At 35.9% G+C, this 72,089-nt stretch overlaps 2 protein-coding genes and 1 long non-coding RNA gene across 3 annotated transcripts; 2 read left to right on the forward strand and 1 right to left on the reverse strand.

Moving 5' to 3' along the window:
* The first annotated feature begins 11,399 nt into the window (after positions 1-11,399).
* On the forward strand, positions 11,400-15,038 carry LOC142615876 (phosphatidylinositol 4-kinase gamma 4-like). Its single transcript, XM_075788793.1, has 2 exons — positions 11,400-13,304; positions 14,368-15,038. Exons 1-2 carry the CDS (start codon positions 11,901-11,903, stop codon positions 14,755-14,757), a joined length of 1,794 nt encoding a protein of 597 aa, XP_075644908.1. The 5' UTR covers positions 11,400-11,900; the 3' UTR covers positions 14,758-15,038.
* A 722-nt stretch (positions 15,039-15,760) lies between these two features.
* On the reverse strand, positions 15,761-20,998 carry LOC142614456 (uncharacterized). The gene is made up of 5 exons (XM_075786974.1): positions 18,575-20,998; positions 17,613-18,256; positions 17,218-17,427; positions 16,576-16,793; positions 15,761-16,435 (listed from the first exon to the last, which is right to left on the reverse strand). The coding sequence occupies exons 1-5, from the start codon at positions 20,865-20,867 to the stop codon at positions 16,393-16,395; spliced, it is 3,408 nt and encodes a 1,135-aa protein (XP_075643089.1). The 5' UTR covers positions 20,868-20,998; the 3' UTR covers positions 15,761-16,392.
* Positions 20,999-30,445: 9,447 nt separating this feature from the next.
* Positions 30,446-33,118, forward strand: LOC142617598 (uncharacterized). The gene is made up of 2 exons (XR_012840998.1): positions 30,446-31,002; positions 32,747-33,118. It is a non-coding gene; the product is annotated as an uncharacterized LOC142617598 (long non-coding RNA).
* Positions 33,119-72,089: the final 38,971 nt, after the last annotated feature.

The following is a 72,089-nucleotide window of genomic DNA, read 5'->3' on the forward strand; positions in this document are numbered from 1 at the left end:
ACGTCCTCTATCGCAGCGATCAGATCCCTTTTCAGCTTCGAGTTCTCCATCTCCAGGACCTTGATCCGAGAAAGCGAGGACTCGACCTTGGCTTCCTGAGCCAGATACTCAGTTGAAAGGTGAACAGTCTCCCCCAACACCTAAAAAGAGAAAAAAGAGAAAGGACACGCGAAGGAATTTAATCCTAGCACACCTATATAAAAAAAAAAAAAAAATATATATATATATATATATATATATATATATATATATATATATATATATATAGACATATACGTCACCTAAAACGAGCAGGGTACCTGGACGAGCTTATGGAGATGACGACTCATCAACTCAGTTGGGGTCAGACCCGAGAACACCTTTAGGTCTTCTGTGGTCACGACCCCATGAGCCCGGTCCGTTGCCAACTTCTCGTTGTCCCAAATGGTGGACGAGCAAGCAGCCTCCTTCCCTTTGTCTGATGTACGAGGCCTTTTCGAAGCGGGTGTTGGGATCTCTTCAACCGAGGTGGCCGGAGAAGCCGTCCTCGTCATCTCGGCGCCGGAGATCACAGGAGTAGCCGAAGCAGTCGGGGTGACGGAAGAGACTTTCCCTTTGACACGGACCACCTTCTTCCCGAGGTTGGACAGAGGTTCGTCATTCTTAGATCGCATCTTCTCGTACATACCCCTGTTGAATTTAGTCGTCATCTCTGCAAAAGAGGAAAAATTTATAAAGGAGCCAGTCAAATAAATACGGCTACAGAATCGAGCCTGACGAATTCAGATGCTTACTCTTCTTTCCCTCAATATCAAGGCTTCGCAGGACGTAGGGGGACAAATCGGGGCCGAGATTGTAAAAGGCAAGTGTCCGCGGATCTACTAAGTCGTCCCAGTTTTTGATGGTCTAGGAATGCGCAATGGCTGTCTCAACACACTCCTTGTACCTGCTTTTCAGCTTTGGCCTCCTTTTAACTGCACAGGAACGGAAAAAGTTAGTGACGGTAACATCAGGTCCAACAAAAAAAAAAAAAAAACGAGAAAGGAGACTGACGTACCTAAGGTCGAGGTTCCCCACCGACGAAGCAACCTGGGAATCTCACCCCAGTCCTAGCTAGAGGGGGTCTCAAAATCGTCCCCAGACACAAACACAAATCTGGACTTCCAGTACCTAAAGGACGAGGGTAAGCCCTTGACGATCCTGGTTCTTCTCTCCCAAGGTACTAGCTCATAATACCCGTACTCTTTGGACTCTTTTAAACGATATAAGTAGACAAGCTCGTTTACCTTGATCATATCCCCGTTAGCAGCCAACCATATTTCCATACAGTTGACCACTATTCTCCATGAATTGGGCATAAGCTGCCCAAGAGCGATCCCCAAATAGGCTAAGAGCTCCATCACAAACGGATGGACGGGAAGCCTAAGTCCACAAGTAAAAGCGGCCTCATAGAAGCACACTTCACCTGGGAAAACCTGACAAGCCTTATCCTCGTCAGTAGGCCGACGAACTTGAACTCGTTCTGGAAACTGGAACCTATCCCTAAACCTACCCACGGTGTCAGAATCTAACCCACACGCCTCCACGTGGGCATGAAAAGCCCTAACCTCTCTAAAGGTCGATACGGCTATGTCCCCCTTCATAGGGTCGCCACTAGACGACAACCCAGTCTCGAGGTCACTGGACCTAACCTCAGACATCACCAAACCTTCGAACCAATCGACTGACTTTCGGAGCAATGGGAACAAGTCGCCTAAAACAACACCTAAACTACTACCCTCAAAAACAAAACCCCCCAAATTGGGAAAAACACCTAAGGACCCCCCTAAGCGAGCAAAGAGAAAGGAAATCGAAGGACAAGCTTCTCTAACCTCTAAATTACTGACCATGGACTCCCAGGCAAAGTGCAGGCAAACAGGAAAGCGCTAAAAATCCCACAAAAAAGAAACAAACAAAAACACAGAGAAAACCAAGAAGCAGAAACCGAAAAGAAATTAGATATTTGCAAAGAGAAAAGGAAAAAAGAAAGAAGAAGAGAAAGCATACCTCAAGGAAGAGAAGCAAGAAGCCCAGCAACCAAACACGTACCAACTCAGAGAAAAATGAAGAAATAGATGAAGAAGATGCTCAAAGGGATAAACTGAAATTTTGAAGGAAATGAAAGGTAAAGTAGGAGTAGAGGAGTTTAAGAACCAAAAGGAAGAAAAACCGAAAATCGGCGGGAAACCCAAGGGTCATGAGGACATAGGCCTTCTCCAACCACATCATGCCACGTGGCCATGACCCACGTAACGCCACCACTACGCATTCAATGCGGCACGAAATCCCAAAGGTCGAAAAAAAAAAAAAAACAGGTAGAGGAAAAACCTTTCGTCTCCCACGGCCGTCAGGAAATTCACTGACGACCATGGAACCCGGGGGGGCAGCTGATGGGACTAACGAAGTTGAACACAGACGAGCCCGCCTCCACAGACGAACCTGACCGATCATCCGTGTCATTGACGAGAACATTAAGGCCATTCAATGCTGCCAATAATGTCCCGGACCGTTACAAGACCAGCTGGACGAACCGATGGAAACGCATTAAAACCCATTACTCCGCCAGAGACGTTATCAGGGGAGACATTAACACCCCAACGGCTATAGCCCACATGGATATATAAAGCCCTCACAACACCAATACAAGGTACACACAACATCACAACATATACTGAGTTATTTTTGATATTTTGACTGCTACCTTCTTTCACACTGACTTGGGCATCGGAGGCGTTGTGGCAGGCACCACACCGGTGACCATTCAAGTAAGTTCTTGTTTCCATAGGTTTGTCAGAGTACAACCGGCACCATCTGGACGAACCCCAAAGCAACCGACGAGATTTTGCTTCATCATTATGAACAAAATAAGATAGAGAGAAGTGAAATGTATGAATATCAAGAATAAAATGATATATTGGATGGAAAGAAAGAAAGAAGATAGAATTTTGAATGAATGGGCAATGTATGTGATTTTCTTCTTTTAATATGGAGATATTCTCGTTTTTTTACAAGGCCCAAAAGCTAGAAATTCTTGTACTTACCTTCTCTTTTTTTTTTTTTTTGTGGAGTTATTCTTGTACCCCTCTCTGGTTAGTTTCTTCTCCTTAAAATTATATTTCAATGTTTGTGTGTTTTTTCTTAAAGAATTCATTATGTTCTAATACAATTATTTGAAATTTGGCTGTGTTAAGATTGGACTAATTGTTTGAGATTTGGTTGTGTTAAGATTGGCTGTGTTATTTGAGATTTTTAAACACATTGTGGGTTTAAAGTTTTATGTATGGGATGATAGTGTGTAGCTTTTATGTTTATAAGGGAAAGAAATGAGTGTTGTGTTTCTACTTGAACACAAGATGCTAGATCATGCAACTTATATATATGTATGTAAGCATTTGTGTACCAAAAAAATTAAATTAAAAATAAAAGAAATTATAGTTAATAAATTATTTTGTTAATCTTATTTCAAGTCTGGTAATGTCTTTGATTGGATCTTTGCTCACAATGCTTGTAGTAAGTTTTTTTTTTTTCTTCTACAAACTCATGTCTGCTCCTTCTAGTGGTAGTTATGTTGCATTTGGTTATATATATATATATATATATATATATATATATATATATATATATATATATATAATTTTGAATCTTGTCTATTTTATTATATTAACACTTATTTCTATGGCAGACATTGATACTTCCTTGTGCTTGTTTCCTAAGCATTGTGAGAGGGAAAATAATCCGGTTGCAAGTATGGCATCTACATATTATTATTATTGATTTACAACTATAGTTATGTATGTCCTTTGTAAATCATGGTTTTCCAGCTCTACCCATTTTGGAATTTGTTTGAAGCCAATAGCTAACAACCCCCTTTATACCATTGTGATGTTGAATCACTCTGTTTGAATTTGAACACCTCCTTGCATTGGGGGTTGCAGGGTAATAGGATTTATAAATGCATGCAAATGGTTTATGGAGCTTAAACTAGAAGTTCAATCATTACATTGCTATTGTGTCCTGTGGGCAATACTAACAGCTTGATTATCATATTTGCTTATCACTTCCATTATTTATATGGTTCTTCTTTTTTCAGGGAGCACTTTGTGTTATAATTATTTCAGTAGGTGTTGTATCATGTTCCTTTGGGACATATTCAGCCCTCTCCAAAATTGTTAAGAGTTTGAAGCATTGAAATTTTTGGGACATTCCAACAGCAAGAGAAACATGAATCATGTACTCTGGATTTGTATGATATTTATTCATTCTCCCTTTCCAATTTTGGATTTTGCATCACTCTGTTTCGTGTTTATGTATTTTCCAATGAGAGCACCTTTTGTTACTACTAAAAAATCTACTACAAATACAATTATATTTCTATGTCAATATAATGTTTGGAGACATTTGTGGTGTTGTTAATTAATTATATTTGTAGTATTGCTTTAGTAGAACTAAAATTATTATAGGTTGTTTGTAATGGGTGGGACTGGTTTTTTTTTTTTTTTTTTTTTTTTTTTTTTTTTTTAAATTTAACCTATAGCGGTGGGGAAAGGCGCCGCTAAAGGTCTAAAATTATTTTATAATTGAAGCCCTATAGCGGCAGGTGTAACCGCCTCTAAAAGGTGCATATGGTAGTTTGTACATGAATCCCTATAGTGGTGATTGTCGCCCGCCGCTAAAATGTCACTTGACCCGAAATGTAACAACATATGCTGGCAATTTTGTGCCAGCCGCAATAGGCCAAAAGCGCCGCTAAATGACCAATCTATTGTGGCGTTTTTTGTTACCGCCGCAATAGAGCTATTACAGTAGTGCAAGGTTGGAGGGTGGAACTGCCACAATAGGCCAAATGGACCTTTAGTGGCGGTTTTTTGGACTTTTGCGGCGGTTTTGGCCTACTGCAATAGTCCAGTTTTTTTGGAGTGACATTTAACAAAAAAAATGCAAATTTAATGACTTACTTGAGCTAGGTTTGTGCTTAAGCACTACAAAAAATGAATAACAGGCAAAATTCCTATCTGATGAATTCTAATCCTTACTTTAGAAAGATTTAGGCGAGTAAGAGGTGAATTTTCAAAGTGAAATGTATCTGAGCAACTCTAAGATAGGTTTTTTGGATCAAGAATTACAATTCTATTATAAAATACACTGTCATGAATATTTGCCAATTTAAATTCCAACAAAAATGAATAGTTCTACTCTATATGTATATATCTAAAATCTGATGTGTAGTATTAATTGTTGCTACGCTTCTATTAAACCACATCAACGATCACATCATCCATTTATTTCCAACAATTTCTCTCTTATTTTTAACTTTTCTTCTTCTTATTAATTTTTTACCTTATTTCCTCAAACATTTTCCCCATTCTCTTTTACCTTTTTATCTCTCACTACTCTTAATATTAATGTCACTTGTACTCTATCCCTTCATATTCGTTTTATTTTGGCTCTTCTATCCTCGTCCTCTTACTATAAATTTGCTATTCTCTCTCATATTCTAGACATATTTTCTCATACAAAAAAGGTTATTAGTCACTCTCTCTTTCATGATTTTTTTATTTTTACTTTTTGTATCTCTACTTTAGGTTAATGAATTTTTTTAATTTTTAGAAATTTACTTTGGGTTGATGCAATTCGGTTTTGTGTTTTTAAGTTGTTATCGTTTTTCTTTTATTTGATTGTTAAATGTTATCTTGTTGCATTATAAAAAATTATATATGAATACAATGTTATTTTATTATATAGCATGGCTTGAATAATTTGATGTTTATTATTCGTGAATATATATTTTTATTTTGACTCTTGTAAAATTCTAATACTCTGAGCTCCAAACTCTACGAAGACAGAGACGCAACATAAAAGGGCACTTAGAAGCACTTGGAGAGACAGAGCTGTGTGGTGAGCACAAAGCGAACTATTCTTTCGCCTTTTACTAAAGAAGCACTTGGAGAGAGCTAAGCAAAGTAGAGATGCAACTATTAGTGTGCAATCCTATTTTTTGAATAGTCTCTCAAAACCCACGAAAGTTAGCTCTGTAAACCCTTTCCCTCTCACTCAAAATAATTCCAACTACTTATGAATCCTCAAATATAAAACTCTAGTTTAGAGGATAATCAAATAGACATTAATCCTTCAATCTATCAACAAGGAGTCACATATGCACAATTCCTTCTTAATAAAAAAAGGAGAAAAGGTCATTCCAAGGAGAGCAATTGTTGTACCTTGCAAAGTAACATAAGCTCGAAATTGAAGAACATGTGTTGGCTTTGTCATTGTGAGAAACACGCATTCAGGTATAACATTATAAAACTTTCTTTTTATGCATAAAATCTTTGCATTTGTACGACTCAATTTGGCAACATGGGAAAAGTAGAGGAACATTATCCACATAACTTTAAAAGACATATTTTATGGCTATTATCATACACATAAAGAGACATGCATACCAGGAGTTGTTGCTACATTTTGTGCGCCTAGGGTTTTGTACCAAGTTGATGCTGGTTCATCAAAACATGATTTGAAGAACATTACAAAGCTACAAAAAAAAATAATAATAATAAAGTTGATGTGGTGTTGGTCACAATTAGGAGATTCGTGCAAAGTAAAAGTTTTCTACAAGAAGTAGTCTAATTGGGATTGGAGTTGAGCTTTCTAATAGATAAGTAGGTTTTACTGTAAGTAAGTAGGTACTTGGGGATAGGGTAAGATTCATTGTACTTGTAACCTCTATTCTTGTCCGTGGATTCTTCTGGAGTAGTGGCCTGAAATTCACCTGGTGGGGTTTTTCTTGCAAGAGTTTTCCCCATCTTGATCAAATAGTTGTGTCAAGTATACATTCCACTGTACTTAATTTACTTTGATGATTTGATTATGCCTCAATAGAATTTGCATGTAATTTGAACTAATTAATCAAATTGGTAAATTAGTTAATTAACAAGGATCAGTTTATAACCCAACATCCATGATGCACCAATGAAGGCTTCCAAGGTAGTCATTTATCAATCAATATTCAAAGCTATTGTTGAACTTGTTCAAGAACCAAGGGTCCAAGAGCCATTTGAACCCAATTCTTGAGTGTCTCAATGCCATAATCGAGGAACCTCCAACGATTCAAGAACCCCACAAGACCTCGGAGACCCAAGAAAAATCAAAGCTTCAAGAAACCAATGAGATTTCAAAGATGAAAGAATGATTGAATGATAAAGAACTCAATTAGGGTTCCAAGATTGAAGAATGACAAAGGACTCATACTCCAATACAATGATAGAAGTTGTGGCATACAAAGGAGGGGAGAAAATTGGGCTAGCCCATTTCAGCAAAAACAAGTAGCAGAATGCCCCTGTTTTGAAACTATTTAGCTATATGCCTCTTTTTTGAAAATTGAGTTACTCGCAAAATGTTACATAGAACTCGAGTTCCATGTAATTTTTTTTTTAAAGTTTTTTGCCTATAACTCGATTTTCTAAAAATTGAGTTTTTCATTGAAACTCGTTTTTTAGAAAATCAAGTTTAAAATAGGGGCATATTGCTAAATAGTTTTAGAACAGGGGCATTTTACTGCTTGTTTTTGCTGAAAGTGGAAAAACCCCATTTTGGCCCAAAGGAGGTCATGCTAGATCTCAAGGGTTTGTACTCTTAAAAAGAAATGGAGTCAACTTTGGAGTACATAAAAGATTGGTTGACATGGTAAATATAATCCTAAATCTAAGACTGCTTGCCAAGAAGAAGTGTATGAACATGGTACTTAAGATGTAACTAGATTATTTGCTAATTGCAAGGTCACCTTTGATGAAGAGACATCGTGGAAATGTCCATCCATACCTGGCAAAAAACAACATAACCTTGAGAAAAATGTTCTGTAAATGATAGCGTGTTGTTAGGATATCATGTTAAGAAATCAAACTAGCTTAAGAGAGAGCATAATTAAGGGAAACAAAGAAAGTCCCAATCGGCAATTCAAAGCCTCTAATTGATAATGTGTTGTGTGCCAACCTTACCTAAAGTGCATCTGAACTCAACCCAAGGCAATTCCTCTTGCACGTGAGAGACATCTAATAATCAGTTCAAGGCTTGAATAAGAGTATCCATGTGGAAGGATGATGGGGCAATATTCAAGAACTGTTTTAGGCTAAAGCTAGTTAAGATTTTGTTAAGCAAGTGTACATGTAATGTACTAAAACCATGTTGATATTCTTTAGAATGTATAATTGAAGATCCAACAGTAATGAATCATGTGCGACAAATGAGAATGATGCAAGGAGGGTATAAATATAGTTTATGTAACCTTCATTGCTAAAGAATGAAGAATAAACTTTGGCATAAATGTACTTTTAGTCCCTACATTTTGGCTTTTTTCCATTTTAGCCCTACATTTTCATTTCACCACTTTTAGTCCTTAAACCAATTAACACGTGTTATTTTAGTTCTTTCCGTCAATCAACAGACGGAAATAACTGAGGTGACTAATAGAGGAACTAAAATATTATTAAAAATTTACTATAGCACTCATCAAATAAAATAAAAATAAAAAAATCTAACCTTCTTAAGTTTTTAACAGATTTAAAATTGAAAAAACAAAATTAAAATCCAAAAATACATCAAGATCTAGGTTCATCTTCAACAAGAACACCAAAGAACATAAACCCAGATTTTAAACATAAGAACACATGCCCAGATTTTCTTCCATTTTCTTGTCAACCAAACACAAACACAAATCGATCTCCAGCAAGAACACAAACACAAACCTAGCAGCAAATCTTATTAGATTTTCTCAAACCACAAGACCCAGATATACAAAATCGCAACTCAAACCCAGATTTCCTCATCTTTCAATCAACAACGAAACCTCTTGCAAATAAGATTCATAAACCCAGAAACCAAATTCATAAACCCAGAACATTCAGCATAAAAATACCATTAAAAAAAAAATCATAAATGCCAAAGCCCCCATCCTTAAACCCAAGCAAAATAATTTCTCAGTTCTTTTTCAATCTTTGTTTGGTTTCCAAGAAAATGAAAGAATAAAAATTTGGACAGCACCATCAAAGTCCATTCCATCTAAACCCAACTCCAATCAAATCCAAATCAAAAAATTTATCTAAACCCACTCGGTTACATACACATTTACATATACAAAACACTTACATGATTTACATATACAAAACACAATTTGCAAATAAGGGGTGATGCCCATTATCCTTCTTGTGTTCGCTCTGCAAATCCAATTAGGTTTGATCTGCCAATCATTGTTCTCGTGCTCATCTTGCTATGGGTGAAAAGTGTTGTAGATCTCATAATGATTGGAAATTAGAGGAAGTTAAGGTGCTGGGTGATAATTTTGATATGGTGGTAAAGGTGGGTATTGAGATTATCGGAGGTGTATGGTACTATTGATGTTTTGATTCTTGAATAAGCATCAGTGTTGAATAGTGGAAATTAGGCTCAAAGGGGATTAGGTTCTATACGATGGGAAAAAAGGAAAATAGAAAAAAGATTTGTGTGTTCGTTTGCTTACAAAACAAAGGACGTGGATTTAAGTTCGGTTGATGTTTGTTTGCTTCGAAAACAATGGAAAGATTGTGTGCATTTATTTTCGTGTTTGTTTTCCAAGAAAAACAAATAAAAAATGTTGTATAAAACAAATTCTCTTACTGAATCTGGGTTTCTGTTCTTGTTCTTATGTTTTGGTGTGTTCTTATTTTATTTTTTTTTAATTTTTAACTCATATTTTTCTTTTGTTAAAATTGAGAAATAAATATTTTAAATTATAATCTAATGTGGCATGAGTGATAAGTGCTACAGTGAATTTTTAATAATATTTTAATCCCTCCGTCAGTCACCTCAGTTATTTTCGCCTGTTGACTGACGGAAATGACTAAAATAACACGTGTTAATTGGTTTAGGGACTAAAAGTGGTGAAATGAAAATGTAGGGACTAAAATAGAAAAGAGTCAAAATGTAGGGACTAAAATAGAAAAGAGTCAAAATGTAGGGACTAAAATAGAAAAGAGTCAAAATGTAGGGACTAAAAGTGCATTTACGCCATAAACTTTTTGTTACTTACTAGGACTTGTTTCTAGTCTTACTTTGAGGTAGAGACTAGAGACTCTCACAAAGTAGTCTTACCATTGAAGAATGTGAATCTCTCGGAGAAGTTACAATCCATTCAATCACCTACCATATGTGTTAGGGTTATTTTAAGATATTGACATTTCATAGTCAAAACACTTTTTTTTTTTAATATACTTGAGTCTTATGTTGAGTATCTCTATTTATATTCAAGTGGTATCAATTGAAGGCATAAGAAAACTAATCAAGAATTGTTGAATTTGCTGCCCTAATACTAGGCTTGATTGCTGGCTGACTGATTAAGAGGCCGTTTAGTAACGTTGTTTTAATAATGTTGTTTGTATTTTTTAGAAATACATGTAGGTTAAAAAATATGTGAAAATACGTGTAATGTTGTTTAAAAACAGAAAATACGATGTTAAACTACTGTACCAAACAGGGCCTAAGCTTTTTAAAATCTTGATACCACCTCAATACCTCTTGATCTATCGATCTACAAGATTTTAGAATTTCCTTTCCTTGTATATGTGTGTTTATTTCTTTAAAAATTAAAAATCTTATTTGCAATTTATTGGTTAATAGTGATTCTTTTTCAAAGCTGTATATGTGTGTGTATATATATAAAATTTAAAATAAATTAAGATTTTGGTTGAAAATTTATAATTTTGCCTAAAACCTATTGTATGAGTATGCAACTTCTATTTCATTGAACTTAAAAACTTATATTTCAAAAAATTCAAGTATTCATTTAGAATTGGTTGAAATTAGATAATCATATTTATTGTTACATTAATTTATAAATTTTATGATATAAAACTTAAAAAGGTACAAAAAAAACCACAAAGTGCATGTATCATACATGGCACTCACTTATTGGAGAACATACATGGCAGAAGCGTGCTAATTGGACCGTACCCAAAATTGTGACATTGACCTTTTTTTTTTTTTTTTTTGAGAAAGAATTGTGACATTGACTTGGAAAGCACTCCAAGTGAAGTGAAAAATGAAAATTCTTATGTAACTGTTTTTTATTTGTAAATTCTCAATTTTTAAAAATCTCATTCGGACAGCACAGCAAAGCACTCCTGACTTTACCAAAAAAAAAAAAAGCACTCCTGACAAAAAGTCAGACAGGAACCATAAATAAATGAAAAAAAAATAAAAGTCCGAAGTTGTAGTAACGTACATATTTGCATACGCGTTGGGTGACGTCTTTATCTCTGGCTGCGACACGCGTTCCACTTTCCTTCCTCCTCCTCCTTTCTCTTTCTTTCTTTCTTTCATAGAATTAGAAATATACTATAAATTTTCAAAGTAACGAAAAATAGCCATTTTTATTATTATTATTGGTCTCCTCCTCCAATTTAAGCTCTGGTTCCTCTTACCCTTTCTCTTCGGTTCTTCCTGTTCGGTAAGGATCCTCTGTCTCTGTCTTCTTTGTTTGCTGGGTCTTCTCCTCGCTCCTTTTTGCTTTGAAATCTCGATGGATGAATTATTTCATTTTTAGTTCTGTCGGTGCCCCTGGGGGCGTTGACTCTAGGCCTTTCAATTTGTTTGTTTGTTGTAACTGTATATAACAAGAAGAAGAAGAAGTAGTAGTCAAATCTAATCTAGGTGTCTAATTGATGGATAATCTCATCTGGGGTTGGTATGTATGCATCAATTAGACGGTCTTTGTAGTTTAGAAGAAATATGTCTCAATTCTGACTGAATTCTTTTTGCTTTCAATAATTGTACATTTCATTCATTTCTAGTAGGCTTTTTAAAATAAAAAAAAAAAAAAAAAATTTAGTATATAAAATAAGAAAAGAAAAGCAATGTCGTCCGCCGGTGTCGCTGTCCTCAGTCCCGTTCGCGATGAACCTGTTGTTTTTCCTAATAATTTGCATTCCGAATTCAATCTTTGCTCGGAAGAGTCCATTATGATATACCTCGCCATGTCGGGATCAATGACTCCTTTCCGTGTTTTGGAATCGGATTCCATTGATTCTGTTAAACTCAGGATCCAAACCTATAAAGGGTTTGTTGTCAAGAATCAGAAGCTCGTTTGTAGAGGCCGAGAATTGGCCCGGTGCAATTCTCTGGTACGGGACTATGGGGTTGCTGACGGTAATGTTTTGCATTTGGTTCTTAGGCTTCCAGATCTTCAGGTGATTAATGTTAGGACTGCGAGTGGGAAAGAATTTACATTCCATGTGGAGCAGGGTAAAGACGTTGGTTATGTGAAACATAAGATTGCAAAGAAGGGGAAGGAGTTTGTTGATCTTGAAGAACAAGAAGTTGTGTATAACGGAGAGAGAGTAGAGGATCAGAGGCTTATTCATGATCTCTGTCAACATAATGATGCTGTGATACATTTGTTGGTTCGGAAATCTGCAAAAGTTCGGACTAGACCAGTTGAGAAGAATCATGAGTTGTCCATTGTTGTGCCACAGTTAATTGATGGGGGAGTTCGTGACGTTGATGGAGAAAATTTTAGGAGAAAATATGATGTTGGAGGAAAGAATTCTGATAGAGGGTATGAAGCTGATGGAGAAATTCTACCTAGAAAGCCTCCTGATAGGGATTTTTTGTTGGAGCCAGTTATTGTTAACCACAATATCAAATTGCCCTCGGCGGTTTGGAATATGGTTAACTCCACATATGGTGGATTAGAAAGTGGTCATTATCCGATCAGGTCTATGGATGGTACAGGAGGAGCTTATTTTATGCTGGACTCGTTGGGGCAGAAGTATGTGTCTGTTTTCAAGCCCATTGATGAGGAGCCAATGGCTGTGAACAATCCCCGAGGGCTACCATTGTCACTGGATGGTGAGGGATTAAAAAAGGGTACGAGAGTCGGAGAAGGAGCATTCAGGGAAGTAGCAGCTTATATTTTGGATCATCCAAAAGGTGGGCACCGCTCATTGTTTGGTGAAGAAAAGGGCTTTGCTGGGGTTCCCCCTACTTTTATGGTCAAATGCCTGCACGAAGGATTTAACCATCCTGGGGATTTGACCGTCAAGATTGGATCTCTGCAGATGTTCATGGAGAATAACGGAAGTTGTGAGGATATGGGCCCTGGGGCATTCCCGGTTGAGGAAGTGCATAAAATCTCTGTGTTGGATATCAGACTGGCAAATGCAGATAGGCATGCTGGGAATATTTTGCTGAGCAAAGAGCAAGTAGATGGCAAGACTCTGCTGATTCCAATTGATCATGGATATTGCTTGCCTGAAACTGTAAGTACTACTTAACTTTGGCTATGCTTAACTCTTTGCAACTTAATGTATCTTACAGATATTTTATTTATTTGATTTGCCTGTGGTATAGTTGTTTGAAAGGTTTGTTGTCTCCTTTTATGTTTTTTTCTCTTTTATATTACTGTATAGTCATATTTTAGAATCCCTTTATTCTTGATTTCATCCCATATATTTGGTTCATATTTCAATCAGGACTATAGTGTTCCATAAGACTTATTCAATTTGATTAAATAAATGAATTCAGCCTGTTATGATTTTCCACGTCTGGTCATTTTTATTAAAAGTTTTTAATCCAAGTTAAGATTGCTGTGAATCCGTTTGCATATAGTACACTGTGGTCATTCCTGATTTGATGGCCTTGCATGTCAGATTGCCTAATCTAAGGATTTTGTTATAATACTTCTGATTTTGATTAGTTTATATCTCGAAAGCTTTTTTTTTTTTTTTACAAAATTGTATTCTCTTGAAAGTTGATTCCTATCAACTTTTCTTGGAGATGATCTCAAATATGTAATGAGGGGAAAAGACTGCTGCTCTATTCTCTTTGTTATTTAAGATTTTCAATGTATAATGGCTGCTTGAGTGATTTTAAAGTTTCTTCCTATATTACAAAAATATGTCATCCTGTTTTTTTATATGAATTTTCTTTTTCTTTTTTTCAATTGATATGAACAAATTTTCTTAAAGATAGGAGTGGCCAATTGATGAAAAGATGAGGAAGAGCCACTTGATATGTTTTGATTCTGTACAAAGGAGAGCGATTAATGTACTGAGGAGAAGGAATGAATTGATTCAAATGTAGAGGATGACCTAAAATAACATTAGTAAAAATAATGAAAAAGGACATATCAATTAAAGTAGTGACAAAGAGTGTGATTTTGGATAAAATAGAATTGCGGAAAAGAGTACATGTGGCTGACCCTTAGTTTGATGAGGATTCATTGTCAACCCCAAAGTTTTGGGACTAAGACTTGGTTTTTGTTTCAATCTTTTGCTCAATCTGTTCAATCCTATTTACTTTACGCTTGTGCTGATCCTGCAGTTCGAAGATTGCACATTTGAATGGCTCTATTGGCCACAGGCTCGTCAACCTTACTCCACTGAGACCATTGACTACATAAGATCTCTGGATGCTGAAGAAGACATTTCCCTTCTGAAATTCCATGGATGGGACGTACCACTTGAATGTGCTCGCACACTCCGCATCTCAACCATGCTTCTAAAAAAGGGAGTAGAAAGAGGGCTTAATCCCTTTGCCATTGGAAGTATGATTTGTAGAGAAAACTTGAAGAAGGAATCCGTGATTGAGGAGATTGTCCAAGAAGCCCGGGATTCTGTGCTTCCTGGCACAAGTGAAGCCACATTCCTTGAGACTGTGTACCAAATCATGGATCACCACCTTGATAAGATTGCTCGGTTGCCGTTTTCATAAGGGTGCTATTTTTTTTTTTTAATTTCTATTATAGGAACATTGGTATATATATGGACATATTATCGTACATATGTATGTATGATAGGTGATTAGGATGTTCTCCTTTTGTCCATACACAATGTGAAAGGAGTTGTTATTTCTTTGTTATTACTATCTCTTTCATATCACATGTCTTGTGATTGAGTTGAAGTTCTTGATTCATTTCATAATTTATTTGTTGAACCTTTCATAGGTACTTCTCAAGCTTTCATTTGAAATCGAATAAATTATGTTTTATTTTATTATTATTTTTATTTGTGGCACTGGTTCGTGATTATATTGCTGAAAATGCACGTATATGAGTAAGACTGGGTGTGTTTGTGATTCAATACCAAAGAATGCAGGAGAGACATGGGTTGTGTAATCTGCGTCATGACTTGGTCTTCTGATGCTTCTGTTAGAGCATCTAGGTGTTTTTCATACTGAAGGTAATCTTCGTGTGGGTATGATCATCACAATAATAACATAAAGTTGGCAAGCTCACTAAGAATATTGAAACTTCTAATGTCTTTTTCATATTGACTTGATAGATTTGTGGAATCGAGATGTTCAACTTTGTTTCATAACATCGTCCTATCAATAAAATCAACCTTTTCTCACTTGTTTTTCTCTCTTAGATGCACCATTTCGGGACGATAGTTTACATCCATTGACCCAAAATGTGCTGCTTTCATTTGAGGTGTTAGACACTAATTGTTCAAGTAGTAACAAGTGAAAAATTAGGTGATTTTAATGATAGAAAAATGGTAAAATTACTAAAAAATTTATTACAGAAGTTTAAAAAATTGTCATACCAAATGGACAACATAATAATAATGAATTCTCCTTTTTTTTCGGTGTTTAAAAATTGACAGAAAATTTCACATATATATACTATGCCTAGCACTGCTCTTATTGATAATTGGTCAGTTGATACACAATTGGACGGTGCATTTTAAATGGAAAATATTAAAGCTATTACCAGTTTTAGTACAAAAAGATTTAAAATTTATGTAACAATGAATATGATCAGTGTCCCATAAAAAATTTCTTAATTATCTTTATGTTGTGATGTAATTTCAATTTTGTATGACTTCTATAACAAACACCCTGTCGTCATTAAACATTAAGCAGCAGTAACAAGGATACACCTTCACAAAACATCATACACTATCAAATTATTGCTCAACGCTTTCATCCATGTTGGATTTCCATTCACTACATGATTGGAGCAGAATGGTGACTCAAGAATGGGGCGGGACAACAGGATGATGCTGAGCAGTTGTGAAACTATTCGGGACAAACTCACTGTCTTGAACAATTATGTGATCAGAAGATTGAGTGCTGGCTTCCCATAGTCCATCTTTGGTCTGGAATAAGAACAAAAATGCAAGTGAATTAGGCAGTCGTAATTTAATTTTATGCATAACTTACTATGTCTTCCATAAATTTATCGAGCTTGACACATCCAAATTTGTCAGACAATCCAAGATAGTGGTCAAGACATGCTGGATCTTGCTATAGCTATGATTTTTGTGTGGCACTTGTCAGACCAAAAAATCAAGACAGGTATCTTGAAAACACATCCTGCCCAAGTGCAGGAGGCAGACATCATCCTTATTTCTTATTAGACTTCCTCAGCATCTGCTTCAACCCCTTTCTGAAAAGCAATCACCAAGAAATACATGAGTTTCATATAAAAATGTAAACGTGACTGAAATAACTAATGCAACTGAGCAGAATTGTCCCATCCCTTTCTGCCAACTTTCAAAACTAACTATGCCAGAGTTCAAAAGTTACCTCTTCGTGGGTTTGCCAGTAACACCAAATACACCCTTCATCAATGAGCTTATATCCACAGAGCGTTCCTTCATGATCTTATCTTGGTAAATTTTGCTCCCAATCTCAGTAATTTGTTCCTCCACTTCTTCTAGTGTTTGGTCAACATTGAGCTGAAGTTCCCCTTTCCTGATGACAGTTACACTGAAACCATTTGCTTTGGCTTCCCAAAAAGCATCCTAGAGAGAGTTAATGACTGTTAGCAATAGCAAGAACAAGAGTTCCCATCTCAAAGAAATAAATAACACCTAAGAACCCCAGTGTCAGGCAAAAAAAAAAAAAAATCCATTATACTTAAAATGGCAAGAAGGGAACTCAGACCTAGCAGACAGCAAAAACACCCAAAAGCAGAAAAGCATAAGGGCTTGCGGAAACGGATACTTAAGATACACAGCTTTGATAGTGAAGAGAAGTGGAAACTAAGCATCAAATTGCCTCCATCAAAGAGACCATCAGACAAATGATAATATACCAAAAGCATTAATGAAAATTGTGAGTGTGATCATCTCCGCTTCTCTAATAAAATGCATGGCCATCACCAACAATGGCAATCACATGATGCTCTATAGAAAGAAGTAGTATGGAAACAAATAAACTCCTCACCTTAGGTGGCCGAGGAACCACAAAGGCATGGCCATTTCCAAGCATGTCCATGTGAGCCTGAATTATATAACAAAGATTTTTGCAGTCACCAGCATCCTCAAAGGCAATCACATGATATGGCTTTGGTTCCAATTCAAGATCAGTAGCCATCTCCAATGAATATAGTCCAACCATCTGTTCCCCATTATCGACTGTGTACAATTCGATGCACTGCAAAGAAGGGAGAAAAAAAATCTATTTACTCCGTAAATTTTATGGAAAAGATATCTATACTAAAGCAGAATATAAGACACTAGTCTATGGAATTTTTGACAAGTGCATAGTTTTGAGACTTTGTTTAGAAATGAGCAGATTCAGGTCCAAGAAGCTGAAAAAGTTGAATATCACAAACTTACCAGCAAATGTGGAAGATCCAACCACCACAGATAATCTTCTTCCTTCTCATCTGCATATTCACGGTATTTGGTCACTACGGCTTGTGGTCCAAACAATTCCATTTCTCTTTTGAGCTTGTTGAGTTTCTTTTCCATGAATTTCTTATTCCTCTCAGGTACTTTGCTCATCAGATCAGCTGCTTCCTGTATTTCTTTTTCAGTGATCCACCGATCTAAATCCTTCCCCATATTCCTCATAACAGATTTAACTTCTGGGTCTGTCTCTGCATTATAAGAATCCAAAAACCCATGGGACCATTTCTTTGTGTGTTGCCAATATTCTTTCCCTGATCTTTTGCCAGCTATAACAGAACCATCACTGCCTTCAATTACTGTCCTAGAATTTTTTGGATCCTCATCATGAAAGTTTTTCTCTGAATCAAGGGTGGGCAAAGAAGAAGCAACATTCCCAGGGGTGGGGGATCCTGTTGATTTTTTAATGGAGTTTTCCTGGTCCTTCACTGGGTATGAATTACCAGTGTTCCCTGCTAAAAATGCCTTCTGTTCTTCGAGGAAGTTCTTGAGGAACTCAGGGTTCTTTTCTATCAGAGGCCCTTTCCAGCGTGGAATGATTTTGCTAGGTGGATCATACAAGCTGATACCATCTGGAGGAAGAGAAAAAGATTAAATCAGCATCAGTGCTTGAAAAACTTAAAATGCTAGGTTAAGTATTTATTTGACCTTAAACTTAGCCCCTACTTGATGACTATCTAAATCATCTACCAGCCTGCTTATATGTTTTCAAGAAATTTGTTCTTAATGTAGTAACCTTTCAGGGGGTTCATGATTAGGTGAATTCCATTCTACTCTTGCTGCCAGACAACTGATATTCATTCTATTAAAAAACCTAAAATGAATTGCTTCTTCCCCAAGGGGAAAAAAAGTGAATCAATTATAAATGATTTAAAAGAACATATAACTACCTGCTCCATAATCAAGATTTTCAATATTTGAATGTAGCAACTCGTGCAGCTTCAACAATTTTTCATTCTCTTTCTCAACTTTCTTTTCGAGACCCATAAAGAACACACGTTTATCTTCCGCATCCATCAAATAAAATGGATCTCTCCCTGCCAACTCATTTTCTCGGACTTGAAAGACAATTTCTCTAAGATCATCATCTTTCATCCACTCAAGTTCACTATCATCACCATTAAAAGCAAGCTGTGTAATTTCAGTATCCATATCTAACTGTTCATTAACTTTTTCTCTAGCAACCATGTAGTTATCTTTAAAACCAGTTCCAATCTTCTTAACTAAGGGCTCAACTTCATGAAAATTTGTATCTATCCAGTTTTGTATCTTTGCAGGTGGCCCTGTCCCCACATTGATTCTATTACCTTCATGATTTAAGGAAGTTTGTGGCTTCCCAAGATCTCCCACTCCACATCTTGCCTCAGAATCTTCAGAATTTTCATTCTTAGTTGGGACAGATTCCTTCCAAGCAGAAACTTTGCAGGCTTTTGTGGAATGCGTAGTATATGATGTTCGACCTGAAATTGCTGCCACTTTGTCATTCGCATCCAATTTATGGCCCGTATTTCTTCTACTAAATCCTTCATCACCTGGATGCCTCAAAACGGCATCACTTTCTGGCAAGGTTTTCACTTGGGACACTGTGTCAGGCACTTGGTTGTGAAATTTTTCAGATAGATAGTCTCTAGCTTCTTTCAATGACAGTATCACTCTTGTCTTTGCTCTAATAGAACCTTTCCTTGACATGTGTGATTCAGCATAAGGAGTATCAGAGAATTGGATGACCTCGGTTGTGTCTGTTAACTTCAAAGCACTTTCACTATCTTTAAAACCCTGCACGGTGCTTTCACTATCAGAAGAAACATTCTCACCTGAAATAGTACAACCTTGTATATTGTCCTCTGTGGAAGAGACCTTACTGAGAAATCCAGAATCATCAATTTTTCGTACATCCAAATTGCCTGTCTTTACAGTTTCATGAATACCATTAGTCTTCCCTAAAAAACTTTTATTGTCATCACTATGCACATTGACCAATTCCATCTCATTGGAAAGTTCATTATTCACACCCTGCTTTTCGTTTGCACCTTGATTGGTCAGGGAAAGCTCTTGCCCCTCAATGTCCCGCACATGCCTGGCCATTTGTCTGATTTCCTGAATTCTATTATCCAAGTCGATAGATTTGGCCGTTGGATTAGCAGACGAATCTTGTAATGATGATTTATCAGAACCTGCCTTGGCTTTCAAAATACTATTCATTAGTTGTTCCTTATCTATCATTGGTTTCCGATTCTCAATTGGTTCCGGAGTTTGTTGAACAACCTCCACACTAAACTTCTCCAACATCTCTTTCTCCTTTCTTGACTTTATCTTTCTCCTCATCATTTCCTTCTCCACTTCCGTGTGACGAACCTCCTTATCCCCAAAACTAAATAACTTTTTCAATGCCCACAATGCGACAAATCCAAACAACACCAACCTCCCAACACTTGACATCATGGGGAACAATTCAGGGCGAAGAGTAAAACCCTGAATGGCCTTAAAAAAAGCAGACTCCCCACCTTGAACAACAAACTTTGCAACTGAACTGTTCCTCGGAATCACATTGTTCTTCCCGCTCCCCATCTCTCTAGCTAAACTCTGAGCACACAGAATTTTCAAGTTCACTTCTGTTGACTCCTCACCCCGGCTCCTTCTAACAATTTCGTCCTCATTAACAGAAACCCACTTGACATTCCCTTCCAAATCTTCAAAAACTGTAAAAATGGGAGCAGACCCAATTCCCCAATCCTTGATATCTTTCCTATACTGCTCAACCCAATTCTCCAATTTATCCCACAACACAGACTCACCCAAAACCGAACGTTTTGATTTCAATTCTTCTGTTTCAACATTTATGAGTCTACTACCATCAATAACACAATCACTATCACAGTTTAAATTATCATTGAAACTACGATTTGGGTTTTGAAAATCAGACAGACTCACCTGTTCTTTTTGCTGTTGGTCACCAAAAGTGAGCTTCTTCTTTAGCGAGTTCCGGCGATGGCGAGACGTGGGTCGACCAAAATGTGCAAAAATCTGGAAGTTCCTGCTGTTATGTAATGGTAAATAATAGGTTGGAAACGAGGAGTTTCTTTTGAAGCTGGGTTTGGGTGGTATGTTGTACTTGTACCTATGTTTCTTTGGAGAGAAACAAGGTGAAGTTCCAGATAGAATTTGAGGATTCAAAATTTCCATTGATAAATTTTTTTTTAAAGATCCAATTAGCAGTGAATCATAATACCAAACACTTTATTCTTTCTTTCTTTGATACTACAAAAATAAAGTTTCTTCCTGGCCTCTGGGTTTTGCACTTGTTGAGCACAGGTTTTGGGTTTTGGTGTTTTCTACTTGATCTTTGGTATGTGACGACGTCATATTGTGACCTTTTTATCATGAGCTTTATGATCTCAGTATCTACAGGGATTTTAGCAATGTTGTTAAGAGCAGATATTTGGGTATAAAATGCATTTACTTAGTTAGACAGTTACAATTTCAAGCATGTTAGTTACTTATTTAGTTATAATTCTAACTATGTTAATCACATTTAACATATGTTAAAATTATTAAATACACATGGAGAATAATATGACCATTAATATAAGGTTATTTGGGCGGGTTTCATAAATACCTATTTGTAATCACATTTCTATTATTGAAGAATAAATCAATTAATTGCTTAGTGCATTTCCTCTCTCTCTTAATATTTCTTTACGGATTGTGACTACCTCAGATCAAGTCAATTTCCCTACAATTTACATACATTTCCCTATAATTCTCATCCAATCCCTCTAGGTTCCTAACATTTGGTATTAAGTCGATCACCGTCTCGATTAATCGGGCATAGTTTATTGAGTATGAGATCAAATGAGTTACGATTTTGTGGTCGAATTCCAAAAGAGGCGACTTAGAGGTTAGATTAAAATTACTAATAGTTAAGTAGAGCCACCAAAAAGAGACAGAACTACCAACGGGTCAGTGTCGCTTGAGTGAGTCGTTGTAGACGTCAGTTGCAGAGTGTGGTGGTATGTTATGATCCTAATGTCCCACATTGATTAAATGTAAGCTTAACCATGTGTTTATAAACCCTTGGGCACTCGCCCCTTGCAAGCCGGTTTTCAAGGGTGAGTTCTATCCATGGGTTCCTAACAAATGTACACTGAACAAGTAGAAAACACCAATAGAAGAATTCATAGATGTAGGTTTTGCCCTTGTTGATGATCATTTACTCCAACAACATCTAGGTTCCAACAATGTAATATCTCACACCGAGTAAATCCCTTACTCTTCCCCCTCCTACTAAGGGAAAATTTTCCATATAACACAATTTTTTAAGACATATTCGTTAGTTAGCAATGTTTCCAATTTATTTAGGAAATTAGCAACTCGAGTCTCTTAGACTCCAGTTCACCGAAGCAACTCAAGCCTAAGAGACTCGAGTTCTCTGTGCTGGCAAAACTGAGGTGGATTTCAAATTCATGTGGAATTCGAGTTCCTGCTCTACTTTCTTCTTCCTTCATTCTTTTTTTTTTCTTTCTCCATCTGTCGTCCCACTCCCCTCTTCCCTCAAAATCCCAAGAACAAGACCCATTTCTCCATCTTCTTCTCTAGACAGTTCTTCTCTTCTTCTTCTCCAACTTTCTTCCTTCTTCTTCTACATTCTCATACATCCAAACCCATTTCTCAAAAACCCAAACACAAAAATCACGATCTCTTAGCTTGGGTTTGTTGATGAAAATCACAGAGAGACAAAGAAGAAGCATAAAAAAATGACATGGCTACACTTCAGAGCTCCATGTGCCAAGGTCTCTCTCCTTCTACTCTCTACCTAGTCAAGGTACCTTCCTACTCTCTACCCAGTCACGATTTCCTATCGTACAAATCCTCTAACATTTTTGTTTTTTTATTGTGCTTTGTAGCTTTTAAATTATAATTAGGGAACTCAAGTGTTCCACCTGGATAATTGTTTACGTCAGCTCTGCCAACACATGAAACTCGAGTCTTTAAGACTTGAGTTGCTACAATGAACTAGAGTTTAAGAGACTCGAGATGTTACTTTCCTAAATAGTTTGGAAACATTGCTAAATAATAAAATTGTTAGCAAAATGGTGTTATTTTGCACAAAAAAAAAAACCTCTTACGAAGACCTTGCATGATTTTGATATTCCTTTCTTTTCTTTTCTTTTCTTTGCTATGAATTTCTAATTTCATGCTTTTTAAGAGTATGCTTCCTGAAATAAAGGAATATTATAGCATAGACTTCACTTTTGTTTCATTTGACATGTAAATGCATGTCATTCTTTTTAAAAACAAAATATCAAATATCTTAGTTGTTCTTTAAATGGTGATATTTAAGATTAAATTCAAAATAAGGTACTATCTTTTTGGATATGCATTGTGAAATGTCTAACACATTTCCCATACCTAACTGAATTTTCGAATCTATGATTTCTAGATTGAGGTGTTCTTTTGCTTTCTAGTTTAGTTTATGAGCCTGAGGGTTTTCTTAGTTGAATTTAGGAAATAAAATTGATTATACTTGGGTGACCAATCACACTTTAGAATCCCAATTATTGGTGGCGACTCCTTAAAATGAATATACATGTAAATATTCATCCACACACACCATTATAGTATTGCACACGTACCATATACACATGTTTACCTTATACAAACCACACACGCACACGCCGAGTAAAAAGTCCCGTGCCAATGGGAACATCATCATTGAACACAGTAAGAATATGAGCAACCTTCACCAATCCAATGGACTCTAGAAAGCTAGTGCCACATAGTTTCTTCACTTTCTAGAAGTTCCATAATCTCCTTTCAAAGCATATTAATGTCTACACCATAGGAGCCATCTTTTTTCCTAGATAGTAAGAAAATTGAGTCTTTCTTTTTTCCTGGATTTTTTTAGGGATATGAGCAAACACAACATTATTCCATTTTGTAAGCTCATTTGCACAATTTTGTAGACCTAGTGCTATTTTCTTGGGGCATTTATGATCTCCTATCTCTCCAAGCTGCTTCAATGACCTCTATGCAGCCTTCTCTTCTAGTCCACATGGCCTTAAAATGGAATCGGTGTTTACAGGGTTGAAAAGGGGAAATTAGTTCGTGATTAGCAAAACACAATGGTCTAATGTTTAGTTAACCAAATGATGAGCTCTTGTATCACCAAAATGATCAAGCCACTCAAAGGTGGCAAAGGCTCTACCCAACTGCAAAAGAATCCTATCATATTTCACCTGCATATTACACTAAGGGAAGTCTAGACCATAGTACCCCACATCCTGGAAACCACGTATTTTGATTGCCTAACATAAACCATCCATTTGTTGAGATCTCTGAGCTCTGCCTAATTTTTCATTTAGGAATAAGATTTCATTGAAGTCACCTCAAAAATTCTAGGGCAATTAAATTGATTATTTAAAGAAGATAATAGGTTTTAGGATTCTCTTCTTCGATGGGTCTCAAAATAGTCGTAGAAACCAACATTCTCCATGTAAAAGCTCCAGAAGATCTAGTGACCACATCATCTATCTAATGGCTTGAGTACCTTTTGATTTCCAAATTAACATCTCTAGACCAATGTCGTGATGACCCCACCCTAAGTACACATATTTTCGTTTTTTGTTTCATTAAGCCGAAAAGATATGTTATTCCCTAAAGCACACAATAGTGGGCAAAATGTGTCTTCACATTGAAGGGACATCATGTTAGGGACATATTTTTATGTAATTGACATATCCTTTGACAAAACGCACTTTACTTGTATTTGGATAAATCTAAGTAGGTTCAAGATGATCATTACAAGTGGTTAAATTGAAGACATGAATATTACTCAAGAACTACTTAAGAAAAGTGCAATCTGTAGGTCTCGATACCTCCTCGACAAAAGCTCAATCTGTCGAGATTGATTCAAGCTCGATACATGTCTCGATCTATCGAGTTTACGGGATTCAAGCTATAGCCAGCAACATTTTTACTCTAAAAGGCTATTTGTTTATGGGTTTGTATAATCCTCATAGGACTAGGAAAACCTAAGGTTTGTGGGTGTGTATAATCCTTATTGGACTAGGAAAGCCCAAGATTTGTGTAAACCTATTTGGAATAGGAGAGCCCATTAAGCTCTTATTTAAAGGAGGTGGAAAAGGAAAAACCTAACCCTAGAGAGCTTCATAAGGTTTTCTTTTTGAAACCCTAGACTCCTCCTACAGAAGAAAGAGTTCCTGCTGCGTTTCGTGTACGCCTTTGGGTTTTGTAACCAAGCAAAGTCTCTTGTACCAATATTGAAGATCTTATTGGTGTTTCTATGTGAAGCTGTTGCAAATAAACTACACCAATCCAAGGGTTGCTATGGAGTTAGTCACGTACTGGGATTCGTGAAAAGGAATAAGCCGCGTACTAGGATCCGCGCATTGATTGGTTAGTCATGTACTGGGAGCCATGCAATACAAGGAGATATTGTCACTATAGAACAAGTCCAATTGAGTATTGGGGTAAGGGTTCAGCTTGTTTTGATAATAGTGGATTCTCTAGAGTGGTGATCTTAAAATCACCCGGTGGGATTTTTGCCTCAGGGGTTTTCCCTATTCGTAAACAAATCACCCGTGTCAAATTTAATTTTCGTTGCATTTAGTTTTTTGGTGATTTGTTTGTGCTACCACGCTCATTGCAACCACGCTCATTGCATGTAATTGAACTTAATTAATTCACTTGGCTAATTAATTGGTTAATTCATCACAAAGAGTCAATGCATTCTTAGCCAATCACATCATCTGTTATAAGCATATTATCATGTGCTTCCCTACATCTCCAAACTTGGTAGGTTAGGCCTAATGAAGTTGAGTCCCAATCTCCCAAGTCACACATCACCTAAGGAAGCACATGGTGATGTGCTTATATGGGGTGAGCTCCATTTAATGTGAAGACATGTTTTCCCCTCTACTATGTGCTTTAGGGAGAAACAAATTCTTATGACCTAAGCTAGAAATGTGGGTTCCATAACGAGGATGTTGTGCTCTTTAAGGGGGTGAGAGGTGGGTTAGGCCTAATGAAGTTGGGTCTCAATCTCAAGAGTCCCACATCGCCTAGGGAAGCACATAATGATATGCTTATGAGTGACCTACCTTCAATGTGAAGGTGTGTTTTCCTCATTATTGTGTGCTTTAGGGAGAAACAAATCCTTGCGGCCTAATGAAACTAAAGAGGGCAATATTTGCACAGTTTTGGTGGGGTCATGATATTTGGTATCAAAATCATGCCTTATCTGGAAGTGTGGGTTCCAAAATGAGGATGTTGTGCCCTTTAAGGGGGTGTAAGGTGGGTTAGGCTCAATGAATCTAAGTCCTAATCTCACAAGTCACACATTGCATGAGGAAGCATACAATGATGTGCTTAAAAGGGGCGACCTTCCTTTAATGTGAAGACATGTTTTTCCACTATTGTGTGCTTTTGGGAGAAACAAATCCTTGCAGCCTAATGAAATTAAAGAGGATAGTATAGTTAGGGTGGGTTAGGCCTAATGAAACTGGGTCCCAATCTCACAAGTCCCATATAGCCTGAGGAAACACATGGTGATGAGCTTATAAGGGGTGATCTCCTTCAATGTGAAGACACATTTTCCCACTGTTGTGTGCTTTTGGGAGAAGTAATCATTACAGCCTAATAAAGCCAAAAAGGATAATATATGCATAGTTAGGGTGGGGTCATAACAAAAGTTGGGTTAGGTCTAATGAAACTGAGTCCCACATTGCTTGGTAAAGTACATGGTGATGTGCTTATAAGGGGTGACCTCCCTTCAATGTGAGGACACATATTCCCAATATCTACACATTTAGGTTGAGGTCATAACAAATGGTATCAAAGTCGTGACCTAACTAAAAGTGTGGGTTCCACAATGAGGACGTTGTGCCCTTTAAGGGGATGAGAGGTGTGTTATGCCTAATGAAGCTGAGTTCCAATCTCACAAGTCCCACATTGCCTAGAGCAGCACATGGTGTGTGCTTATAAGAGGTGACCTTCCTTTAATGTGAAGAAACATTTTTTCCCATTATTGTGTTTGTAGACACTTAATTTTGCACCCATAATTTAACCTTGAAAGATGACAAAATGACCATTCTATGTACTCCAAAAATCATATTTGCATTTTAGTCATTAGTTCATTCATCATATATCAGGAAAATGATCATGAAGTTCTAACAATCACAATGATGCTTTCAGTTTCCAAATTCAACAATCGGATTGAAAGATATCATAAGATCAAGTTTTAACGGCCTACATGCATTTATTTGGCTGGAACTTATCACACAAGATTAATTGAAATTAATTTTGATTGGTCATAAATTAAAACTAACTAGATGAATTTTTGTGATTGGATTGGTGGAATATTTTTATTGAGGTGTGTTTCTTCCATGGGAATAAAAGAAGTATGCTGAAAATATTAAATTTGGACTAATAATTAGGTTTTTTATCTTGAAAATAATTATTTTAAAAGCTTAATTATCAACTTGGGTTGAGTTTTTTCAGGAATATAATTCTAAAATATGTCCAAGTGCATTTTCCAATTTAGAAAAACATTGAAAAAAGTCCAAAATGTGTAAAAAATGAAATTTGGATGAATCTGCTGAAAGTGCCAATCGGGACTTCAACAATGCCAATCGACAGTTGTGGAGTGCTTATCAGCACTTCAATATTGTCGATTGGCACATGTCACAGAATATGCCCAGATTCGTAGTTTAAAACTCATCAAATCTCTCCATTAACAAGGATTAAATAATTAACTATTTTCAAACAAAACATGATGAGATTAATCCAATGGTCACTGAAACCCATTCTCCTTATAAGATTCTTAAGAAATGCCCACTCGACTCTATCATAGGCATTACTCATATCTAGCTTAAGTGTCATACAACCAAATTTGCTTGAATTGTGAGTCCTCATGCAATGCAAAGTCTCAAAAATAGCAAGAGTGTTATAAAAAATAAGATAGGCTTTCGCAAAAGCCAAATGGTGCTCTATGATGACCCTTGGTAAGACCTTCTTTAATTCGTAAGCTAACACTTTTGAAAAAAATCTTATACAGTGTGGGCACAAGCGCCCCAACCATGTTGGGCAGTAGTGGTTTCCTCATAGGAAGGTACGCCTCAGCCTAGGGTAGACCGAGCGGAGGGTGTAAATGTAGTCATCACCTACATTAGATCTAGAAACCATCTATATAGAGCTCTTGTGGAAGGACTAATATTTACTAGAGCACTTGTCCGGAGTTTAGATATGGGGATGGAAAGGTGTTAAGCACCTAACCCCACCCGACCTGTGGGTCGGCCTTCGCTCATTGTGTTCCAAATTCTAGTCTTATAAAAGGGTCTCCTAACATATTATTCTAAACTCTCACACACACACGCTCTAATATCCATCTAGAGAATTTAACATGGCATATCATCCCCAAACCCTAAACATTCATTTATCACGGCATTCGAAAGTATATTCCAAGGGCGGCAAGCATGTCTTAAGGCAGTATCATCAACAAGGCAATAATCAAGAATTATCACATGCATATTCAGCATGACAAACACGTCCAATCACTCAAGCATGGCATCCTCATATCCAATCATGCCATCATGCATGTTCATATTCATATACGTAATTTTCCTCATCACTAGATCACAGCACATATGCATCAATGCATATTCATGTTCTATGCATGTTCACGTCATTATCAAAGTATAGACCCTAATCATTCATCTAATAATCCAAGAATGTGAAAGATGCTTGAAGTTGATTGGAAGAAGGGTGCTTTCATTGCTAAGCCGAATAGAAGATTGGCTAGATGAGAGGCAATTGATTGCCGAGCAAGACAAATGATGGCGCCCATTGTATTGTAATAAGATTTTTTTCTTTTTTCTTTTTGCATGAAAACACTATTAAAAAAGGATACCAATTATATATTGAACAACAATAGCTGCGTCTCTCTCTTCTCCCAATCACACGTCACATTACCACACGCCACATTGGGTAATAAAAACTGTGATTTGAGCTATTCGATTATTGAGGAAAGACGTTGAACAGAGAATATGGACAAAACTAATACTTTTAAGATAATTGTCACTGCACACTTCCGAAATTTTGTGTTCGTGGCATATATTAGAGTATCATATATTCATCCAATTTCCAAAGCAAAAGTTAATTTTTCATTTTGTTTGCTTACTTTTTCAAAAAACCTTCTAACCGACTCTCTATTTTCTCAATCCTATTTAACTATTATTTCTTTATTATTTCTTTAATCTTCTTTGGTTCTTTTTTATAATCTTTCTCCATTCCCAAAAGAATAGAGGAAATAAAAACAATTTTTTTTTTTTGATTTCAACAATTTTTTGTCTTGAAAATTTCTTTTGTTAATGAACAATAACTCTACAAACTAAGAGAGTGACTATTCCTGAACAAAAAACATTTTGCATTTTTGAAAGATGGTTAGAGTTGTATTTTAAGAGCATTTATATTAGCCTCTCCAATTTAACATTTTAGCAAATTTTTGTCTAAACCCAACCAAAGTAAGTGTGCATTAGTCTCGCTAAGTTAACAATAGTTTTAACGATGCACAATATCCTTGCTACTTGTAGTGAGGCACTAACCATCGCTACATTGAAAATAAATATTTTTTAAGTTTTATTCTTATCAGGGCATTATAACATTTTCCAATTGTTAATAGAGTTTCATATTTTATTTAGGGCATATGTTACTAAGCCATGTTAAGAAAAATTTTTATGGAAAAACAAAAAAATGATTAACTTTTTAAATATTTTTTTAATTTTTCATTAAATTTTTTGTAAAATGAATAATTAATTTGTGTCTTAAAGGCATACATTAAATAATTTTTTTAAAAAAACTATTACTTTTACTTTTTTTCATAAAAAGTTTATAAAAATATATTCTAAATTAATTTTTTTTAAACTTTCATTAGGTGCATTTGGTTCTAGTTTAAAAAGCCAGCGTATTTTATTACTTAACTTATTTTTGCTATTATTTATAGGCTCTATTGTACTTTTTATTATTATTTATAGATCTCAATGTACTATTTCAGCTAATTTTTACCTTTATATACAGTATTTTCAACAAAAAAAGTTTTAATTTCAACAAAATAAGCGGATCTCAAACAAAATCTAACTTTAAAAAATCATTAAAAAATAATTATTTTTATTTTTACATAAAAAATTTTAAAAATAATTTTTAAATCTGGTACATTAGTTAAATTTTCCCAAAAAGCAACTAAAAAATAAATAAAATAAGAATTCTTCTGTAGCAGAGACAGAAAATCTATATTAACATCTCATTAAAAGCCTCTTTCTATAGTCCCCAAATTAGAGACTGCCCAAAATGTCCCACGGCCACAGTCCACTTCCACACGTATAGCTATACGGAAGGCATAACTAGTATTTTTTATTTGGCTGAATTGAAGGTAACAATAGTGCTTGCTGAACTAGAATTCTTAGCTATATTAATGTCTCATTAATATTAGCTATATTTGCTGAACTATATTAATGTCTCATTAAAAGCTTCTTTCCATAGTCCCCAAATTAGAGACTGCCCAAAATGTCCCACGGCCACAGTCCACTTCCACATGTATAGCTATACGGAAGGCATAACTATTATTTTTTATTTGGCTGAATTGAAGGTAACAGTAGTGCTTGCTGAACTAGAATTCTTTTGCAATCTAACAGTCGATGGTGATCCAAGCAACTATAAAAAGCATGGCCTTGTGGCTATTTCAGAGCAGATAGACCTTCACCTCCAACTCCAAAGTCCAAATATTTCAACCATGTTCGCCTTGTTGTTCATGTTGTTTACCACCATCATTGCACCACTAATTCCAACCCTCTCTTCACAACCATCACCACCACAACCCTCCCTTACTCAGCCTCCACCACCGACAGCGCCAGCATTGGAGTTTACTCCAATCCAACATTTTCCCCCATCTCCCCCTTTCACTCCATCACTACGAGATGACAACATGTGGCCTGCACCAAGTCAACCACAATCAATATCCATGCGGTTCGTGTTGGGGTGTATCTTGGCTTCAATAATATTACTTAGCTTAATCGTAGTGGCGATTTACATTCGCCGGCGAAAAGGGCCGAAAGGGGACCATGGGGATCCAGGAAAGCCAGGGCCGAAAGGGGAAAAAGGGGACAAAGGGGAGAAAGGGCCGAAAGGTGACAAAGGGGACAAAGGGGACAAAGGGTCACCAGGGCCTAAAGGGCCGCAAGGGCCGCCAGGCTGCCACTGCCATCAGGGCTACCCGTGCCATTATTGCTGCTAGGAAAAGATAATAGTAATTTCTTTTCCTATCTGTTTGGATTTTTATATTTTTTTTTCCCCAGTTTTTACCATTTGGTTCGGTCTGAGTATTTGGGTGTTAAGTTTCTGTAATGGCTTTTTTTTTGGGGGGGGTGGGGAGGATAGTTTTAGAGTGCTTGTATTTGGGTAGCTGGAAACTGTTGTTCTTTAAACCCAAAAGCCGCTTTACACAAAAAATACAGCGGTTGGCACTGACGGGTTAGGCTGAAGCTAAAAAAAGAAGGAAAAAAAAGAAAAAGAAAAAAAAGACGGGGGCGTTGACGTTATGCAATCCCAAAACACAGCAAGTCCACAAAATAAAATAGAAATGAAAAGCACAAACCTTATCACTACCCTGCCTCTTTTGCGTTTTCCAATCTTCTGTGTTTTCTTTCTGCAATTATTCTTCCTGCTTCTTTGGATTTCCTTTCTTCCTCCATCACTGGTACCCAAAACGACAAAACCAAAAGAAGTCAAAAGTCTAGGATTTTTTTCTTTTACCAATAAGGTTGTCTACCAATATGGCAGACACTACCCCTTCCCCATGAAAAGGTTGGACATGTGGCCATGTTTCCACCAGTAATTTGCTTTTAAATTTTTTAAACCATTTTCATTTAATTGCATTTTTTATAAGACATTTAAATATCTAATTGCAGTAATTTATTAGTACTACAAACCCACGTATTCATATGTTAAATTCATGTGTTATTGTAAATTAAAATTTATATTATAGATTAAAAAAGTGCAAATATTATACATATTTGCATAAAAATATATAATTTTGTAAACATTTTTTTTGTCTATAATATAATTCTATCTTATCTTGATAGTATAATGTGAATTAATAATTTTTCTTATTATTATTATTTTTTTAACAATTAATAATATTCAGTTGATATAAAAAATACATTTGAAAGATGGTTTTTATTTTTATTTTTTGGAACTATTTTAGTTATTTTTTCCATTTATACTAATTTATTATATTTATTTATATTTTAAATAAATTTTAAATTAATTATGACATCATCATGGTTCGACCTCGATTAGACATTTGTCAAACCTCAAAAACCTTAAACCCCTTCATCCTCTGGTTCTTTGAACAATCTGGGTTTCAAAACCATTATATAGGTTTGACAAGGTGTGTAGAAGTTGGATAATCTTTTGTGTTGTTAAGTAGGTTCTTTCTTGAAAATTTCTATTCAATTCGTATATGCTGTTAGGTTCTTCAAAGGAGAAATTATTAGGACCTAGGCCCCGAGTAGTCACAACCAATAATAAAAGGCCACACATATAAAACAATTCTGGTTCAACTTCCTAAATGAAAAAAACAAAACAAAACCACATAAATTTAACTCTAGTTAAAAAAAAAAATTAATTAGAAAAACACAAATAAATTTAATTTATAAACAGGCAAGATTCAAAAACTAGAAATAAATTTGAAATCCAAAAGCTCAATCTCATCGGTTTGTATCTAGCTTTAGTGACCCTTAGTCTATCCATAGAGGTCTTTTTCTCTCAAAACTCTAGATTAGTTTCCTTCTTCCACTCTCTAACCATCACTGATTTGTCTCAAACTTTTATGGCAAAGAACGATGAAAATGAAGGCATGACGAATTTTCGTCAAAGCTGCAGAGCAATTTTTTCTTTTTCATCAAGATTTTATTCTTGTGTATATTTTTTTTTTCCAAATAACTATTTAACCACTAATTTTCTTTTTGAATTTATTTTTAAATTAACAGCGTGACCATAGGGGTTGGCCTTGGTAACTGGTGTGCATGTGCGAATATTGCAGAATCAGCTATCATCTAATAGCAAAGATTGATGTCAAAGTTTTGAATCGAAGATTGCAAATGTTATATTCGATCTTGGATTTGATGTGAGCTTTGAACATTGGTTCTGATGTGATGTACTTCTGTAGTTTGGAATAATTGTTTTAATTTGGAATTGTAATATTTTGGCTAATAAATAAGGTTAGTGGTATTTGCGGAAGTTTGGAGGTTAGTATTTGCAACTGATTTGTGTTTTAGGGATTAATTTTGTTTTGGTGTTTGGATTTCATTGTAAATTGTGTTTGTTTTGATAATAAAATTTCTACTTTATCCAAGCAAATAGGTTTGTCAATGGCATGTGTTGTCTATAAAATGCTTTTAACAGGGCAGTTTGTTGTGCTTGGCCATATCCTTAGATATATTTGAAAAGTGACTCTCTTATTGCATAAATGAATTCTATTGAATATGAGATCCTGCAAAACTCTTGTATGCGCTTGGCGCATGAGATATCTTTTCAGAATTTGGGAATTAAAGTTAGTTTGTGTTGTAAATGAATAAGCTCTTGCAAAAAATCAACATTTTTTTTATTATCTCTTTCTAGATAAAATGTTGGCTGTTTCCTTTTAAAAAATTATTGTTTTACATTGATAGTGTAATATAAACTAATAATTTATTAAATAATGCCAACTAGGAGATTTAGAACTCACTTGGGATAAATCTTAGATTTATTTTTTACTATATAAATGATTAAATATGTAGTGAGGTTTTTAGAAAGTTAAACATTACTCATTTGCTTCTCTCTGGCATTGTCAAAGATCTATAAGTTCTTGATTAGATGATATGTCAGTATTTCAAGGACTAATCATTTCCTTTTTCCTCTCTCTCTTAGTTGATTACCCTCTTGTTTGTTTTTTGTAAGATAGTCTTCATTCAACAAGCAAAAAAGTTGCATCCGCCACTAGTAATATACCAATTTTGCATTATTTAGGAAGGCCTAAACAACTAAACTTAACAAAAATGCCAAGGACTTGGGGTCAATGGTGCTTTCCCTGCACCTTATATTAGGCTTTCTTGGATAATCCTTGCATTATTTGAGAAGAGCTAGCTAGACTAGCAATAGTCGAAGACTTCGTGTCTTTCCGCTTTCTGCCGACCACGATGACTTTTGCCAACTTTGTTTTTGACAAATTAACCTATATGCCTAAATGCGAATCAAGCTTTTAGCCTTTTAATCTCCTCTGTTTCGAATTTGGTCTCAGAAGAACTCCATGCAAGCTATTCAGCCCACAAGCTTGGATTTGGTCTCTAATGTGCATGAAATATATACAATAAAGTATTCACATATCTACATATTTAGGACTTTTTAAATTGATAATTTTACATGTCTAACCCTACTATTTAAGCTTTACAAACTGGTAAATTTAAGGATATTTTGGACATCAAGATTGTGGAATCCAAACAGGGGAAGCCCCTTAAATAATAGTATATATATATATATATATATATATATATATATATATATATATAATCTTAAAAATTAGCTTTAAAAATATTAATTGACATTCATAAAAAAAAATTCCTACAAAATTTAATATAAACATAAGTTGTGATATATTTTTTTAATACCTAATTCAATTTACTCAACAATCTTTGGTCCACATGATTTCTTCATTAATTCCCAATTGTTTGAACTCATTATTATCAATCTCAATTAACTATAAGAATATGTTTTATATTATTAAATAAAGAAACAAAAACAACCAATTCATAATTATTAACAATCAAAATAAGAGATTAATCCAAATATTGAATGGATGTGTTTTAATTTTCTTAATATTAAATTTAATGCTACATCGTAGTTCCCTATTGAAACTAACATCTATTAACAGAATGACCAATTAGCAAACTTGAGAAACCAATAATATAATTTTACATTTTTTTTTTCTATGTCGGCATATGTTTCTTTAAAGTTGGAACTAGGGAAGTGCCTTTAACTTTTTTTTTTCTATGTCAATGAGGGAAGAGTAGGTTCACATAATCACAATACAAGTATCCATAAAAATCTCCACAATCCTTGCGCTCAAACATGTGACTTGCTTTTGGTGGGAGGTGCTTGCTAGTGTACCAAGGTCAAACCTCTAAGAGCATTCCCATTAAACATCCTAAAAAATTTAGCATTTACCACCTCAAAACACTATTTTTACAAATTTAACATCTCATTTTACTATATACCAAACATCAAACATTCTATTTTTTTTACAATTTCATTTAAATATTCTTTCTTTTAATATTTTTATTCATTTTTATTATTATTATTTCTCACTCTCCCTCTGCCTCTCTCCCCACTGTATCTCCATCTTTCTCAACCCGGTCTAGAAGCTTCTCCCACCTCCATGGCCTGAGCTTTTCACCTCTAACCACGGCACTCAATAGCATTTAAAAAAGAAGAAGAAGAAGAAGAAGAAGAAGAAGAAGAAGAAGAAGAAGAAACCACCCACCACATGGCCTCAACCCACGGCACAACCCACAACAACCAACCACCAAATCAATCAACCCACACCCATAAGCCAAAGCCACCCCAATCAACTCATACCCACAACCATAAAACCACTCAAGGCTGCCGAAACTCACCCACAACCCAGATCCGATTTTACAAAACCCACCCACTCATACCCACGACTCAATGCTTGTGATGGCTCCGGTAAGGCGATCTTGCGGGGTGGGCTAAGGCGATCTTGAAGAGTGCGAGGCTTGCGGTGGCTCCGATAAGGCAGATCGTCGGAGACAAAGAGCATAGAGAAAGAAGCAGAGAGAAACAGAAAAAGAAAAAGAAAAAGAGACCTCGAGAGAGAGAAAGAAAGAGACATGAGAATAAAAACTTTTTTTTTTTTTTACAATCCAAGCTACAGTGAGCTTGTATTGATAGAAGCTCACTGTAGCAGTATGTCAAAAATTTTGCCATTTGAAATCATTGATGGAGTGGTTTTTTTGGATGGTAAAATTTAGTATATGCCCCTTTTAGCATCTTTAATGAGAATGCTCTAATGATGATAAAACTTATAACAGACTATACTTACTCGTCTGTTTCATATTGTACTTTGACAAATCAACTTTTGGTGGAAGATGCTAGCTAGAGACTGCCAAGAAAGGTTTTAAGGCATTTATTGTACCAAAAACCTTTTGGTCCAGTAAATTCCTGTACGTAAACCAAAAATGCTAGTGAATCTGCAGCTTCATGATGCTGATAATGCCAAAAAGATCATCTCTATGCCAATTTCGATTCATGCTGGTTTTACTGATGAAACCATTTGGCCTTACACAACTAAATAAGTAGTAAGACATGGAAATATGTAAATAAATATGAACTTCTCAACTAAAGAACAAAAAAGTATATAAATTTATCTGAAGTGGTCATCCCCACTTTTCAATTGATACAGGGATATATGTTTGATATATAACACTTGAGTACGAGTGATATATATATATAGAAGAAGAAGATGCAAAATCTGAAGCTCCTTCTGGATCTGATTTTCCACCTATTGAAACTCCTCCTTTTAAACATCTGCGTGTGATAAATTTGATGGATATGGATGTTGAAACCCCTGCTTTTCAAATTGATATGGTTGCTTTAAGTAATGAATTCTTTTCTAAAGCAAACCGTGATAAAAGAAAGTATTACCAAAGTACTTTTGCTCAGTCTGAGAAAGACAGAATCAAAGGAAATGGAGAGAAAAAATGAATTTGTTAAAACAACATATTTTGTTTTTTGATTATCTTGAGAATTATTATGTTTCAAGAAATGAGGTTCATACCAATTACTTGAACGTAATAAAAAAATCTGCTTTTGTTAAACATGATAAAACTGTTGTTAAATCCAGTCATCCACCTCTTGAAACTGTTTTGATTACTTGCAAAAATGATAAAGAAAGCACTGAGGTGAAAGCCTCCCCTTTCAAAATTGCTGATGATAAAACTCATGTTTCTGCCATTATTGAACAAAACAATTTTACTAATGAATCTTTGCATATTATTGGTCAACAGCTTGACCGTATTGAAGAAAAAATTGATGAAAAACCTTCTATTTCAAAATCTGAGAAACCTTTGATTAATTTACCCAGTCAAAGAAAAAATATTGATTTTAAAACTTCTCAGAGTAAGACTTTTGATTTAGTTAATTCCCAAGGATCAACTGTTGAAAAGATTGAAAAAATGGTTGCTGATTTAAAAGTTAAAACCGAGCAAACTTCTACTTCTAGAAGTGCTGCTTGTGCTATTTCAAGAAATGAGAAAGAAGTTGTTTCTGATGCCGACACAAATTCTGACTCATTATCTTCAAAATCTTCCAAAAATGCTTTTGATGATGACATAGGGTTACCAGAGATTAAAAGATTTGTTGGAAAACCCAATCCCACGTCTTTTACAAAAAATTGGTATACTAAACCTACTCCTCCTGATGTACAATTTGAAGAAAGATCTTCTCAAACTCAGTTTTCTGTTTCTGCTGATAAACTTTATGAATGGAATATTGATGGTTTGTCTGAACAAGAAATTATTAACAAAATGGCTCATATGTCTATGGTTGGTATTGCATACATAAATAACCATGACAGTCTTGATCATCCTAATATTGTTAATTTTCTTGCATTTGGTTTCACTGGTTGTCTTCGCGGATGGTGGGATTCACATCTCACAGAAGAATCCAGAGAATCTATTAAACATGCTGTTAAAAGAGATATTGATGGTATGCCTATTTTTGATCAAAATATTAACCGTGGTGTTCCTGATGATGTTAATACTTTGGTTTACACCATTCTTAAACACTTTGTTGGTACTCCTTCCAATATTTCGTCTTGAATTTTTGATTATTTGAATAATTTGAGATGCCCTACTATGTCTGATTACAGATGGTACCAAGATGTATTCACTTCCAGAGTCATGCTTAGAAAAGACTCTACGAAGCCTTATTGGAAAGAGAAGTTTATTGACGGTCTGCCTCCTATTTTTGCTCATAAGGTAAAAAATGAATTAATTGGTGAAAATGATTCTATTGACTTTGATAATTTAACCTATGGTGATATTTTCAGCACTATTAAGAAAATTGGAATTAATATGTGCAATGATGAAAAATGGTTAAAAAAACAGTTAAAAGATAAAAAACAAAGCTAAATATAAAATGGGTAATTTCTGTGAACAATATGGTTTACCTCCTATTGCCCCTTCCAGGGAAAAAGGAAAAAGTAAACATGATAAGGTTTACAAAAGTTATTCCCATAAAAAGTATAAAAGACACAGAACCCACTTTGTTAAACCCAATGATTTTTATGCTAAAAACAAATCTACTTTTCGAAAACATGATAAACAGAGATCAGGTAAAGGTAAGTGCTTTAACTGTGGCAAATTTGGCCATTTCAATAAAGACTGTACCCAAAAGCCTGGTAAGTTGAAAAATAAGTTGAACGTTAATAATAGTGATCAAAATGAATTATTTCAGATTCTTGAATCTGCTGCTTCAACTGATTCCTTTGAAGAGGATTTTTCCTCTTCATCTGATTCTGATTATCACTCCCGTAGTGATGTTTCTAAATCTCCTAATATTAAACTTGGCTGTAGAGATTCTTGTTGTAATGTGATTAAATCTGTTAAAATGTTAACCAAAAGTAAAGAAAATGATGATTTACTATTGACAATGATAAGCGAGATTGAAGATCCTAATTTACAGAAAGATTATCTTGATAAGTTTTTGAAAAACTTAACAAAAGAAGATAAGGTTAAAAGACCTAATTCTATGATAAGTTTTGAAGAAACTCTGAAAAGATTTAATAAAAATAAATCAAAAGAGATAACTGTTAATGATCTTCAACATGAAATAAAAACTGTTAAACAAGAAATAATCCAATTAAAGAATGATGTTAAAACTATTAAACATGATAATGATCATCTTAAACAAGAATTGTTAATTCTAAAAATTGATAAAACTATGGATAAGCACCAATCTGATGATGATGAGCAAAAGGACGGAGATGAATCCGATCAACAAGTTTCTCCTTCTGGTAATGTTTCTGATTGTACTTTGATTAATTTGATTGATAATCAATTGTCTCTTGTTAAACATATGTTGCCCAAATGGTACACTAAAGTCAAAATTGTTGTTGCTCATGATTATGCTTTTAATGTTGTTGCTATGATTGATTCTGGTGCTGATGTTAATTGTATTCAAGAAGGACTAATTCCTTCTAAATATTTTGAAAAATCTACTGAAAGATTAGTTTCTGCTAATGGAACTAAAATGAAAATAAAATATGAATTAAATAATGCTCATGTTTGCCATGATAATGTTTGCTTTAAGATCCCCTCTGTACTTGTTAAGAACATGACTGATAAAGTAATTCTTGGTTTACCTTTTATTAACTCTTTGTATCATTTCCTTACTGAGGATGATGGAATTACTACTGATCCTTTTGGACAAAAAGTAAAATTCAAATTTTGTGATAAGCATGAAACCCCTGATACTGTTAATTTGATCCATGCTAAAGTCAAACACCTCAACTCCCTTCAACAAGAAGTTTGGTACAAGAAAATTGTTGAACAACTTTCTGATAAACTGCTTCAATCCAAAATTGTTAATTTTCAAAAAATATTAATAAGTGATGTTTGTTCTGAAATTCCTAATGCTTTTTGGCACAGAAAGAAACACATTGTTAGCTTGCCTTATGCCAAAGATTTTAATGAGAAAAATATTCCTACTAAAGCTCGTCCTATTCAAATGAATGCTGAAACTGTTGAATTTTGTAAAAAAGAGATCAATGATTTGCTCAAGAAAAAACTTATTAGAAACAGCAAGTCTCCTTGGTCTTGTGCAGCTTTCTATGTCCAGAAAAATGTTGAACTTGAGAGAGGTACTCCTCGTCTTGTGATTAACTACAAACCTTTAAACAAAGTCTTAGAGTGGATCAGGTACCCTATCCCCAATAAAAATGATCTTGTTCATCGACTGAGTGATGCTGTCATATTTTCCAAATTTGATATGAAATCTGGATTTTGGCAAGTTCAGGTTAGCGAGAAGGATAGGTATAAAACTGCTTTTACCACACCCTTTGGTCACTATGAGTGGAATGTTATGCCCTTTGGTCTAAAAAATGCTCCTAGTGAATTCCAAAACATTATGAATGATATTTTCAATTCTTTCAGCCATTTCACTATTGTTTATATTGATGATGTTTTGATCTTTTCCAACTCCATTAGTGAACACTGGAAACATTTGTACTCGTTTCTGGACACTATCAAAAGAAATGGTCTTGTTGTCTCTGCCAAAAAAGTCAAACTGTTTCAAACTAAAGTCAGATTTCTTGGATATGATATTTTCGAAGGACAGATCCGTCCTATTGATCGAGCCATTCAATTTGCTGATAAATTTCCTGATGAAATTATTGACAAAACTCAACTTCAAAGGTTTCTTGGATCCTTAAATTATGTTGCTGACTTTTACAAGAATCTGAGAAAACAATGCAACACACTTTTTGATCGGTTACAAAGTAATCCTCCTCCTTGGTCTGATATTCATACTTCTCTTGTTAAACAGATCAAATCCAATGTTAAAACTCTGCCTTGTCTTGGTATCCCAATTGTTAACGCCTTCAAAATTATCGAAACTGATGCCTCAGACATTGGTTATGGGGGCATTCTAAAACAAAAAGTTTCACCTGATTCTTCTGAACAAATTGTTCGCTTCTACTCTGGTGTCTGGAATGCAGCACAATTAAACTATAGCACTATAAAGAAAGAAATTTTATCTATAGTACTATGCATTTCAAAATTTCAAAGTGATTTATTAAACCAAAAATTTTTATTAAGAATTGATTGTAAAAGTGCTAAGTACGTTATTGAAAAAGATGTTGAAAATATTGCTTCCAAACATATTTTTGCAAGATGGCAAGCTATTTTAAGTGTTTTTGATTTTGATATTGGATATATTAAAGGATCTCAAAATTCTATTCCTGATTTTCTTACCCGTGAATTCCTGCAGTGCCACAATGGCAAGTAGAGGATCCAAGGATAAAGGTCCTGCAACCTCACAGGACCAAATTGTTAAATGAGAACCCGTCTCCCCAGGAGATATTGCTAACTGCCTCACCACTTTAGGATCAATCCCCAAGCCTAATTATTCCTCTGTTTTGGTTTCTGCCTATGACCGTTATGCTTTAACCCCTGTTAACCAGCCTGTCCGAACTATTTACCCAAGAAAATCCAATGTTTCACAATATGTTAAAAAACAATACTTCCAAAACCTATTTTTTGTTGAACCAAACCGAGCAGCAATCAAGAACCCTCTCCAGATTGCAAAAGCTATTTCCCTCCTTTGTGTCACTGGGTTCCGGAACATGGTGCTAAAAGGTTAGAATTTTATTCTGACATTTTACGCCAAGAAGATGCTACTGTTATTAAAACCATATTTGATCTGGATGATAAAACCAAAATTATTTACCACAGTGTTTACCTAAAAAATATTATTACTGAAGCTAGCTGGGGACATTCTCCTACCTTTACAAAAAGTCTCCCTAAACACTCTGTTCCATATTCATACCATGATTATATTGACGCTTGGTTCAAATTTATGCTTCACCAAAATGAGACAATGACTCATTCGTGGTTTATTAACTTTGTTAAAGAATTTGACAACAATGCTGATTTGCCTCTTTGGTTCATCCGTTGGTGGAATCAATTTGGTTCTGATATTGAGATCTTCCCCAAGCCTCTTGTTGATTGTTTCAATTTCTGGAAACAAGGTTTTAAGGTAAATGCTCATAATGCCAAATTTCCTGCCCTTCTCCACTTTGTTAAACAATTTAGAGTCCCTTGGATTTTAAAGTGGCAATATGAGAAAGAAGGTGACATTCTTACTAGACATTGGTATGTCAAGTGGTGGGACAAATTTGGATATGTTTCACAAATATTGGATAATGTTTACCGGAGACCACCTCCCAAACAACTGATCTCTAGTGCCCAGTCTACTTCCAAGGCCCCCTCTACTTCCTCAGATATTGACAAATTAAGTAAAGATGATTTATATGCCCTTCTCAAGAAAAAGATTGAGGAAGAAAAGGAAGCTGAGAACAGAAATTCTAAAGAAGAAGGATCTGTTGCTGAAAGCCCTGTTGCCGAAAGCCCTTGCTACCCTTATCCTCAACCTTACCCAAAAGATTGGTTTGCACATGATGAAGAATATGATGAAAACACTCCTGACCTAGGAGCCTGATTTGTTTAGCCTGCATAAAGGCTACCGATGTTACAATATTCACTCAAGAGTAAAAATGTTTACTAAAGATATCATGATTATAGTGTTGACCACTTTTGGCACTACCAGCCATCCTACTTTCGGTCTCAAAAGCCGATTTGATTCCTTCCGGATATTGCACTCCTATTGCCCCTCACGGGTCCTGATGTGAATAGTAAAATGTCATTATTTACTTTGTATTGTTTACTACTTTATTCACTTATATAAGGGGGGTTGTCCCTTATTGTAAAACTCAGAATCTTTTTCTAGGATTTCCCTTAGAACTCTCTATAGGACCTCCTTAGATCAAGATATCTCACTGATTACACAAAGCTTGTAACTAGGAACCAGGACTAGCTTTCAAGCCTTGTACTATTTACCCAACCTGTTGATCACTGTAATCTTGTTGCTATTACTACTCTAAGTATTTTGATGTATATTCAATAAACAACTGCTGTTTTCAATACTTTGAATTATTTTGATATACAACTGCTTGGCTGGTTCTACCGCCTTACTTTCAATTATTATTTACTTTGAATTAATCCATATATCTGCTATCTGTTGTGCTTCCGCCTTCTGCGTTGTCGTCCTTCCCCCTTTATGGTATCAGAGCCATTTTTTCCTTGGCCGATAGTGTTGTTGTGTCTTTCATCTTCTGTCTGTGTCTACCTGACCTTGTGATACTTCGTTGTTGTGTCGATCTCACTGTCGTTGGCGCCACCGCCATTGTAAAAAGTCCCAGATCCGAACAGTAAGGCCCGTGAAGCCAGGAGAGCGTGAGGGCGTGAGAGAAATAGGGTTGATGTCCGGTATATATATATATATAATCGAGTACAATTGATATAAACTGCTTGATACAATATATTACCCCAAATATAAAGATGCTTGACAAGAGGGGTGCTTTCATTGTTAAGCGGATCAATGGCCGAAGGAATTTTTTTTAAGGCGATCACTAAGAAATTTAAATTACCACAATATTTTTCTTTGTATCATTTTTAAAAAATGAAATTAGAAATTATTTTTATTGAATAAGTTGAATGAGCTACAAATTTTATCTTTTTATTGTTTTATAGTAGGCTTTTTGTTGAATAATTTTTTCACTTGTTGTTGTTTGATTTTGCCTTGTTCTTGTTTGGTTTATGTTTGTTGTTATTTGAGTTAATATTTATTGTCGTTGTTTAAGCTTAAAAAAAAAAGGGATTAAGAATTATGTTTTGCGGCAGAATTAATTTTGGAGTAATGCCACGTTCACAACATTTTTACAATAAATCTTATACAAAAAATTGTTATTGGTGGATAAAAAAATAATATTAGTATTTGGTCCAAATTAGAATCTGTAACAGCTTACTACATTAAATTTGTTATAAAATTATTGTGAATGTAGTAGCACTACTTTTATTTTTGTTAAATCCAAATTTTTGTAATTCTCAAGGGTGTTCATAATTTTTATTTAGGTAGTCACAACAAGTTAGTTTAACATATAATATTTTTTTGACATATATATATATATATATATGTATGTATATGTATATGTATATATATTTTGCAAGTCAGGGATGTTGCGAGTGATTTCCATGTAGAGTCGCTGCTGAAGCCCATAGAAGATTGGCTAGATGAGATGCAATTTTTTATTTTATTTTTTATTTTGAGAAAAGATGGCGAGCATGATATTATAATAAAGTTTTTTTTTTGGCATGAAAATATTATTTAAAAAAGGTTACAATTATTGACCTACAATGATTGCGTCTCTTATTTCTCCCATGACCGCGCGTCACATTGAGTAATAAAAATATTAAAAACTGTGATTTGATCTTATGCCATTATTGAGGAAAGACAAACAAAGAAAGTGGAAAAGCTGGAAATTCTTTTGTTATTTAACAAAGGATTAGCATTGTTAACTTGCCATTGGATATCTATTTGACTTATTCTCTGTTTGGAGCTCCTTTGTTAATTTTTTTTTTTACTAAATGTTACATGATAAAATGCTCGAACTAAATGTTACATGACCACACATTACATGGGTATTGTTCACAGACCCACAAAAGTCAGCAAATAAGTTTTCAGCAGATAAGTTTGGGTCTCACAGCACTATTCACACATTTAAAATTTATTTTTCTATAGTGTTTTCAGCAATAAGTTTTCAATTTTCAGCAAATAAGCAGTATCCAAACATACCCTAAGTTCCAAAAGCACAAAAGCAGTTTCAAGGACTTAAAACAATTCAAATATTCAACATAATTCATATTCTTAACAATCTTTACGACTATGGTCACGTGGATATATAGGCGTCAGATTTAGATAAACTACGTTCTGTGCTAATGTTTATCCCCTATTAGCTGGGTCTAGAAACACGATAAGCTTGTAATGCCCTAGATAGAACTAATTTCAGTAACAATGAATAACCCTCATTAGCTGGGTATCATAGTACTAATGAATAACCCCCATTGGCTGGGTATTAGAGTCAAAGCATAGTCAGATTGTCTAAAATCATATATATCAAATCATAGTTCAAACAAAAATATATTTCATTCAAATACATACATAAAATCATATATTTAGTAAATCAAATATATTTGAGATAATTCTTTTTTCTTTACTTTAAATCAATGCAACTAAAACAATTAAATAAAATTATAATAATTATAAACAATGTTCAATAGTTAAAATACGCAAAATAAAACCAATTAGGATGAGGTTACTTACCTCAGCTAGTTCACCACAAAAGAACTTGTCCCTAACACTTTCACTAAAATCCTTAGATATCACCTAAACAATTTTAAAGCACCATTTGCTCAATAACCAAATAATTCAAGAAAAACTTATAATAGTACCCGACTAGAAGAGACTATAATTGTCAATAAGGCCATGTGCTGAGCTTGTACTAGGAGTTGTCATCAATAAGGCCATGTGCTTAGCTTGTACTAGGAGTTGTCATCAATTGTACTACGAGTTGTCATTAATAAGGCCATATGCTTAGCTTGTATTAAGGCCATGTACTAGGAGTTGTCATCAATAACTAGGATTTTTCCATAACGCCATGTACTTCTCCCTACCGTTATACCGAAAAATCCTAATTGTCAATAAGGCCATTTGATATCCTATAATAGTTTGTGCAACTATTAAATCTTTCTGTCTGAATGATTTTTGGATTCCATTTTTAAATATTAGCAATAGGACTCCACATAGAGCTTCTGACAATCAGCTTGCGGTTTTAATTGAGACCTCAAACAAGAAGTTCTCTCTGTCTTTTTTCACCTTGCAATCATAACTAACACCATATATATATATATATATATATATATATATATATATATATATATATATCTGTGTGTGTGTGTGAATAAAAGCTGGAAATTTTTTTGTTATTTAACAAAGGATTAGTATTGTCAACTTGCCATTGGATATCTATATGACTTATTCTCTGTTTGGAGCTCCTTTGTTAATTAAATTTTTTTTTACTAAATGTTACATGATAAAATGCTCGAACTACATGATAATCGATTAATCGAACATCAGCAATTCAATTTTTTTTTGGTTAGTAAAACGCAATCATATTTCCATTGTAGTTTATTAGGCTTTGTATAACATCAGCAATTCAATTTTTTTTTGTTAGTAAAACGCAATCATATTTCCATTGTAGTTTATTAGGCTTCGTATTTGTTTCAAGCACTGGAGAATGTGGTATTGCTTCTAATACTCCATTATTTTGGTTTTGTTATGTAGATGGACAACCAAAAAAAAAAAAAAATCAGAGCAGCAGCGCAGATTTATCCATCCTTACTATCGGGGCTATACTATTGGATGGTAGTGGTTTTATACTATTACGAGTATGTATTATGGAATATTGTTTTAAGTGTTTTGGATGATTATGTATTAAAAACTTGGATGGTGTATAATGTGGTAGCAAAATGGGAATTATAATGTTGGAATTTTAGTTGTATAGTTTATTTTCAGCTAATTCTACTCTACTCCCCCCTCCTCCCTCCACTCCCCCTCCCGCTTCCCTCAATTCAAATAGGCCCTAAGCAGTGGCAGCTCTAGGATTATTTATTAGGAGGGTCAATAATAAACATAAATTATACAAAATTTAAAACAAAAGAGAACTTGAATATATCGACATCACAAAAAAAAAAGAAAAAAGAAATACATAAAGTTTTGCAATTGCTTTCTATGATATTTCATATATTGAAATTGTTAAATGATTTCTTCATTATCAATCTTACGAACTACATTTTTTTTCAATATACACAGCCAAACAATCATTCATCCATTGATCTCCCATTGATCCATTGGACTTATTAATATTTTTCCCAAATTTTAAATGAAATTGGTTTGTTATTGAGTTTTTTTTTTTTGTTTAAAAATTATAAAATATTGTTAAGAGGATCATATTCAAACTTATTTTAGCTGGGCTTAAAAGAAATCCATGTTCAAGGTGGTCAAAATTTTATTTTAAGGAGGTCTATATATATATATAGTTTTTTTTTTTTTGGTCGCCAGCAGGGAGTTCATCTGAACCCTTGGGCTCTAAGTGGAGCCGCCTATGTGCTCAGCCTGGAATTGAAATGATTAACCAGGACATATTCAAGTGGAGCTGTGATAGGAATATGGTGCTCAACCTTAGTTCTCATGATTAATAAGGAAGAGTATATATATATATATATATATATATATATATATATATATATATATATATAGTTTTTTCTTTTTTTCTTTTTTTTTGTCTAGCAGGGGGTTCATTTGAACCCCCTGGGCTCCAAGTAGAGCCGCCCATGGCCCTAAGGTTTTATTCATCCCCCTTTGTTTATTTAATAATTGTGTATTGTGTGAGTGTTTTGAGTCTTAGCTGGGAATCATAAATGGGTTTGACAATGATAGTTGTGGAATTTGAACTGTGTTGCTTTCTCCCAACTAGCTGAAGCTAGATGAAACCCTGTTTCTCAACTTGATTTGCATTCACGAGTTTCTTTCTTTATTAGCTTATGTTTTAGCGTGCTATTGTAGATGAAGATGTGTTATGTTTTATGATTTGGTCCAGCATAAAACTGTTGATTGCTTTCCAGTTAGCAGTAACAGGCTTGAGTGCATTGTGTGAGAGACCTTGTTCAATACCTCACGTACTTGAGCATTCCTTGCATACTAGACATCTCCGTGAACATTTGCATCTTATATGCAGTTACTCGTAAATTCCTATGTTATTAACCATTAAAACCAACAATGGGCTGTTGTGGAGCTCAAACAAATGTTGAGTCTTTTTTGTTGCTAAGCTAATGTGCACGCCCCGAACCAAAGTAAGAGTTAAGCACGTGACAACAGTCACATACTTATAAAGTTTACACCCTACAAGTCTGAAAAGCCTTCTTAACAACTAAATAATTATCTTCAAAGAAAATTTCATCAATAAAATTTAAAAATATCTTCAATAATGCAATTCTCAAAAGATCTCCAAAGAATAATCTTCCAACATCGAAATAAAAACAAACTAAATCCTTTAAGTCTAAAAGTCTACACAAATGGTAATTTTAAACATAAAAGTTCAAATCTTATTCCATTGATTTCCTAAACTTCACTTATGCGCACATCCCAGCAGAAGCCCAAACATATGCTACTTTTCCTGATCAGAATCTAAAAGGGGAAAGAGGAGTGGGGGTGAGTTGACAACTAAAAAAGTAACCAAAGTCCTAAGAAGTTCTATCAAGCAGATAGATCTGTAAAATAATAAGTTGTATATAGATCAAATATTTTAAATCTTACAAATTTATCATAGATGAATTAGAAATTAATCTGTTTTTCATATATATCAAAGCTATAATTTACAATAGGTGTGAGTTTGGATAGTACTGAGACTGCGTTTCAGTACGTCTGCATTTTTTTTAGTGGTCCATGGGTATTGTTCACGGACCCACAAAAGTCAGCGAATAAGTTTGGGTCTCACAACACTATTCACACATTCAAAAATTATTTTTCTATAGTGTTTTCAGCAATAAGTTTTCAATTTTCAGCAAATAAACGGTATCTAAACATACCATAAGTTCCAAAAACACATAAGCTATTTCAAGGACTTAAAACAATTCAAATATTCAACATAATTCATACTCTTAACAATCTTTACGACTATGGTCACAGGGATATATAGGTGTTACATTCAGATGAAACTAAGTTCTGTGCTAATGTATATCACCCATTAGCTGGGTCTAGAAACACGATAAGCTCGTAATGCCCCAGATAGAACTAATTTTAGTACCAATGAATAACCCCCATTGGCTGGGTATTAGAGTCAAAGCATAGTCAGATTGTCTAAAATCATATATATCAAATCATAGTTCAAACAAAAATATATTTCATTCAAATACATACATAAAATCATATATTTAGTAAATCAAATATATTTGAGATAATTCTTTTTTCCTTACTTTAAATCAATGCAACTAAAACAATCAAATAAAATTACAACAATTATAAACAATGGTCAGTAGTTAAAATACGCAAAATAAAACCAATTAGGATGAGGTTACTTACCTCAGCTAGTTCACCACAAAAGAACTTCTCCCTAACACTTTCTCTAAAATCCTTAGATATCACCTAAACAATTTTAAAGCACCATTTACTCAATAACCAAATAATTCAAGAAAAACTTATAATGGTACCAGACTAGAAGAGAGACTACTAAAAATATCCAAAAACTATCCATTGTTGTCTCAAACCAAAATTTCACTCAATTATAATATTTTTCTTTTATATATACATAATTTTTTTTTCAGCCACAACTAAAGCCCTAAAGATAAGACCATAACTCATGTTACTATGTAGGCACGTGGGCCATCTTCAAGTCCGTGTGTTCCTTTGTTTGTTTGTTTTGTCTTGCTTTTTGTTTTTTTGTTTTTTTTGTTTTTTTGCCACTTGCCACCATTATTATCTTTTGAGATGATGACAACTCTTAGTACAAGCTAAGCACATGGCCATATTGAATAATAACAACTATTCCTTTTTCTTTTTTCTTTTTTTTTTAACACTATAATTTATGACTTGTCAAACTTCATTGAGTTTCTATTCACCCCTACCAAAACTAATAAACAAAATATAATAATAAAAAGAAGATGAAGGCTACTTTGTTTCTTGTTTTTTTTTGCCCTAGTCTATACTAACACACTCACATCATCAATAAGATGCTGCTGCTACAATTTGCATCGACTTTCCTATTCACCAAAAGTACAAAATTTTAAGGCAAAAACTGTGTAGAACCGGACCTAATGACCATGCCTAACCTTCTACAAATTCATCTATACTTACAAACCGGACCCACCATGACCATGCCTAATTTTTTGCAGATTAATCTACACTTAACGCAATAGTGGCATAGGAAAAGAATAATTATTATTTAAACAGTACAGATACTAAAAATATAATTTAATCCTTTCTTCGGTCGCATCATAAAATTCATTGAGTATTTAAATAGTTTCACTTCTGACCAAAATACCCAAATAAAATATACTCTAATTCCAAATAAAACTTAGACTTGACAAGAAAGAGATTCTCAAGCTCTTACTTCAATTTTGCAGTCAAACATTCTCTACTTGAGTTTTTTGGATAGTCTCCTCTCTCAAAATATCTGTTATTATATGCTGACTAAAATTAGATTGGCTTTTTTTTTTTTTTGCATGAAAATATTATTTAAAAAGGTTACCAATTATTGACCTACAATGATTGCGTCTCTTACTTCTCCCATGACCGCGCGTCACATTGAGTAATAAAAATATTAAAAACTGTGATTTGATCTATGCCATCATTGAGGAAAGACATTAAACAAAGAAAATGGAAAAACAAATGTAATAAAAAGGGAGAACTTTTAAAATAATTGTTAATAAACTATAAATCATGTTAATGAGTAATAAATTATTTTAGCATTTTTCACTTAGTAATTAATTTTGAGCTACAAGACAGTAATACATGTTGTGATCCTTACGGACAATGTTGATATCCTATAATAGTTTGTGCAACTATTAAGGGTCCGTTTGGATAGAGCTTATTGCTGAAAACTGAAAACTGAAAATACTGTAGCAAAATAATTTTTAAATGTGTGAATAGTACCGTGGGACCCATTTTTAATAAAAAAAAATCTGTAAAGTGAAGTTTGTGGGTCCCATGAACAGTACACGGGACCCACAAATGTGCTGAAAGTCAACAAAATGCGGCTACTGTTCATGCACAGTAACATGAACAGTAGCCTTGTCCCCTATGAAACGCGTGCAAAAAAAAACGCTGAAGTCGCAGACGCAATAATTTTCATCCGTATCCAAACTCAGCCTAAATCTTTTTGTCTGAATGATTTTTGGAGTCCATTTTTAAACATTAGCAATAGGACTCCACATAGAGCTTCTGACAATCAGCTTGTGGTTTTAATTGAGACCTCAAACAAGAAGTTCTCTCTGTCTTTTTTCACCTTGCAATCATAACTAACACCATATATATATATATATATATATATATATATATATATATATATATATAAAGGTTAATCTAACACCATTTCTATAAGCCTAAGAGTGATTATTATACTAAAAGACTTTATATCACATTGGAGCATTTATCTCAAACTAGTAAACTCCACCAATAGAAATTCATATATATATATATATATATATATAGATGTGTGTGTGTGAATAAAAGCTGTAAATTCTTTTGTTATTTAACAAAGGATTAGTATTGTTAACTTGCCATTGGATATCTATTTGACTTATTCTCTGTTTGGAGCTCCTTTGTTAATTAATTTTTTTTTTTACTAAATGTTACATGTTAAAATGCTCGAACTAAATGATAATCGATTAATCGAACATTAGCAATTTAATTTTTTTTTTGTTAGTAAAATGCAATCATAATTCCATTGTAGTTTATTAGGCTTCGTATTTGTTTCAGGCACTGAAGAATGTGGTATTGCTTGTAATACTCCATTATTTTGGTTTTGTTATGTAGATGGACAACAACAAAAAAATCAGAGCAGCAGCGCAGATTTATCCATCCTTACTGTCGGGGCTATACTATTGGATGGTAGTGGTTTTATACCATTACGGGTATGTATTATGGAATATTGTTTTAAGTGTTTTGGATGATTATGTATCAAAACTTGGATGGTGTAGTATGTGGTAGCAAAATGGGAATTATAATGTTGGAATTTTAGTTGTATAGTCTATTTTCAGCTAATTCTACAAGAAAGTTTGCTATTTTCAATGGTTGAAAACGTCGAAAAAAGTATTAGAAACCATCGAAAAAAGTATTTTTGACGGTTTAAGTGACTGTTGAGAACTGTCACTAAAAACTGTGTTGAAACTTTTTTTCTACACCCTATGTGACCGTCAAAAAATGTGATTCACCTTTATCAACAATTATTAAACGTCGAAATATTAATTATTATCGAAATATTCTTGAAACCGTTGTGATAGGCCAAAAACATATTGACCCCTTGTGATGGATTTAGTTGATTAATTAGCCAAGTTATTAATTAATCAAATTAACATGCAAATTGTGTGGTAGCACAAACAAATCACCAATTTAAACTAAGTATGCAGCGGAAAATAAATGATACGGTGATTTGTTTATGAAGGGGAAAACCTACACGGCAAAAACCCCACTGGGTGATTTTAAAGTCACCACTCTCGAAATTCCACAATTATCACAACAAGCGGTTACAAGTAAAGGAATCGCAGTACCTGATACTAACCTGCAGTTGAACCCTTACCCCAATACCCAATTGGACTTATTCTGTAGTGACAATTTCTCTTTATCAATGCATGGATCCCAAGTACGTGACTAACCAATTGCGCGGATTCCAGTATGCAACTTCAATCACCAACTAGAGAAGATTGTTGGCTGCAAAGTTCTTCAATTCATCCACACGATGAAGATCAAGAATATGCTTGGTTACAAAACCCTATGGTGCAAAGACACAGCAACTTCTTCACAAGAGAGATGAACTAGGGCAAGAACTTTGTCTCAAGTCACAATTTGCTTGAACAAGGATTTCTCAATGCTTGTGTAACTTGTGTACACTTTGACGGCCCTTAAAATAATCCTTTTATATGCCTAGGGTTAGGAGAAAAGAAGGCCCAAAGACACATCCATGGATTGTAATCAAAACAGAACTCAAAATCTGTTTTTCTTAAACCTCGACAGATAGAGGTGTCGAGATGCTGTCGAGCCACGGGGCTGGAACAGCTCTTTAAACCTCGACACATGCTAGCTGTCGAGCTTTAATGAACTTGCACTTTTCAGCTTGTTTCTTGGACAGACTTGATGACTTCAACACTTGATCTTGAAACACAGTTTCTTGAAGTATAAAACTCATCCTAAAACTACCCAATTACAAGTAAAGTGCATTTTGTCAAAGGATTAGCCAATTACATAAAAGAATGACATATGTTCTAAACAAGTGAATCGCATATGTCCTAACAATCTCTCCCTTTGGCAATCCGTGACAAAACCACAATTAACAAATGACCATATGAGAGAAGTCATAAATCACTCAACTCATATTTACTTGTTGAATACAATAAAATCTATCCTAACACAAACTCTTGAAAAACTTTGCAAGAAGAGAGTTTATGGCAAGTAGAATTTGATAACCTGTATTTTTGAAACACTTTAAACAAAACTCATCAAGGCATCTTAGTGTGAAACAAAAATAATAGATTGCATACAAGTATAAGAACCATGTGTATTAAGATAGAAAAGTAACAACACATGTAAAGATAGGTGAAAGAACATACACAGCAACATATAAAGAGAATAAGACCAATGTATGTCATAAAATGGTCACAAGTCCTAGGTACAAGAAGAAAATGTATCTAAAGGAGAGAAAGAAAAAGATACAAGTAATCCTCACTACATCCCTCAAACAACAACACTCTCCCTGTCAAAAATGTCCTATACAAGCTCTCCCCCTAAGTATGACTACTCTCATAAGCCAAAACTACTCCCCTTTTTTTGTCATGAGTGACAAAAGGTAGAGTGTCAAGTAGATATCTCATTGGTAGAGCTAGCATCTCCATCATCATCATCCGAAGCATCATCGTCATCACCATCATGATCCTCAGACCCGGAAGCCACAGAAGGTGGTGGAGGAGAAACCTCAAGAGCAAAACCACCCATGGTCGCCTGTCCCCGAGTAATGCGACCAACATGAACATTCACCTTATACAACTCTGTAGAGAGCGTATCTAGGCGAGCATCCATGCGCTGAAGCTGCGCCATGATATCTCCTAGGGACACATCGCTCGTAGAAGAGGAGGGAGTGGATGAGGCTCGAGCAGATCTAGATGGAGCTGAACGAGAGGAAGGAGATGCTGAACCCATCTGTTGCGACCTAAACTGCGCCTCACTACGTTTTACGGTAGCGGCGTCTATGGCACCTATGACATGAAAAGGGTTGGAGACGGGAAAAAGGGATGGAAAAATGGCGTAAAATTCTCATGATAGCAGAAGGAAAGATGGGCTTATCACGGGTAGCCGTATCCTTATACACATCTATGATAGAAAAGATAAAATGTGAGGGAAAGTCAATGGTACGATCCTCAAGAAGAGACAACAGAAAACAAGCACGAGGCTCTGTGATAGAGTTGTAGTGAGAGAGAGAGGATACAACACAAAAGTCATCACCATGTTTAAGAAACGAGGACCTTTAGCAAAAGATCGACATGATGTAAACTGGTGCCCACCCCAATCAGAAGGGCGCTCACAGAAAGCAGTGATCATCTCGTCTTTGGACACAGTCTATAGACATTCGTAACCGGGGTAATCAGGATGCGCAACCCTCGGAACATGAAGCACATCGGATATCAACTCCGGAGTGACTACTATGCACGTACCTCAAACGCAAGTGTGAAAGAGAGGTACAGAAGAATCAGTTCCATGCATGTTGGAGTAGAACTCCTGGATCAGCACGGAAGGACAAGTGACCAAGACGTCACACAGTGACTCCCATTCCCATTTGTGAACGAAATCGGGAAGGTCAGTGTCGGCGAAGTCCGCCAGAACAACTTGGCGTTCCGAATGAACACCTCGTTTAGAAAAGTTCTCCGAGAAGTCCTGATGGGCTTTCTCATCATGGAACCGAACAGAAAGAGGAGTAGGATCAGAAGACGAAGAGGCCCTAGAACGAAGAGGGTTTTGGGACGGAATAGACTTACATTTTGGTGCCATAGACACTACTAACGTAAATAGAAAGAGAAGGGGGGAAAGAAACACTCAGAAAAGTTCCAAAACAATTCAAATATAACAAGTATATTGAAAAGAGAGAGCGTATACATGAGAAATACATGAACATGTGACATGCAATATGAAAAGCATCATGGGCTTCGCCCAATCCAAACCTACCAGCACACAATTAATTTGCACACATCTAAATGCAAGATAATACAGTTATTATGTTGATGAAATGCAATGTATGAGATTTGAAACTCATTTAGGCAAAACCTATCCCAAATTTTCACAAAAACTCAACAATTTTGAAAAACCCCAAAAATTTTCAAAAAGAACAAAAACCTAGGTTTCAAAACATGAAATGCATGTAGAATGAAGGATAAAAAGCTTACCAAGAGAAGAAAATCTTGAAAAAGCTTGAAGAAACCTTGAGGAAAGAGTTTAAGTGAGAGAAAGTGAAAAAGGGAGGTGAGAAATCAAATCTATCGAGAGAGAGATCAAGAGAAATGAAGACCGGATCGCACAATACCTATATATAGAGCCTCAGTAAATCTCAACAGATACAAGTGTCGAGAGGTGTCGAGAAAAACAACGTCGATAGATAGATCTATCGAGAAGGTGTCGAGGAACAAATCAAAGACACGAGAACAGATGCTCTATCAATCCACCAGGAGTTGAGAAGCTATCGAGAGGTCAGGAGGTTTCTCGATCAATCCAGAAGCTGTCGAGAAGCTGTCGAGATTGCAATAAGAAAAAGCTAAGAAGCTCGACAGACGACCAAGTGTCGAGGAGGTGTCGAGCCAGCTTTTAAAACAGTTTATCGAGAGGAGAAAAACACGAACATGAATGCAATCATGCATGCAACTCAACCAATGATCCAATTAACATATTAGACTCTCAAAATCATCTCTCAACAACAATTTTAAGCACATGGATCCCAAAACACACACTCACACACTAAACAAGTCTAATCGATTTTATATTTTAAAAACAAGTCAAGACAATTTAGTGGGTATGCATCAACACATGTAAACCTTGTGATGGCCAAATCACATTGTACCTGCACATGTATCAGAAGTAGCAAAGAATATTGCGTGTTGTGTGTGAAAACACCGCAAGATTGCATAAGTGTCACTATGTTATGACGATTTGAGATATGAGAAAATCACTTTAACTCACACACAATCATAATTGTTTGATGGGAACTATCACCTTTGAGGTACATCCTATAACTCTCATATCTCCTAGAAAACACGCTTGCAATCATATTTAAAGCATTTTTGATCTTTTAGCTTTTATTTTCTTTGCATATTTTCTTTTTAATAAGCAAATCATGCATGGGTATACAAAGGAGAGAAAAGAAATACCCAATTATGTTAAGCTTTTTGACATTGCACTTTTGTTATGCTGAAACATACAGATGCCATTGACATTGCATTTTTCCTATGCCGAAGCATACAAATGTCTTATCATGATTGGTGGGAAACAGTGGTGAGATGGTTATTTATGCCTTTCTCTTAGAATTTTCTAGTCCTACCCATCAAAAAGAGTGATGCGAGTGTTAAGTACAATAGATCACTTAACGTTACTCATCACAAACAAAGAGTCACAAAGCTCACTTGTTTAGTTGTGCATAAGAATGCTCATCTAAGCTACAAGAGATACAAAGCTTAGAAAACTTTATTTCAATGGCCATTTTAAGGTTCACAAGAATTGGCGTACACATACACACACTGTTTTTGTATTTTTCAATTTTTCATTTTATTTTTATTTTATCAAAAACAAAATAAAAAAAAAACTTAAGGTAAACAAACAAAAACATGTTAAACAAAGCAAAACAATGCATAAAACTAGACTGACTCAAAACAATAAAGCAAAACACACAAGTAATGCAACAACAAAAACAAGAAGGGGAGAGAAAAAAATGAATAAATCACTTGGAACCCTTTTCTTTCCACACCTTGGAAGAACCTTTCTTTTTTGCAAATCCTTGAACCGGTGGTGAGAGAGAAGAATTGAAACCGTTCAAGTTTGAAAGGAACATGAGGGCTTTAAGAAGATCTCCAACAGAAGCAAGAGAGGTTTGAAGTTGATTCTGGTTCCCAGATGCTATTATGCCATTGCTCTGTTGAATGGCTAACCACTTATAGCGATTTGGTTGAGTATGACCGGCAAAACCACAATGATGACATAGATGTTGCTTCTTCTGTTTAGGCTTTTGAGAGTTAGCCTTCTTAGTCCTAGGGTTTTTGGTTTCCTTCTTCTCAAGCTTAGAGACTGCTCCTAAGATGGATTTACCCTTGTCTAGGTTCCCACTAGCTAATTCCGTTTTAACATCATTGTTCTCAATTTTAATGTTATTAGTAGGAGGAACAAAAACAGTAGTACTAATAGAAGCAATATTAGAAGAAGTGCCAAACCGGTTCGATTAGAAGCAGATTTCTGAATGCTGAGCATCTCATCCAGCTTCGCACTTGATGTCCTCTCTAATTGAGCTCTAACTTGAAATAACTTCACTTCAAGCTTCTTGGTCTTCTCAGCCAAGAAATTATTCTCAAATCTCAGTGCCCCAATAGTCTGATTAGCTTCATCAACCTTAGTGGAAAGCTCCTCACGGTCAAGTTCCACATCACTGAACTTCTTGGTGGCTAGCCTATAGAGTTTCTCATGCTTCTCAGAAAACTTATACAGTTTCTCATAGGCTGTATGAATATTATCTTGATCATCCATCTTTTCAAACTTGGAGTCCGCCAATTCTTCTTCTTCATCCACATCTTCAACAATCCCTTCAGTAGGATTGACAGTGGCAGTAAAGGCATTCAAAATTCCGTCATCCTCATTGTCGGAATCATCCTCAGGCTCAGTGTCGCTCAAAGTAGCAGCAAGTGCCTTACTCTTCCCAATGCTCTTGAGATATGTGGGACACTCCTGTTTCATGTGACCAAAGCCTTGACACCCGAAGCCTTTGTAATGCATCCTGTAGTGGAAAGAGATACTACAACTGCCCACCAAGAAAATTAATCCAGAAAACCTGAAAAAAAAAAAAAAACCCTCACTTTAGAGGAATTTTCCAAATTTGTAGAAGTGAAGTAGAGCAATTGCGGATATATATATATATATAGACAACAAATCAATAGGTATTTTTTGGAATTCTAATAGGGAGGCCATTAAACGGTTTCATAACTACTTGATTGGGGAGAGGGAGAGTCATAGAGTTGAAGGAAGTTTGAATTATTATTAGCAAACATTAATTGTGAGAGAGAGAGAGAGAGAGAGAGAGAGAGAGAGAGAGAGAGAGGTGGTTGAATAGAAAATGGCAGTAAATTTGGCTTGATGGAGTAATAAATGGGATGTTGAAAAATGGCAACGTTAATTGAGAGAAAAAGAGAGGAATTGGAAATGTTCAGGAATTAGGTTTGATGGACTAAATTGTTTTTTTATGTGATAGAGTAATAATTAGAAAAATGTTAATTTGCAAAAAGAAGGAGAAGTAAAAGAAAGCTAGTGGGACCAATGATGTGGCTTAATAAGAGCGTAGTAACAATAAATACTACGCTTCAACTTTTAGATATATATATAAATTAATAATAAAAAACTAAAATTTGATTTCTCTTTGTTAAAATTAGTCTATGAGATTTAGATTTTGGCAATTTAATCCATTTGTTAAGAAGAATTATTATAGACTTTTTGTTAATTTTGGTTAAAGTAGCTAGTACCATTAAGTCATTAACCCCTTAAATGGCATCTTATTAAACTAATTTTCACTTAAAAAATCACAAAAAGCACTTTTTCCTTAAACAAGAAACCTGGCTTTCTTCGCTTGAATTGTAACCCCGCCTGTCCAATATCACCCATAAATTTCCGGTTTAGTTCCCCAAAACCTGCAGCAATTTCCTTGTGATCCTCCTTATCAATTGATAGAGTTTGGCTACAAATTTAGTTATAGCATGAAGTTATAACCAACAATAGAAATACATGTCATCTTCCTAAAACTAAGTTCGTAATCAAACTCTGTCCTTTATCAAGATCAAGTTGGTCGGCTTTAACTTATGAAAGATTCCAAATTGGTGGCGGTAAAACCAAATCAAAATGCTCAAAACATGAACATCTTTTTCCAGAAAAATGTTGGCTCTTCCCTTTCAGACGATTGTTGGTTTATATTAGTAGCATGGTGTAAACTAATGATTTTCTTTTAATTTTTATGTGCTATTAGAAATTATATATAAAAAACAGTGATGTGGACAACTTTATTTTGAAGTTGCCTTTCTTTCTAGGCATGCATTGCCCAAGATTGCCAATGGTACCCGCTGCATTGTGAACTCAACTAAGAGTATCAGCATTGGTGGTGCAAAAAATTTAGTAATTTAACATTACAAAAAGTCACTTTATCTATTTTACCACTTCACTTTACAAAACCCCCAACATCAATGGCTTTATCAATACAATAAAATAATACAAATAACATAATAAAATAATATCTACTACAATAAACAACAACAACCACCACCATCACAATAAAATAATATATCTTATAATAAAATATTTTTTTCTCTTTTACCATCTCAGCTATAGTGCACAGCCATCTTTGGCTTTGCTTCCACTAATGTAGCCCACTTTTACTATATTTTGATGATAAATACCAAAATCCCTACCCCAATACTAATGCTCTAAGCTGCACTGACGTGTTTTTTTTTTTTTTTTTTTAAATTTTTTGAATTTTTAAGTAAAAAATTAGTTTGAAATGCGGGGCTAAATGATTATGCAATGGACCCAATTTTGTATTGGTTGCTTTATGGGATACTTTGGGAGAGTCTAAACTTCCAAAGTTTGTGTGTGTGTGTGTGTGTTTTTCAAATGAAAAAAAAAAAAAAAACAAAAAAAGACTAGTTAACTATTTGCAACTCCAAAATCCATGACTATTATTTATTCATTGTCAACATCTAAATTTATACAAGATAAACTTCCAAATAGATAAAAATAAATACTAACTTCCCATAATCTATAAATAAAATTAATCCTAATTCAAACTAATTTAACTGATCCCATTCCAAATGCATTTATTTTAAAAATAAATCACATTTCTATCATTTAATCCAATACAAATTAAAATAAATTAGACACGTACCATTCCTCCCCTCTAAAAAACACCATTGTCCTCAAGATTTATTCTTAACCCATATAGAAATAATTCCTCTTTGAAATATAAGTAAGCCAGCCAACAATCCGTACACACCAACAACTTGCTAAAGAGTTAATCTAAGAACCCACGTGAATGGTCACAAGATTCTTGTAGATTTTTGCATTTTATTATAAAACGGCTAAATAAATTTGAATTTGATTGGGAAATACAAAAAGAAAAGAAAAACAAAACTCGTCTTTCTTACTTTGCAGATTCAAGGGGATTCTTAGATGAACTCTTTGGCATACTTATCATAGAGGGAAAATTTTGTATACGAGTTTGTACATTTTTAGACCCCTTAACACAAGTAGATTAACCTAGTTATTTAGCCAAGTGATTACTTAGATAAATTATTCAGATTTAGGTTAACACAATAATATCATATCATGCAAATAATCCGGATATATAAAGAACATCACAATATGATAACTCAGGAAAACTTAACTGGTAAAAAACCTGGAGAGGATTTATCCTAACTATCCTCAAGGTAAAAACAGATCCACTATGAAAGAATTGAAGTTCTTACAATAGAACTTAGACCATTAACATCCTATTGCTACCTCGTGTAGAGACTTACTACCACGACCATGTGACAGCTTCGAGTCCACAGATTACTTCTTTCTTTGATCTACAGCAGCCACAAGTTCTCCTACTTGTGATTTTAAGACTCTACTCAAAGGTTTCAGATCTTCTTTTAATGTTCTTTATGCAACAACTGAAGAGATCATCAAGTTCTTAACGTGAATCTTGATCTTGACAACTCTATGTGTGTGTATGAAGGTAAACACCTCTAGATCTCACAGAAGATTCAACACACAACTTTTCACAGACTTCTAAAACATAGCTAGGGTTTTTCCTTTTATACTTGAAGTAAAACACTTAATCCTGCATGTCATATGGGCTTGGGCTGAATTGGAATTTCTACAGAAAATTAAATCTGCACGAGTTTCGATCTATCGAGTCTAATTTTCGATCAATCGGGTCTTGCAGATTTTGATCAATAAATCCTGCAATCACTCGATTCTATTTTTACATAAAACCACACTTTGAGCAAGCCTAAACCTAGACTCTATGTTTTGATCATGGTTTGCCAACATAATACATATTGAAGTTCTAATACATTAGTTCCTAAAATCTTAGAACTTAACTATCTTCCCATTTGGCAATCCTGACAAAACACATTACAAAAATGCAAAATGCTCAAAGTAAAAATAGCCCAATTCCAAATTGAAGCCCTAATAACAATTCAACCTAACCACTATGTATTAGTTGCAAAAGTAGACAATAGCCACGATTGAATTAACCTGTAAATTCTTGAAACACTAAACAAACGCATGTGTGGAAAATACAAGTAAACCAAAATAAACTTCTTGATTTCACAAAACATAAAATAAAAGACATATACCATGAATAACCTCATAATATAAATCAAAATCAATGTATCATATGTGAAACAAGAAGCATAAATAAAACATAAAAGCAAAAAATGCATAATGTCTCCCCCTAACATATACAACCCATAAGTAAAACAAATACATCAAAGCCAAAAATACATACCATGTGTCTCCTAGATACAATCGACCCAAAAAAAAAAAAAAACTCTTCCCCTATCTCTATGTACTCCCCCTTTTTGTAGCATACTGCCAAAGGGCAATCATGACTCATCAAAGGGTGGAGCCAGTAGAGTGGAACTTCTAGCATTTGTCAAATCTACCCATAAGGTTGCAACCTCATTCAGCAAATCTAACAAAAGCTGTCCATGTGCTGCCTGAACGGTCATAACCTTATTTAACATGGTATGCATAGAAGAGACGCTCGATGTAGACGGTGGAGGATCCATGGCAACTGTGGGGTCCACATAAGCCTCAGCAGAAGGATCACCTAAAGGGGGATCTCGAGATGCATCACCTATAGAAGACTCGACATGAGGGTGCTTAGAATTTGCTTTTAATTGAGCAGCCCTTTGCTTAGGGAAGGTGGCACCTATAGGAGTTATGATATGTATGGGCTCAGACGCTGGAAAGTCATCTAAACCTAAATCTAACAAAATCCTATGAATTAAAATAGGAAAAAACAAACCATGGGATTTGGCACTACTCCTATGAACCTCAACAAGAGAGCAAATGAAAAGGGTGGGAAAACTCATAAGAGCATCAGTGATGAGAGCGTACAAGAACGCACATCTCTCAATAGGAATAGTATGAACATGAGAAATAGGCCAAATACTATGACAGGAAATCTTAAAAAACAAATAATTGAGCTCAATAAGCTCATGGGAGGTAACTCAAGGATCAGTACCCCAACTAATGGAAGTACTGGTAATGAGGGGCATGATATCATCAAGATGAGCAGACTCTGTGTAAGGGTACATAGGCCGCTGTACCAAAGGTGCACCAAGAGCAGATGCCACTACCTCAGGAGTAATAACATATTCTTCACCCCTTATCTAGCTCTTCACAAACTGAATGTTAGAAACATCGGAGTGGATAGAGATGTTCATATAGAACACTCTAATCAAAGCAGTCGGAGGGGGATGCTCAACATCTAAGAGAGGTAACCAACCTCTACGCTCAAAATTCCTATGAATCTCGAAATCTACCTCATCTAGGATAACCCTACACTCAGCCCACACTAGTCTAAACACATTAAGCTTCTCATAATCTTCTTGGTTTTTCCTAAACCTAAACCTATGGCTTTGGAAATCAGAAGAGGATGGGGTAGAGGTTTTCTTTGCTCTAGTCTTTCTAACGATGATTCTAAGAGTACAGAAGAAAAGGAAAACAAAAACAAAACAAAAACCAAGAGCAAACTGTATTAGAGAGGGTTAGAGCACAAAATTCATCAACAAATAACAATTTATATGATGCATGTAATGAATGCACATTTGATGCATGCTCTAATGCATAAAAATTTGTTCAATTTCTCAACATTTACCAACAATTGACTTGAACAAAGAGTTTCAACCCAAAAACCCCAAATTTTGAAAAACCCAATTTCAAAACCAAATCAAATTGATCAATTAGTCATCACACTAGTTAGGAAACATCATATAATGATATAATTTATCAATTTCACAAGCCAATTTCATCAATTTAAGTCCAATTGAACAAAATCCCCGATTTTCTCAAAATTCCAAACCCTAGAATTTCAAATTGCTCTCAAACCACCAAATTAATCAAATTAATGCATGGGAATCATGTTTATAACATTCTTGGGATAAACCTCATCCAATTTGTGTCTACTGATTTTCAGGCGAAAATGGACAAATGCCCATTTCGCGCAATAAAAAAGGGCAAATGTCCCATTTCCCAAACTAATTAGGGAAATGACACTCTTTTGAAACTTGATTTTCCCAAAATCGAGTTAAAAAAAAAAATTTCTAGAGCTCTATAGTGGCGTTTTAAGGAGCCTATAGTGACGTTTTAAAGATCTATAGCGGCGTTTTGTAACTCGAGCTCCATGAACTCGAGTTTTATGCAAGTTTTTTTTTTTTTTTTTACCTATAACTCAAGTTTATGGAGCTTAAGTTACAAGACACCGCTATAGGCTCCTTAAAACGTCACTATAAGGCTTACCTCAATTTTGAGAAAATCGAGTTTCAAAAAAGGGGCATTTCCTTAATTAGTTTGGGAAAGGGGGCATAATGCTTTTTTTTTTTTTTTTTTTTTGCGCGAAAAGGGCATTTGCCCATTTTGGCCCTAATTTTCAAGATAGATTTTTAGCTTATTTTTTAAGGAACTAACACTTCTATTAATAAAGGGAAAAACCCAAAATTCAGTACTCTACTTCTCCTAACATAAAAGAACCTCTTAAAGTTTTCATTCCCTTCAAGATTTTCTTCTATGTTAGTGACTATTCTTAAGACCTTAGAGAGATCTATTCTCTCTAATTTCTAAAAGAAATACCCTTTGGTTTCAATCATTCATGCAAGTGAGTAGTTTGTAAATTTCTTTATATACATAGATTGTTCATCTAAATGAGGATACTTGGATACTGCTATGCTATGTTCTTATTCTTCATAGGCCTTGTCTCTTTTCAAGCTTTTACTTTTAAATTATTTCTAAAGGGCAAGTCGTTTTAGACTAGTTGTTTCTTTCACCTTCTTCACAGTAACCCATTTTGCTCTTTTATCCAAATCTTTTTCTTTCTTTTTCATATCAGCAATACTGCACACCTTATCCAAATTTTGATCGCGAACTACTTCATATTCTCATATAATATAAATTAGGAAAATGCTATAGGTAAAACAGTTGGTACCCAAATTGACCATAACTGTCTATAAAATGGGGTAATGGTAACAATTATCACACTGATTTCAACAACCACATCCCACAGCCATGATCTCAACCCAAAGTCATGCTAATCTTAACAACCATCACAAATCTTAATAGTCACTGCACGGATATCAACACCAACAACCCACGGCTATGATCACAACAACCTACACATCGATCTCAACAACCGCCAAAGGTAAAGGTTATAGAGATAGCATGTGTTGAGGGGATAAAACAAACATGATCGAAGAGTCAGTCAAAAGAGAGAGAGAGAGAGAGAGAGAGAGAGAGAGAGAGAGGGAGAGATGCCTCTTCTTTAGGAAGGAAAAGATATGGATAAAAGAGCAAAATGGGAAATCCACTTGATTTTTTTTCCCTTATCGGGAAATCCACTTGCCTCCTTGAGATGCCTCTTCTTTAGGAAGTATTTTTGACATTAGCAATGGGTGTACATTTGTGGCACTAAGGTGATGTGTGTGTGTGAGATTTTCTTTATTTTTATTTTTTAGGAATTACAACCATTGGATTTCTAGGTTAATAGCATGCTAAGTTGGATTTATTTTCCTTCTTGTCACATACTAGTTCTAGGTCAGGTTGTGTACGCAGGTTCATCCCTTTGAACGTAACTCCATGGGCTTGTGTATGCAGGTTCCCCTAGAAGAATCCAAATTCGTTCTTTTTTCTTTTACATTTTAATAGCCTAGATGCATGTTTAGATTTTTGCTTATGCTTAATAACACGTGATTAGGTCTCCGTTTGCTTAGGAACATGATTAGTTGCTTCATTTGTATGTTTATTTGATTAGCTTTTGCATGCTTGAATGTGAACATGAATATGCATCTGAACATGTGGTGTTGTGGTGGTGCAATGGGATTCAGATCCTCTAGATTTTTTAGGGTACTCTACCAAATAAATTTTCTTAAATCTCAACCATTCTTTAATGATTTAATGGTCTTGATTCTACCATGTTAGCATTCCACTAACAATAATCTTAATTGTTTTGTTTACAACATTATTTTATTATTTTAAGAATTTTGTTAGTGGAATGCTGACATGATAGAATCAAGACCATTAAATCATTAAAGAGTAGTTAGGATTTAAGGAAATCTATTGGTAGAGTACCCTAGGAAATCTAGAAGATCTGAATGTAAGTTATGATCATGCATGACTAGGATAGGTTTGAATGTGTTGAAGATAATGAACTTGTTTGATTCATGATGAATATATGGTTTGACTAATAAACATGAGATAAATATGATGTATCCTATGTTGGATGCATACTTGTTGCCTACTATGAAACTATGGAATGAATGGATGCAATATGACAGGATGAATGAGATGAACTTGTGAGGCGATATGATGTATGCCAGGATGAGATAAAATATTGAATGCAATAGGACTAGTGTGTGTACATGTGTGTGTTTGTCTAAGATAGTTTGTTAATGGACTCCTTAATAGAATTAGGTTATGAAACGCAATGAGTAGAAGTCATCCTACAAGGAAAGCAAGGTTGGGCGCCTAACACCTTCCCATACTTGTACCTTAAATCCAAACCTAGAATTTGGATATACAATGTCCTCTGCAAGGGGTCCAGTTAGTTCCTAGACCTAAATTAGGTGATGACTCCCAAACCCTCTACTTTTGGTCCATTCGGCTAAGGTGCACTCTCAAGAGAAGTGTAAGAGAATATGATTAAGCAAGACACAATTTGTTACGTTCAATATCTTTACATATAAAATATCTTAATAAAAACAATATAAAAAATATGTTCATTAGTTCAGAGAAAAAATAACAGCAAAAATCTAAACAATTTAATTTGTATGGAAAGCTAACAAAAACAAAATCTAATCTTGATTCTAATTGAATTTTCTCTAAATTTTTGTTTAAAAAAAGCAATATATATATATATAATTTAGTTAATAATGGACCGTACATAATTATGGTATAATATTACATAAATGACTTATTAAATTGTTTTTAGTTATACAAAAAAAAAGACTCATAAATATAAAACCATTCAAACTCACTCTTCCTCTAATTTTATTTATAGATTTATTTATATAATTATGGTTTTTATGATTTATTTATATTTGACTCATCGTTTTCTACATTAAATCAATTCATTTGGCACAAAAATAAAAATAAAAAATAGATTAAATAGGACACATAGTGTAAAATTAAACTCCAATTGAATTCCAATATAAAATCTAATTGAATTTTCTCTTAGTTTTACTATAATATATATATATATATATTTTTTTTTTTGGTCCCACGATATTTATCTCTTAAAAATTCATTTTTTTATCCTAACATTTTTATTAAAGGTGTGTCCAATTTTATTTTAAGATTGGTCCATTGGCGAAATAGTTAACCTCTCCTGCTCTAGGAGTTCTCTCTCTCGTCTTTACGAGGATTCTCCCTCCCTTGAGGTTCTATGGGCATGTATTTTCTTTTATTAATTTTTTTTTTCAGCAGATGGCAGAAGATGTGATCAATAGTTTGGGGAACATGAAGCTCACCATGGAGGAAGAAGATGTAACAGTCTTAGATGAGGGTCAGAAGGAAGAGATAGAGAGTCGCACTCAAAGCCTGATCGAAAAGTTTCTCACTTGCAAGCCTCTCAATAAGAGGGCAGCGCAAAATATGTTGAGGAAAGTGTGGGGAGTGGATGAAGGAATGCAGATAGCTAAAGTAGGGTCAAACCTATTCCAGTTCAAGTTCAAAATGGACTTTGATTTGGAACGAGTGTTACGAGGAGGTCCATGGTCGTTCAATGATCAAGTGTTAATGCTGTGTAGACGGCAAGTAGGGATGACTGCGAAAAATGTGAAGTTTGATTCGGTGGCCCTATGGGTGCAAATATGGGGGCTCCTTTCAATATGGTTTGCCCTCAAGTGGCAAGGGAGGTAGGAAGTAGGCTAGGAATGGTGGAGGAGGTTAAGCGGGGACGGAGGAATGATATACAGAATTTGTTTATAAGGGTTAAAGTGGCCATTCCAATCTCAAAGCCTATTTGAAGAGGGGGCTTTCTCTTGGGGTCGGATGGACAACGCAATTGTGTGACATTCAAGTATGAAAGGTTGCCAATCTTCTGCCATTATTGTGGATTATTTGTCACGATCTCAAGCATTGCGCCAGTTATTTTGCTGCTACGAAAAATGGAAGGTGAAGGGGATAAAAATGGTAAATGGACGGAGACGTTGAGGATGGATCGACACCAGCAGTGACCCAGCTATGACGGTTAGGTGTTGCTGAATATCCGTCTTGTATAAATTAATTATGGATGCCACGTGGCATGTCGTTTGATATATTTCAGATAAGCCTTTGCTTTATCCCCACGCAAACGTGTACACTTGGACTTCTTGCGACACACGTTTGGGAAGACTCCTATATGGAAAGGAACTTGAGAAGGAAGTTGTATCCTTAAAGAAAGGTAACTCTACTCAATATAAATACCCCAGAAACCCTAGGTATGAAGGTACGCACAATATTCTGAACTCTAGTACTCTAGGGTTAAAGGAACAAGATTCTAACTTGACCTTCGGAAGGTATTCGGCCGACACCACACCGGTGCTCTCTTCTAGGTCCTTCGTTTCCTTTTTGTAGGTATTGCTTTCGTTTGAGGAGCGCTTGCAACTCACTGGTGATATTTTCGGCTTCATCAGTTGGCGCCGTCTGTGGGAACAAACACTAAGGAGGAGGAAGAAAAACTTCGGATTATTTCAGCCTCGCTCTATCCCTGAGACAAAGAGTTGCATGGCACTCACCCGATCGATGGCAACGAACAACAATCAAGGCGACGAACCACGCGCCACTGCTTTGGAAAGGCAGGTCCAAACGCTTGCAGCGGCGGTTGAGCGCCTCACTAAGCAGAACCATGATTTGGAAGAGCAGTTGCGGCAAATAACTGCACATCAGAGCGCACCACAGGAAGATCAGGAGGGAGCTAGTCCCGAAGGAAGGAACGCGGAAAGACCTGAGGGCAGCAACGCTCCGACTAGACCCGAGCGACAAGAAACCAATCAACCGCTTGCTTTAGACCCTGTGCCGACTCACATAGCCACCGAAATGCAGGAGATGAGGGAACGTATGGATGCAATGATGAACGCCCTTAAAGGACGAGTATCCAGCAATCTGGACGACCTAGTCCATAGAACGGATTCACCATTCACAGCGTTGGTGAATTCATACCCCGTCCCTTCAAAGTTTAAAATGCCCCATGTGGAAAACTATGACGGATCCAAGGACCCGTTGGATCACCTGGAGTCTTTCAGAACTCTAATGCATCTTCGTGGTGTACGGACGAAATCATGTGCGGGGCTTTCCTCACCACCTTGAAAGGGCTCGCGAGGGATTGGTACAAGTTGACGCCTAATTCCATCGGCACTTTTAAGGAATTAGGGGCACCTTGTATCACACTTCATTGGAAGTCATCAACACAAGAGGTCTATTGCATGTATACCGGGAATTAAACAACGAGAGGGTGAGACATTAAGGTCTTATATAGCCCGCTTTAATAAGGAATCCCTCTCGATAGACGAGGCGGACGACAAGACACTTGTGGCGCATTCACAAACGGGTTACAAGAGGGTAAGTTCTTATTTTCCCTATGTAAGAATGACCCAAAGACTATGTCCGATGTCTATTACAGGGCGACGAAGTATATGAACGCGGAGGATGCCTCACGTCGCAGAAGACTACAAACCAAAGAAAAGGGAAAGAGAGGAAGATATGAAACCAGATAACGGACGAAAAGTGGCTAGAACCCGGCAGATCGACGAGAAGACCGAGGAGACCCAACCGCCTTCGGGGAGGTTCACAAGTTTCACCCCCCTCACAGCCCCACCGACCAAGTGCTTATGCAAATCAAAGATGAAGGAAGCTTGACATTCCCGGCAAATTGAAGGGAGATCCGAATAAGAGGCCAAGAGATAGATATTGCCGCTTTCACCGTGACCACGGCCATGATACGACGATTGTTATGATTTGAAACAACAAATTGAAGCCCTTATAAGGCAAGGAAGGTTGCAAAGGTTCGTGAGGAAGGAAAGAACCGATCATCCTCGGGAGCGAAATCCTAGACGGGAAAACGAGCGTCCTGCACTAGCGGACATACGGATGATAATGGGGGCAACGCTTCGATAGGATCGTCCAAGAAGGCCGAGAAAGACTTATTTACGGACGGTACAGTGTCCGGGCCGACGGGACCTTCATTAGAAAGAATACGGCGAAACGACTCCAGCATCGAGTTTTTTGAAGACGAGGCCCGCGCCTTCACCACCCCCATGACGACGCGCTTGTGGTTAGCATACGGGTAGGGGATTTCAACGTCCACCGAGTTCCGCAGACAACGGGAGCTCGGCGACATCCTTTACTATCCCGCGTTCCGGCGGATGGGGATTGCAAAGGAGCGCCCGATCCCGCACGCGCGCCCCTCGTCGGCTTTGGGGAACCCGGTCCATCCTTTAGGATCCGTCACATTGGAGGTGACCCGTAGGAGACTACCCACGACGGCATAACTAAAAATGTCTCCTTTCTAGTGGTTGATTGTTCTTCGGCATACAACGCCATACTCGGACGTCCTACTCTCAATGCATGGAAAGCCATCACTTCAACCTACCATCCGATGATCAAGTTTCCCATCGAACACGGGGTTGGAGAACTACGCGGAAATCGTGTAACCGCACGGGAATGCTACGTGGCCATGATGGAGATGGATGACCATGTACGTACAACGAGCATCGAAGAACGAGAACAAGCGGAACCCGTGGAGACATTGGAAGAAGTCCAACTAAATGATTCAAGGCCCGATCGAACCACCAGATAGGAACCTCGGTCGACCAAACGATTCGACATGCGCTCCCCGCCGTTCCTCAAAGAAAACCAAGATGTGTTCGCATGGAGCCATGACGACATGCGGGGATAGATCCGATCCGAGTCCATGGTCCATAAATTAAACGTATCACCTTCGTTCTCTCCGATCCGACAAAAGAAACGCGTATTCGCCCCGAAAGGGATCGAGCCGCAACAGGAAGTGGAAGCTTACGAGAAGTGGATTTCATACGAGAAGTGTACTACCCGTGACCGGCTGGCAAATGTGGTAATGGTCAAAAAGTCAAATGGGAAGTGGAGAATGTGCGTTGATTTCACGGATCTAAATAAAGCATGCCCTAAAGATGCCTACCCGCTCCCACGGATTGACGCCTTAGTCGACTCTACCGCAAAACATGAGTTGTTGAGCTTCATGGACGCCTTCTCGGGGTACAACCAGATTAAGTTGGAGAAGAAAGATCAAGAGAAGACATCATTTGTGACGAGTCAAGGGCTTTTTTGCTACAAGGTGATGCCATTCGGGCTCAAGAATGCAGGAGCCACATATCAACGATTAATGAACAAGATGTTCGAGCACCGCATTGGCCGGAACGTCCAAGTCTACGTAGATGACATGTTGGTAAAAAGCGTAAAGGCGTCGGATCATCCGAGGGACCTCCAGAAACTTTCGACACTCTTCGAACGTACAAAATGAAGCCGAACCCAAGTAAATGCGCATTCGGAGTAACCGCTCGGAAAGTTCTTAGGGTTCATGGTGTCACAATGGCATCGAGGTCAACCCCGAAAAAGTGAAAGCAATTATGGATCTATCTCCCTCCAAGGACGCGTGAAGGAAATGCAAAGCTGACGGGAAAAATAGCAGCATTAAATATGTTCGTATCAAGAGCAACCGACAAGTGTCTCCCTTTCTTTAGGACGCTAAGGAAATCTTTTGAGTTGGACTGACGAATGCCAAAGGGCATTTGAAGAGTTGAAGGCATATCCGTCCGCCCCGCCATTACTTAGCCCGTCTACGCCGGGGAGGAATTATTCACGTATCTTCTTGTCTCATCGTACGGTAAGTGCGGCTCTCATTAGAGAGGAAGGGAAGGTCCGGAAACTCGTGTACTTTGTGAGCCGGCGCCGCGAGGTGCCGAGAGAGGTACCCATGGATAGAGAAACTCGCCTTCGCACTTGTAACCGCAGGCTCGGCGAAGCCGTATTTTCAAGCACACACAATAACAATCCCGACGGATCGCCCATTGCGGAGAGCAATGCACAATCCCGAAACCGCCGGACGAATGGCTTTGCGGCAATCGAGCTAAGCGAGTACGATATCCAATACCAGCCACGAACACGTGAAAGGACAAATATTGCGTACTTCATTGCGGAATTCACTACACATGAGGAGCGGGGGCGTAAGAGACGCCTACATGGAGAATTCACATAGACGGATCCTCCAATAAGCATGCGGGAGGAATCGAGAATTGTACTCCATACCTCGGAAGGAGATAAGATTGAATGTATGATCCGTCCGGAGTTCCCCGCTACGAATAATGAAGCGGAGTACGAGGCCCCGGGTGGCGGGATTGGAGCTTGCAATAGCAGGGGGCCGTAAAAGGCAATGGTCTACTCCGATTCCCAAATCGTAGCTAGCCAAGTTGATGGGAGTTATGATTGTAGGAATGAACGAATGAGAAGGTATCTCGAAGAAGTGAAGGGTCGGACGAGTGCCCTCCAATTCACGATAACTCGTATACCGAGAGAAGAGAATCAAGAAGCGGATCGACTCGCAAAGGCTGCTTCGGCCGAACCTATGGTCGTCCCGTGAAAGCTGTATTGTCCTTCGTCCAATATTCATCGTTACTAGATAATGTTCGAAGTGCGGGAATTAACCACTAGAGATGGTTGGACGGTTCCAATCGTGGCGTACCTAAAGGACGGCAAGCTTCCGACAGAAGGAAGAAGCAAGGAAATTGAAGGTTAGGGCGCCCGATTCATGCGATCAAAGGCATCCTCTACAAAAGAGGATTCTCTCGACCTTATCTAAGATGTTCGGGCCATGACGGCAGACTACGTAATGAGGGAAGTTCATGAAGGGATCTCGTGGAAACCACTCGGGATCAAGATCTCTCGGTACACAAACTACTCCGGCAAATGGTATTGCGGACACGTCGACAATGCGAAGGATGCCCACATGTACGTAAGAACTGCGATAAGTGTCAACGATTCGGCAACCTTATCGGGCGACCAACGGAGGAACTCACACCCATGACGGCCCCATGGCCATTCGCACAACGGGGTTAGACATCATGGGTCCATTTCCAATAGCGGCAAGGCAAGTTCTTGGTGGTTGGTATCGACTACTTCACCAAGTGGGTGGAAGCGGAAGCTCTTGCTACTATCGCGGAGAAAAATATTCGCAACTTTGTATGGAGAAATATTGTTTGCCGATATGGGATCCCGAGGTGCTCGTGTCGACAACGGGAAGCAATTCGACAACGATGCGTTCCGAGATTTTTGTTCTCACTCGGGAATCAAGAATCACTACTCGTCGCCCGCTCATCCACAGCCAACGGACAAGTT

The sequence above is a fragment of the Castanea sativa genome, chromosome 11 (genome assembly GCF_040712315.1).
Source record: "Castanea sativa cultivar Marrone di Chiusa Pesio chromosome 11, ASM4071231v1".
Lineage (NCBI taxonomy): Eukaryota > Viridiplantae > Streptophyta > Magnoliopsida > Fagales > Fagaceae > Castanea > Castanea sativa.

What these genes read in the sequence shown, in the direction of transcription:
- LOC142615876 (XM_075788793.1), top strand. Translation starts at nt 11,901, where the DNA reads ATGTCGTCCGCCGGTGTCGCTGTCCTCAGTCCCGTTCGCGATGAACCT. An exon ending in GATATTGCTTGCCTGAAACT is followed by an intron (nt 13,305 to 14,367) that starts GTAAGTACTACT and finishes CTGATCCTGCAG; the next exon opens with TTCGAAGATTGCACATTTGA.
- LOC142614456 (XM_075786974.1), bottom strand. Translation starts at nt 20,867, where the DNA reads ATGGAAATTTTGAATCCTCAAATTCTATCTGGAACTTCACCTTGTTTC. An exon ending in AAATCTTGATTATGGAGCAG is followed by an intron (nt 18,257 to 18,574) that starts GTAGTTATATGT and finishes CTCTTCCTCCAG; the next exon opens with ATGGTATCAGCTTGTATGAT. An exon ending in TGGATCTTCCACATTTGCTG is followed by an intron (nt 17,428 to 17,612) that starts GTAAGTTTGTGA and finishes CCTTCTTTGCAG; the next exon opens with TGCATCGAATTGTACACAGT.